Here is a 72,089-nt window from a genome sequence, read left to right as displayed (position 1 = left end):
CCCCAGCTTTTGAGTGAGGGCTCTGCAGATTGAAACCACATCTTCTTGCTTACAAAGCAAGCACTTCACCTATTGAGTCTTTAATAAACTACACATCTAAATTAACATCAGCGTCAACCAGAACACACATTAAAATATCAGAGAATGAGGTTATTTTCATTTTTTAAAAAACATCTTCATTTTTTAAAACATTTAGAACATAGACTATGTCTCATTAATCCTTGCCTGCTTTTAGTGGGTTTAACCAATTTCTCCTATTAGAGTAAAAAAACAAACAAGAAAAAATCGGTTTCCACAGAAATCTGTTTCAAGAATCACTCACTGCTCAGGCATGAATCTTGTGTTGTAAGAGCCCCTGGAAGAATTCCTGTCAGGCACCAACCAGGGAAGCCTAATAACCTCCCTGTTTCCAGCATCTGTTCCTTTAAATCCCTTTCCAGCAGCTGGAGGAGGACACAGTGGCCAAAATGTCTCTCTGTAGATGTTATGGTGAAAGGGAGTCTAGATATGCACTTTAGCCTTGCTAGACTTTCTTCTCAATTCTAAGTCTAATGGATCAGCTATAACATGGATTTGGGGGAAATGCACAGAATTATAAAACTATATTGCCAGAATAAAACTATGTAAACAAATTCTAATTTAAAGGAGAGCCAAAAGATAATTTTACAACCATCCTGTATTTAAGGCTTTCTGCAAAGTGAAGACAGCTATTCACAGCTATGAAGCTCAGCTATCCAATACATGTGGTAGGATGACATCCCTTCAATCACCGCTTGAAAGAACATCGCTTATTAAAATGTTGTGCCAAGTTTCAGTAGGAAAATACTTTTGAAAACAAAGTTTATAAATTTCATTAAATTTTTTTGAGTTTCAAAAGGAACCAGTTAAAACTAATGCTTCCAAACAAGCCCGCCCGTCCCTGGGGAGTGAGCAGTTTACAGGGCAACTGCCAAAGCTTGACTCTGGTGCCTTAAAAACCTCGCTGCTCCTGCGTGGTTCCATCCCAGAGCAGGTAGGCATCTGATTTTACTCAGATCGTTAGCTGATTCTTAAGAGAAAAGAAAACAACAACAACAACAAAAAGATCATCATATCAGTGTTTCCACTATAAAATGGCTTGTATTCACTAAAAAAATACTTAGAAAAATATTGCCAAATTGGGGGAAATTTTCCCACTGTGCATGAACAAGATCTGGTTAGTTTGTTTGTTTTTGTTTTGTTTTATTGTATGTGTGTGTGTGTTTGTTATATATATATACATTTCATTGAAGCGTTACCTGATACACAAAAACGTGAAAGCTGTACATGATAATGGGGTGTTATGAGATATTTGACACATATACACTGCGTAATGGTTAAATCAGGGTAAACAGGGTTGCATTGTCATTTATCACCTCTTTTGTAATGAAACCTCAATCCTTTCTGCTGGCTTTTTGAAATGTGCAGTTCCTGCTGTCTCCAGCAGCCCCGCTGTGCAGTGACACTCCTGAGCCTACTGCTCCTATGTGCCCTACACCCACGTTTAAAAGTGTTATCATTAGAATATTTTAATTATACAGAATATTAGGCTTCATTTTGGTACCTCCATGTATGTACACAGTGGCCTTGGAGCATACTGTGCTCCTCTGCTCGGCCCTTCCTGCCCCTCCACTCCCACTAATCCCTTTCTCATTCTAAGTAACTACTTTATTTGTTCATGTTTTGCATTGCTCTTTGTGTGTGACCCACTGAATTGTGGTAGAGTTTTTGTTTGTTTGCTGGTTTTTTGTTGTTGTTGTTGTTGTTGTTTTTAAATGTTTAATTGCAGGCAACTTTCTTTCTTTATTTTTTAATGATTGATTGATTATGTATACAGTGTTCTTCCTACACCAGATTTCATTATTAATGGTGTGAGCCACCATGTGGTTGCTGGGAATTGAACTCGGGACCTTTAGAAGAGCAGCCAGTGCTCTTAACCTCTGAGCCGTTTCTCCAGCCCTGTTTGCTGGTTTTTATAGAAGCATAGGTGAGAGTCTCTTTGCAGGATAATGCGAGCTATACCACTGAAGAAAACCACCCTTTCTCTCCCATAAGTTTTTTGCTTATAATTTAAACAATTTTTGAAAATATAATTTTTTTTCACTCTTTCCCTTTTTTGTATCTAACCTCTCCTAAGGACCCCCCACCCCCGCCCTTTCTCAAATTCATGGCCCCCGTTTCTTCACTTGTTATTAGATATGTATGTACATACACATGTATGCATGCATACACACACGTAGATATTCTAAAATACACAGTACAACCTCCTCCGTCCTTATGTTACCTGTACGAGATGATCTCAGGGCTGACCATTTGGCATTGGATAACCAGTTGGTCAGTGCCTCCCTGCGGAAAACCATTTCTCTCTCAGCATTTCTGAGGTCACCATAGTTCCTTGCCTATGCTCGAGAGCCCACAAACCTCCCCCTTTTGTGTTAGCACACCCATTGGCGTTGACATTGTTCAGGTTTTGTTTCCCATCAACTATTAACTGTGTATAAACCCTCAGCTGACAGTAGCGTCCAGAAGGCCCTCTCACTTTCGTGATAGAATAATAAGGATGGGCAAATCTTGTGCAGAGTGAGTATGTTATCACAGCTGCGGTGAGATTAATAACGCAATAGCTATGGCATGGCCAGAATTCAGTGTGCTGGCGCACCCCCTTCCTCTGGCTCCTACATTCTTTCCACACCCTTCTTTTGTGATGTCCTCAGAGTCTTGGAGAGAGTCATGCCTGGACATTAATAGTCACTTATCCTCAGTACTTTGACCAATCTTGTGTTAGTGGTCACTACTGACCACTGTGAAAGCAATTCTCTCTAACCAAAACTGGTATCAGCATCTATTTTCAGTATAAGAATTGCTATTTAAGAGGCAGTTTGAGAGGCACATCACATCCATCTAGCAAAACGGCATCAGTAGCTTCCCCACTAGTGCCTTGACATCTCTGAGCATAGACTTTTGATGAGGTTCACAGTACCAGACATGAATTCTCTCCTGTGAAGCCAGCATTGCATCCAATCTGAAAGTGACTGGTTACTGCCACAACAGACTTGCCACCACAGCACCAGTGGGTATGTTTTGCCTGGCCAGGTGGTATTGCTGGACACAGCATCCATGAGTAAGAGGCTTTCAATCCAGTTCCAGCTTTATTTCTCTAGGTCCTGTGGCCTAGGCATTCGACATCTTCAACGACAGGATCTTACTATCTAGTTCTGGTGGGCAACTACAGTGGCAATTAACTGTATTGCTTTGGGGCCCTTAGGGACCTCCCTGCCCAGGAGCTCTAATGAAGGCGGGCCACTCCGGCATTGGGATTTTCCTTTAATAACTTGTAACTTGAGAATATCCTTGGCCACCCATATAATGTGGCTCCTTTCAAACTCTTTGTATTCTATTCTTAAATTACCGTCTCAAAGATTAGATTTCTTGTTAGCTCCACTTTTAACACCGTATTTTGGCAATAAACTGAAAGATATAAGTGCTTCTCAAATAAGATAAAAAGCCAATCTACACAAAATTCTGGTTAAGTCGTTTCAAATACAGTGTACCAGTTGTTAATGACTTCTCTCGGATTTACTTGCTAGGAGAAACCATTTGGCCCCAATTACAGAACTTCTGGTACATGTGTTTTGAGGGAAGAGGGAAAAGCATCCAAAAACAATGCTTCTCAGACTTCGTTGCACATGGGATCCATCTCGCAAGCTTGTTAAAATGCACAGTCGGCATTTTAATGAGCTCCCGCATTACGCTGAAGCTGCCAGGCCATGGACAAGCATTGGTGGCAAGATCATCACACAACCTAAGGCATGGAAGATGGGTGGAAGAAAATGTTTGCCTTCCTGTATCTACCTACCATTAAACCCATTGGCCACACCCCGGACCAATTTCTGGGAAGGCATGGGACTATTTCTCATCTCTGGAAGGCTTCCCAGGCTGAGGGTGGAGGAGAACTTATCTGTTGCAGTACAAGCGAAAGGATTGAGCAACTAGGTTGAGCTCCTTCTCTGCACTGGAGCCCTTCCAAAGATTATAATGTGTCTGTTTATCTTGTTTTCCTTGGTAATAAACCAATCACAACGAAGTCATGGCATCCTAGAATAAAGAGCACATTTCATTTCCCATTACCAGAAGATGGATATGGCCATGTTATCAAGCTCCAGTCAATAAAACCATACTGAAACAGAAGTATGCACACAGGCTACACTTTGAAAATGAGAAGTTAAATTAATTTACCACTCCAGGCACAGCACCAATGTGCTAGAGGGAAAGCTCATGTCCAGGAAGTGGTGACTCCGTCCTTGTCACTCCTGTCTGAACTCTGAATATTTCCAGCCAGTTTCAGAAATAATCTCTTAGGAGTGAAGAAAATCACCAGTTACTGTGCTAGGCACAGTAGTGCATGCCTTTAATCCTAGTCCTCACTCTAGAAAGTAGAGGCAGGTGGATTTCTGTGAGTTCAAGCCTAGCCTGGTCTACATAACAAGTTCCAGACCAACCTAGACAGCATAGTGAGATCCTGTCTTAAAACAAACAAACAAACAACAAACAAACAAAAAAAGAACCCCAAAACTTCAAACCCCAAACCTATATTACTAATTACCATGAAATCACCACAGGAAACTTTCTTTGGTTAAAAAGATATTTAAATAATAAAATTTGTCAGCATATTTTATGGATATGAGGTAGGTACCTTTGGTAAATCAAGTGAGATAATTTGGTAAGACCGGATGTCTTGTACATAAAGAAGGGCTGCTTCTTCTTACTCTGTAAATGATGCAGGGTCCTATTTTTGGTTCTAGGGGGTCTAGGATATCAAAGTCCTGCTTTTGGATGATGTCATTCCTGCCTGAGCTGGAGATTTCAGGCCAGAGAACTGAGATTTTACTGACTTGAAACCAGAAGACCCTACCATTTATTAGTAATTTGGCCTATAAATAGTACTTTGTTATAAACGCCTTCTTTTGTAGCTTGCTTTCCATGTCACTTCATAAAAAGATTGGAGAGGCGCCTAAAACTTTTGCCTCTAATCTATTGCTCTCCACTGCAAAACAAAACAAAACAAAACAAAAAACAAAAACAAAACAAAAAACAAAAAACAAAAAAACACACTTAGGAGCAAAAACACAGAAGCAAACAGGTCTGTCCACTGAACTGAGTACCGCATAACAGGCCGGCTCTCTGCAGCCTCCACAGAGCTCCCACAGGTCGCCAGGTGTTTCTCTATGGATATGTTTTCCTGTCAGTGAGAAATAAACTGCATGAGGCATTATCGTCATCGCACACTTTCCGCAACTCAAGGCAGAAGCAGTCCTGATAGTCCTGTGCACTCCAGTTAGGTCATTGTGAAACCCCAGCACTCACATCCTGGTACCCAACTTTGTAATTTAGGATTCTCTCCTGCTCCTTCCTTTCTGTACTTGCAGACGCTTCCACATTCTCTTCGACCACTTCTGAGACAAAATAGAGATTTACAACCCTGCTAACTTGGTATAGAGATGTAATCACTTGGATTTACTATCTCAAGGAAAAACGCCAGTTAGAATGTCCGGTTAGGAAAGATTCTTTGGGAAACTCCATGCAATTAAAGCCCAGCTCACAAAAAAGGCATGAACCATGACGGTTTAGCACGTGCTTGAGAATCAGCCTTGTTACAGGGCATAGCAGGAAGTAAGCATTAATCGCAGTCTAATAATTTCTAAGTGTCTAATTCCTGATTAGTCTCTGGAAAACACTTGTGACTGGAGAGGCATTTTCCCTTGATATCTAGTAGAGGCGAGTGAATACATCGCTACATGTTGGCAGTGTTGGAAGACCTGGCATGTGCACTCGACCTTCCTTATTCATTCCCTGCCAAAGTCCAAGCCAGCACATGGGCGTGGGCATGACTGTTCGGAGTGACTCGTTCAGTTTCCCGGCCCTGGTGAAGCTGTAAAACTTCTGTGCTGCATATCAATGCAACCCTGGTTTGTATTATACTTTTAATCAAGCTGTGTTTGCCTTATGTGGGTGTGAGGCTCTGGGTGGTATCTTATTGAACTAAATGCATCACTGAAATTTCCTTGTAAAATATTTACACGACGTCTTGTTTGGTGAGGGAATGGGAGGGCTTATTTTACGATTACAAAGAAGGCCTTTTTAAATGTGTGGCCAGTCACTAAAGCGTCAACGCCATGTCAGCAGGAGTGTATAAGCATCTCACGAAGACTGTACAGAATTTCCTCCTCACAGGGTGGCCTGCCCTGTGGCATGTCCCCCTCACACTGTGTAATATGCATGCTGTACTTTCAGATGACCTTCCTGCTAAACTGTGTAACTACGTTTTCACAGCATTAAGTATTATTTCTTTAACTTTGGGGAATAAGGCGTTTGGGCACAGTGGTAACAAAGGCTTAGGTTTCCTTCCAATTCAAGTGTGCACTGTGCATTTCACAGACTCTTGAGCTGCTGAGTACCTGTGCTGGAACTGGATAAGCACTTTAATCATGTCCTGGGTGCAGGACTGGTCGGGAGGAGAGAAGTTCTACCCTAGTCTACCTGCTGAAGACAGCTCTTCAGAAAGCAATTCATCTTGGGTGAGCCTCTGTCACACCTGCGGCAAAAAGAAGGCTTTAATGAGCCATTTTTTCCTGTCTCATCCATTCTGTGATTTGGTAATAATATAAAGAATGTGCCAAATGAGAGGGTACAGTGTATTTTGTTGGAGGGAAAAAGGACCTAGTGGCTACAACAGGAAAATGAGTTAGCTATAAAAGAAAACCACATCCTCTAGCTGGGAGGGACCTTGCCAATGCCAATTTTATCCACTTTAAGAGATCCTCAGGAAGTATCAGTAGGAAACAGTGACAGTTTTAATAATAGCCACTCCTTAGTGAGCGCTAGATAAAGTGCATTATCTCTTTTGATTCCCACAGCCATCCCAGGCATTATTTCCATTTTACATATGGGAAATCGGAGGCATAGGAAGCTACATAATTTGTATGAGCAAGAACCAAGAAGCACAATCTGATGCTTCAGGGACTGGCTTCTAGGCACTTTTAGTTTAGTTGTGTGAAAGGCAGCAGTAGAATTCTCCCCCCAGGAAGCAGTGGGAGACAGTATGCAGACAGTATGGAGACAGTATGGACAGTATGGAGACAGTATGGACAGTATGGAGACAGTATGGACAGAAAAGGATAGGCCATCAACAAGAATCCACACTCTGAATGTCAGCTGTGTTGATGGGTGAGCCCTGGGCTTCTCCCCTGATGTTTCTCTTTGTTTCAGGTTATCATTATGAAGACAAGAAGTGTAAGTTCAGCACATTTAACTTTTGCAAGGTCAAAATTAGTAGGAAGCAAAGGTGGGATTTAATTCTGTTTTTCCAAATCAAGACCCTGTTCTACCATGCCATGTTGCATTCTTGGAAAGAAAAAGAAAAGAAAAGAAAGAGAAAAAAGGAAGAAAAGAAAAGAAGAAAGAAAGAAAGGCAAGAAAAAAGAGGGGAAAGGGAGAAGTTGTAAGCAGGTCCTAAGAGCAGTTGTAGCTCATTGCATGGCTCTGTTTATTTTAAAGCTATAGTAGGAGAAATAAGTTGATAATGACAAAAAATGGATCAGAGAGAAGTGAGGATTGCCTGCCTTGGGATACTAAGTACCAGGAAACTTTTGGGAATGGTAGATTCTGTTTGCTTGGTTTTCCTTCTGAGACCAGATCTTTCTATGTTACCTAGCTGGCCTTGAACTCTTGTGCGGCTAGTGCTCTTTGTATCTTGTTTGGTGGTGGTTATATGCAAATCATCTGTCAAAACTCTTTGGATTGTACTCTGAAGATTGGTACATTTTATTGTATGAAAACTATTCCTTGACTAAGATGATTTTTTTAATGCTAAAATGAACCCAGTGTCCAGTGTAAAGATAACTACTACAATTTTGCATGTGCATGGGATCAGTATGGGAGATACAAAATGCTGGCTCTTACAGTCTACACAGTCACCTTCTGTGGTATCTGCTACTGAGGAAAAGGAAAAGCTCAAAGTACTTGCGCTGGCTAATTTTATGCCATCTTGACACAAGCCATAGTCATTTGAGAAGAGTGAGCCTCAATTGTGAAAATATCCCGATCAGATTGGCCTGGGGACAAGACTATGGAGTATTTTTCTTTACTGATGATTGATTTGAGAAGACCCAGAACACCATTGACATCACCAGTCTTGGTTCTGTGGTCCTGAGTTGTATGAGAAAACAAACTGAACAAGCCAGGAGGAGCAAGTCAAGAAGCAGCACTCCTCCATAGCTTCTACTCCAGTTCCAGCCTCCAAGTTCCTGTCTTTAGTTCTTGCTCTGACTTGTCTCAGTGATGGAGTGTGACCTGAGTACTGTATGACAGAATATATCCTTTCCTCCCTGAGCTGTTTATGGTCATGATGCTTTATCACAACAATAGGAATCTTAACTATGGTGGTTAGATTTCTCAGACTCCTCCTTAGCTAGTATTCTGATTGTGAGTCAGAAACTGACTCTGAAGGCAGAAGTGAGAGCAGGATCTGCTGGAGTGGTTGTCACTGCTGGTATGTGGAACCCGCTAGGTCCAGCAAGAGCCTTTCAGTGTCTTCGATCTAGCTTCATAGGAGTTTCCATTAGTTTCTCTGACAATGAGAGTGACTTTCCCATTCTCAGACTGCAATTGTGGTAGTACGTCCAAGGCTTACGCACTGTATTGCATATTTGTTACTGCACACACAGTTGACTGGAGCTAGGGTTCTAGAGTCAATCTGGGGCTCTAGGCAAACCAGTCTGATGTATGAGCATTGCTGGAAGCTTGGTTTAGGGATTTGCCTTCTACATTTTCCAGAATCTGTATCTATTTGAAAATATTTCCTTATTTCAATCCTGAGGTGATTTCTGTTTCTCTGTAGCTAGTCCACAAAAAATGGAGTAGATTTATTCAACCAAAACAGTAACTACAATAATTACTCTCACGCCAAAACTAAAGACAGCATTTACCGAGTACTGAGATTCTCCCAGGATAAATGCAGTGACATAAAAGTATAACTGTATTTTATTCTTCCCTCCATCTTACTTAACTCCTGAATGGATTTGCCCTTTATCCTATGAATGAAAACAAGCAAGCCTCATCATTTGAGGTTACCAGAAGTTCTTTTTTATTTCAGCACCTCAAGAAAATGTAATTTTAGAAATTACAATATTCAGCCCCGAGCCAATGTCATATAACCAAATACCTTCATTCAGTTTAAATCCTAGATGTCCTCTTTAGTCAAGCTGCCTGTAGACTCTCGAGGCATATTTTGTATGGGTGATTGCATGGCTGATGTAGCACCTCATTTTTGGACATGGCCAGGTTTCTGTCTAAACGCTTCTTCCCTTCCTTGTATTCTCTCCCTCCACTGCCAGACTGCCTCAGGATTCTTTGTGGCTAAAATGCTACTAATAACATAAAACTAGGAGGGAAGAATTTTCTAGATTATTCTGAGTGTTATCAGGTGTGGGAGCCTTCTGGGTATGGCCGACTCTGAGTGCTGATTGTTCTCTGCTGGGGCACTGCACAGCTTTAATTTCAGCCTTCCAACTACAGCTCCTTTCTCAGCTCAGCAGAGGCGAGCACCTCCAGTTTCCATATCTCAGGGTGGATGCCCACCTTCTTTTGGCAGAGGTCCAGCTTGGCAGGAAAGCCTCGTATGTTGAAGGGGGTTTCTTGAAATGGTCTCAGATTGGGTTCTTGCTGTCAGCTGACTGGCCAGTCAAGAAATCCCCTCTGCCTTGCTCTGCTTCCCATGATAAACCGTATGAGGCACCGCAGCCACTATCTAGACCTCTATGTGGACTCTCCCTGGCACTCAAATGTCCCTTCATGCTTCTCTCAAGCTTACTGAAAGGTCTCTGTCAGCATTTCCACTCTCCTCCCCACGGGGAGCAAAATCAGCCACCTTTCTCTAAAAGCGATCCCCTAGCCCCGCAAACATGGCATCTTTTAATCAGTAAAGATGGGTGGTTGCGTATAGTCCAGCCCATGTAGCTCGCTGTGCTCTAAGCATGGCTGGCATGACTGGTCAAGCCAATCACTCTGGAATGTGGAGGTGTTTTCCCATTTATTATTCTTGTTTTGGTCTTTGAGGCATGGTCCAGATGGAGATAGAATATGTGACATCACATTACATGTGTCATTTAAGAATCACATGAACCCTTCCTGGAAATGAAAGACTCCATCTTAGAAACAAACTGAGTCCATAACACAAGTGACCCTGACTCTTAGGTCTTTGCTGGTAACCATCACAGCATGTGGCCACACTGGTACCTGATAGGGCTTGAATTACGTGCCCTACAAATGTAGCTACCCTTGGGAACAGAGTTGTTACAGATGTACTAAATTAAATTGTGATATGAGGACCCGGACCATTGATCCAACACAGCTGGTATAAAAAAAAAAAAAAAAAAAGAGCAATTTGTATACAGATCCCTGCTCCGAGATGGGGCGTGGTGGTGGGGTATGTCATATCAAGATTGAAGCTTTGCTTCCACAGGATAAGGAAATATCCTCAGCTAAGCGGAAGTCCTGTCATAGATCTTTCCTCATGCTTTCTGAGGCAGAGTGACCTGGACACCATCTTACCTCGGACTAACATACTCCAGGTTGCACAACAAAAGGCCATTCCACTCATATTGTGCTGTTGGAGTCCCGGGAAATGTGTTACACTGTTTTGTGGCAGCTGGGGAAATACAACAGAATGTTTGATGGAGGAACACTCGACCTGCTAAGAAGAAAGGCAACCAGAGAATGACCTGAGACTTGTCTGTGCCGATTGACAGGTAATTGGGCAGGTCATTAGAAACCATAGACAGGTCAAACACAAAGCTTCTAACTTAGTCTGCTTCCAGTACAACAGGGACAGGTTTCTAAGTTTACCTTTAAAAGTTTTAAGAGAACATATCTCCAACAAAATTATACTTAACTGCTTCCGGGAAGATATAGAGAAATTAGGAAGTGAAATAGACACTACACCTGTACACCTGTATCTGACCGCTAAGAATTTGGAAGTTAAAAATAAAAAATAAAAAAAAAACTACAAAGTAAAGAGTTATATTTAATATTTAATGTTCTCACTCATTTTGAGAATAGAAGTGACAAGGCAATAGAACACCCGTCATGGAACTCACTCATATACCCATGGGACCCTCAAATGTATAAACAATCACAAAGATTTTCAAAGTATAGTTGATACAGCTTACAGGACACATTTGCATAGCCTAAAATACATATTGTTTTTTTTTTCTTTTTTTTCTTTTTTTTAATTTTTTTTTCATATTGTTTTTTATATTTGAGATTTAGTCTATTTTAAGAATGTTGGTTTAAGTAATACAGATACACAATTAAATATTAATGCAAATATCTAAAATATTAGTGGCTGATCACAATAACTCTACACTTTTCATCCACATCCTAGTCTAATACGGGTCAGGCCCAGGTGAAGCTTCTGACTATGCCGCTTGGTATGCTGGGCATCCCCTGCAGGTGAGGGGGAGGGTATAGCAGAAAGCACATTGATTTTTAATTACATCCATGCAGTAGTGACACAGTGTCAATTCTGCTCATTGTGCAAGTGGGTCTGGGTAAGGTGGGAGAACACCTGGAACACCTGACGAACTCTAATTGTCCTTGGCATGACCAACACAGAGAATAAGAGTATAAAACACGTTAACCCATGATGAGCTATTTGCTAGATGACTAATGCGATCAGAGATACCATCTTAACGTGGGGTGTGTCAGCCTGCTGCTCTCCGATGCCTGGGTAGATAGAGCATAGCTTGCTGCGTAAGCTAAACGCCATTTAAGATCCTTCTCTCATTTATCCTAGGGATTGTCAAAGGAGTGCCTCACATGTTACGCCTCAGAACTGAGTTGCTTCAATTATAAACACAAGGCTTGGAGGTTTTTAAGGCACAGTGGGAAGGAGGAAGGACCATCGAGAGAGCACGAGGACGTAGAAAAGCAGAATGGGAGGGCAGGCTCGGCAACCCCCCCAGCAGAACATTCTGTGCGTCAGTAGTCAAGTTTGAATTAGCATCAGCTCTGCCTCTATCTGTGAGCCTGTCCTTGAACATAAACAATGCCAGAAGCCTGATATCTCAAAGGGGGGAAAACCCTCCAGTCCAGTCTGGGGAAGGCTGGGATAGTCACACAGACTCTTGGCCCACAGGTTCCAGGGCAAGGACAGTATTTGATACTATATTTTAAAAGGATTCACTACTCAGGCCTTATATCTCATTTTAAAAATTGTCACCATGGAAATCATCTCTGTGGGAAAATGAGACCTAACAAAGGACTTTTCCATGCATGTGGGAAAGGCCATAGGGACCAGACGGCAGCACAGATTAGAAAGGAGGAACAGGAAACATACTTTCATGGTTGTTGCCAACAACATTCAACAGAGAAGAAGAGTTTTACTTATTTCAGTTGTAGTATATTTGAGCAAGTAAACCTGGAGGAACATCCAAGAAGCTGATCGAAGTAACTGTTTACAGCCAGGAAAGGAAAAAAACGGGGCAGATGAGCTGGGGAAAAGAATTTCTACCATAGCCACGAGCTATGTGAATGTGCTATCTACTGAACATTTGAAATCTGTGAAAAAAGAAACTCTTGCAGTGATCATGTTTTGTTTTCACGCTGGTTTAGGAGAATGAAAAACAGGCCAGAATGTATCCAGAATGAAGCACTAGCGAGAAAAGACAAGCACAAGTAGAACGGCCATGTCAGGATGTGTAGGATATGAAAGCTAGGGGCATTCTGGGTAACTTGGTGCTCCTGGCCCATTACAGCCTTTCTCAAAGCTCTGAAGCCACTTAGAGGAAAGTGGCGATACTGGGCTTTCTATATAGTGGGAATGGGGCAATTCTGGTTATTACGTGAAAAGGTGGTTCTGGATGCATGAAGGACTTAGGGATATCAAGGGGCAGATATGTGAGTTATACCAGTGTGGCATCCATGTCGTCAAGGCTCTTGGCAAGGTGACTTACCCATTCGGAGGTGCTCTTCTCGTCTCACACTGCACCAATTCCTTTTGTAGAGAGAAGCTAGGCTAGATGTTGAGGGGACACAGGATAAATTAAAGGTAAGGGGCTCTCCAGCTGGGTGATAAAAAGGAACTTCAAATAACAGCTATTAGTATGCTCCACTGGGAAAGCAGAGTTGCAAATGGTTTTCCAGTGTGGCGTGGTAGCTGCACCTGGGGAAACTAAATAATGTGGACTGGAAGGGAAAGCAAGGGAGGAAAACGGAAGGGAGAGGGGAGGAGCTGTGGGTGCAGAAGGATTGTACGCGACAGGCTTTATCCCACAGACACAGGTTCTTACCAATGCTTTACCTACACCGTAAATAAAGACTGTAAGTGAGTGAGTCAGAGCACTCCAAGCCAGATGCATTTATATGATAACACTGGCTCTTCGTGGGGACCGGTTTGTGTCTGCTGGGACAAAGCAAGACTAGCAGAAGAGAGAGACCAGTTAGATAGCACTGCCATAGAGAGAGCAGTTAGAGAACTCCCAAAATGAAGCTGGTGTACTGGTACTCTCCCATCCTCCCTTCTGCTCCCCCGGAAGCCTTAGGTAAATCCCTAACACCAATGAACTGTAGCATTCTCGGCAGCCGCCTTAACTGCATTACAGCGCTAGCACGAGGACCAGACAAACTAGCATGGGTGCAGAGTGGCAGGCACACGTCAACGGCACATGGGCAAGGATTCCACAGTCCTATGCCTCAAACACACTGCAAACCAGTGCCTTGCTATCTGCCCTTCTGTGGGGGACTGCGACGTTGAGGGTGTCTCTGTTATCTATCGCCATACAACAAAATGCCTCAAAAACAACCATGAGCATCGGGAAGATGATTCAGTAGGTGAAGACACTTGCTGCCAAGTCTGAATTTGATCCCGCAGAATCACGTTGAGAAGGGAGAGAAACGGCCGCACAAGTGTCCTCTGGCCTGCACATATATGCAGAAGTCATCATCTAACCTGTGCTTGTGCCCGCACATGCTTGTGCCTGCACATGTGTGCACACACGCACGCGCGCACACACACACACACACACACACACACACACAGCACAAAGGGAGGGGTGAATGTATTTTAAAAGTCAGTATTTATTCTGCAAGCTGTCGAGGTAATTCTTTGCTCTTGCTGAGACTTCGTCCTAAAGCTGCGTCCACCTGGACAGGACTAGGAAGCTTAGACAGTGCTTAAGGCCACCTGTCCAGAGCTGGAAACACATATGGCTGGAAGCCAGAGCTTCTGAGAGTTTCTTTTTTATTTTAATATTTTTATTAGGAATATGGGCAAAAGTGTCTACATATTTTGGGTTTCCACATATGGAGTCTTGTATTCAATATAAGAAGTACTTATAATCTTAGATAAAAACGTGGGAGAAAATAAAAATGTTACACAAAGGAAATATACAATAAATCCTTCAGTAACCTTAAGAGTGGTTACATTGTAGAAAGAAATGATAAGGCTAACAGAAACGGTGCTGCATGATTCCTGTACTGTTCAATTACCTATTATTTTCAGTCCTGTAGACGACTTTTAGTTTTTGTCTGTCTTATATATACAATGTTAAGAAGGTTGCACTTTTAGAAGGTAAAGGCTCTGTCAATTTTGTGCTGTGGAAGGAACGTTCTCTTTTGGCAGCACTTGACAGGCACGTGCTTTTCTCCTGAGAGTTTCTTTCTGGGACAGTTTTACAGAGACAGGAGCAGAGAGATCAAGCTAGGTACAGAGGAAGACAGAATGAGCCAGAGAGTGAGAAGGAGCCGGGAAATTAAAGCATACTGCCAGAATTGGTTTGAAGTCAGGCAGGGCAATTCAGTCAGAAGTCGAGAAGAGCCAGTTTGAACCCGTCATCTTGGAGACAAGTTTGGGCCAGAATGGGTGAGTTGAACCAGCCAGCAAGAGTTCAGAAAGAGGTAGAAAAAAGAAAAGAAAGAAAGAAAGAAAGAGGTAGAAAGGTAGAGCCTTGGGAATGTCTCTCATCTCATCCCCTCATCCGAGGCAATAAAAACAACTTTTACACAAGACAGTAACAATGAAGCTGCAAACTTTGTTCCTGGTATTGGCTGCTGTGAAGTAAGCTATCTTTAGATGATTTAGCCATGCGTAATCATGCATTATTTATTGAGAGGGGAGTAGAGAAATGCTTCTCTAGGTGATGCAGTTGTGACCCACCTGGTAAAAACATAAATATAATCTAAAGAGACACTTTAGCTATCTGACTATTAAAAATGCGGGTGACTCTAAAAAAAAAAATTAGAATTTCCCTGGGAATATCATACTGGCAGAAGAAAAGCCTGAGCCAGCCAGAGCAGAAAGTACCTGGGATCTCTTTTCTCCCCAGAAAAGAGATTTATAACTTTGTAGAGACCTCAAATAGTGGGTGAGACCACACCTTGACTAGGTGTGCTGAGATGTGCACATCCACAACCTTCTAGCTAAATTTTTAACTTCAGGACCCCACATGTGGAGTTAAGGCAATTACTGGATCTCTTTGTCCCATAGATGCAGAGGCTGTGGTTTAGATGCACTAATTAGATCTGCTAGTCTGTGCATTGTGTCCAGATGTGGGGTTCTGTGATAGTCTCCATTTGCTGTAAAAAGAGACTTTCCTGATGAGAGGTAGTAGCTATACTTCTCCGGGAAAAGTGTCTAACACACTTTTATTCTCTTCTTTTCTAAAGTATAAGAAGCAAACTAAAACAATACAGTGTAGTAAATAATACAATATACCTGTAAAATATTTTGTTATAAATATCAAGTGCTGTGTCTGATAATTAATTGTCTGTGCTATACTTTTATATTACTGGGAAGCTAGTAGATCTGTTTACATCAGCAGCATCACAAACAGGAGCAGTGCACCACACTGTGACTTTAAAAATGTCAGGACTTGGGATATTTTGGGCCTTGTTATCTTATGGTACCAGCATCATTTATGAGGTCCACCATCAACCAAAATAGCAATAGGAGGCATGTGACTCTATATGACCTGTTTGTCATGATTTTACAGTTTACATGGGAATTCACAAGCTACCTGTGCTCCACGTAGTTGACTGAGGCCTGTAGCAAAAGCTACCAGATCCAGAGTGCTGGGTTTCATTCACGTGCCCTAAACTCCAGCCAGCATCACTGTAATGGCCAAGGGTTGTCCAGGCTTCTCTCCTCATACCCGTTTCTCATCTTGCAACAATGCAAGCGTTGCTTCTTTCATGACAGCTGATTCCACAAGTCACAATGGAATTGGTAAGGCCTTTTAGGATCTAAGCCTGCAAGTCATGCTGCATCATGGTTAGCACATTCTGCTGGTTTAAACAAGTCAGGAGTCAACTGGAATTCAAAGGACAGGAAATAGATGCCTCTCCTGGAAAAGTGGTGGTGCACATGGAAAGAGAATTATGAAGACCATCCTGAGCAATGACCTGCCCTGGAGAGCATGAGTTTGAAAGATCTACATGCTGGCTTCTAAAGTTTGTTGTTTTTTGTTTTTTAACCACTCATTAAGGGTGTTCTTTTTAATTGGACTACATTGCCTAAGTGTGGTCACTGCCCCTCAGGAGCAGTCTTTTATGACCTCTCTTCTAGACTTAAAATCGCCAAGAAAAAGATGGTCTTAAGAACGTTTTATGGCCGACTGGTGGTGACTCACTCCTTTAATCCCAGCACTCAGGAGGCAGAGCCAGGCAGATCTTTGAGTTTGAGGCTAGCCTGGTCTACAGAGTGAGTTCCAGGATAGCCAGATCTACACAGAGAAACCCTGTCTCAAAAACAAACAAACAAAGAACATTTTATGTTCATAATTTAATCTAGCACAACGCTTGGTGCTTAGGAACAGAGGGATACATTAAGTAGTTGTGTGTGTTGGATCAATAAATACACAGGAGGATTTGCTGTTTCTTGACTGCTTCTCATGTGCCAGAGACCATTTCACACGCCCTGTCCTTACTGACCTATGTAAGTATTACAGAATATGATATTAGCTAGGAAAGTCTTGTAGCCCTGAGGGTAGGTACTGTGGTTCTCACTTTTGCACTGAGACTTTGAGGCAAAAATGCTCTTAAATCACTTTGTCTCCTATGTTCTGGCCTTGTCTTTGGATCCTCTTCATTTGGTTCAGAGCCTATGCTGCCAGGCTTTGTTGCCTTAGTGAGACTGTAAACATCTGTAGCTAAGGCAAAATTGAGAAGTGAAGACGGGAACACTGTCCAAGGCAGAAGTAGAGAGAAGCATCACATTATCCTGGTTAAGAACACCAACCCTTGAGACAGGAACACATTTGAATTTCAGCTCTGGCAAGTGCTATTGTGTTGGCTAAGTGGATGCCCTCTGAATCTCTCCTCTCATTCAAAAAAAGATGTAGCAAAACAGCACCTGTCTCATATGGCTGAGGTGAGGCTACAGAAAGACATGCCAAGCACACTGCTAAGCTTGGTCCTTCCTGCACAAGAACTCTCAGCACACCTTCTTCACGAATCACACAGGAACACGGGCAACTGTGATGGCAAAGCAACACCAAGAAGATGACATTGAGGTCAGGAGCACCTAGTTGAAACTGAGGGTGACAAAATCTTCTACAAAACAAAGCCTGCCTTAGAAAATTTAAACACAAAGGAAACTAAATTGGTAAGGGAAAAACAACTAAAATGTCTGAGGCAAGGGAAGCTGGAACACGAAATAGTCCTCGTGAGCAGCCTGCTCTTTCCTAAAGGAGACTTGCTAACCTTTGTGAAGAGATGGCTTATGTATTTTTAAAAAGGGTTTTAAAGGTTGCGTCAGGAAGATGGAGAAAGCCAGGTAAAAGTGTAAAGCACTGTAAATCTCAAGAGCCAACAGGACTACCAATGAGGAAAGCAGGACATGATTTAAATCTTTAAGAAAAAGGAAAAAAGTCAAAGGAAGGAAGACAGACAGATAAACAGGGAAGGAGGGAGGGAGGGAAGCAGGAAGGGAGGGAGGAATGGAGGGAAGAAGAGAGGGAGGGAGAGAGGGAGGAAGGGAGGGAGGGAAAGAGGGAGGAAGGGAGGGACGGAGGGAGGGAAGAAGGAAGAGAGGGAGGGAGGAAGGGAGGGAGGAAGGGAGAGGGAAGAAGAAAACTCCAGGGCACTAAATAGCTAATGCCAGTTTTCAAAGGGTCGAGGACACTGTTAAGAAGTCAATATGTAAGCACCCAGTGCTGAAAGGTTTCAAACCTATCGACATGGGTTTTATTAAAAGGAAATGGTGCTGGGCAAGCTGAATGAGCTGTGATTGCTATCTGATGAAAGAACAGTCCCAGGCATGGCCACTGGGGTTGGTTAAATAATTACATTGGGCCACACAGATGAAGCCTTTATTAGAAAATTAGCAAATAACTTCTGGAGAGCGAGAAATAGATGCATCTTAAATTAAATTTCTTTCATCTTTCTTGAATCTACTGCGGCTTGACCTTCTCCACTGTCCTTCCCATCTTCCCTAATTTAAGAGCAGCAGTGGTGTGCAGAGAAGGAATGTGTGAGCTCTCGAGGCCAGTGCAGCATATATGTACATATCACAGAAAGCCACTACCAAAAAAAAAAAAAAAAGGGGGCGGGGTTGTTTCCCAGGAGGAAACTGGGCATGTTTTATCTTCAAATAATAAACACAAATTGAAATAAATGGCATGAGCTGTGACACACACACACACACACACACCACATTTTTTTTTTTTTTTAAAACTGCTATACAAAGCTGAATGAGGCTCCGCAGGGTCTGCAAAGCTCTTTTTTCACATTCCCTGTTCATGATGCAGCCTTATAGACCAGGAATGACACAGCACTGTAAATACTGTCTTGAGAGAAGAGGTAGAAGAAGCACCATTTGTGCTAAGCATTAGAACAAACGGAAACAAAATCAAATACAAGGTTAAGTTTCATTGGGCAAAGCAATGATATTCATTTAATTGTCCATTCATTAAATATTTGCGAAATGCGTAATATGTACCAGGCACTATTCCAGAGCCTGGGGAGATGGCAATAAACAAGACAGAGTTCCTGTTCTCTTGGGCTTTTCTGTTCCAGTGGAGGAAAACAGACAATAAACAAGACATAAAAAGTGGTTGCATCTAATGGTGAAAATCACTCAAAGGTGAGAGTTTATAGAGCTCAGGGGAAGGCCTCCTGATAAACAGAACCCTGAAGAAAACACGAGGGAGCCTGGTTAGAGATTGTCTGAGTAGAGACAGGAGGAGTTCAAAGGCATGAGGCATAGTGCCTGACTCATGCATTTCCTAAAGCTCTGCAGTCACCTGAGCACCTCCGATTAGCACTGCCCTGGGGATCATCTGTAGCACATGGCCTTTGCAGGGACATATGCAACCCGTCACAAAAGATGGCATTAGAAACAGAAAAAAGAAAGCTCAGAATGGATATGGTTTGTAATTGATTGGCAGCTGGGCACCCTTGTGCTCACCACTCAGGCATGTAAAGGCCCTGCAGTGGGTGTAGGCTTTCAAACCTGCTTTATTTGGGGTTTTTAATGTTTATACTTTCCTTCCAACCCACCTACCCTAGATAGGAGAGAAAAGAGGTTAATGGGAACAGAAGAAGTAGACCTTCTTAGACTCAGTTCCTGGGAGCAAGTCCACTGGCGTAGTTAGCAGTATTCCAACAAACCTGTTAAACAACAAACCAACAATTCAGCAAAGATGATGGCAACTGCAGTAGCCGGAACCTGGAGCAGCAGCCGGAACCTGGAACCTCAAAGCCTTCTCTGGAGCAGTTCTCTCTAGGAGCATCTCAAAGTGGAGCGATGAACAACCAAACAATAGGAAATGATGCCAAGACCAAAAGCCCAGCCTCTTGTTTTAGGCAGAGGAGTCCATACTAGGATGTTTTTCACCTGGCAAAGACCAGTCCCCCAAAAGAGACAGTTCCGCTTCTAGTGGATAAATATCACCTGTTCTCTCACAGTGTGTTTTCTGTCCCACATTTGGGATAAAAACAAAAACATCATTACATCTGCTACAAGTGGCCATGTCTTCATTCCTGCAACACTCAGAAGAATGCAGCCAGTACTGAGTGTTAGAGACAGATAAGAACTGGCCACTAGCACAGATGACATCCATTGCTCACTGAAGACATTTTGAAATCATAGGATGTTTTAAGCAAATGACCCTTTTTGATGATGGTTCAGATTCACTGTTGACTGCTGACAGATTAATGCCACCATGATGTGAGTATGTTCATTTAAAAAGAAAAAGTTTAGGCCCTTGGAAAATTGCCGGCTCCATCTCCTTTCTGCATGAGAAGCAGAGTTTAGTCCCAGTGGCCACATAAACGGCAGGCATGGCTATATGCATCTGGAATCTTAGCACAGTGGGAGTGAAGGAACAGAAGTCTGAGACCGGCTAAAAGGTTAGCTACAAACACAAAGCACTTTATAACCATCCAATTGAGAGTGCCCTTCTTAAATTTAGCAGTAACATTAACGACTCAACCATATTCCAGGTTTCAGAAGGTTTGCTGAAGTGCACAGGGCTGTGCAGTGGCCAGAGTCTAGATCAGCCTTGAGCATCAGAAACCATCACTTCCCCCATTTCTTTGGACTCAGAGATTGGCTGTTTGAGCAAGTTCTTTCAGAGCTGCTTCTCCTGGGCCCAATGTTCCAGCTACTGCTATTCTGGGCAGCAGCTCACATGCTTATTCTAGTTCACATGGGGCTCACAGAAGCTCACAGACTCTCTACCACTACTGAGCTGGCACACCACATAACACGGTAAGTTAAAATGGCAAAGTTTTTCTCCTCTAATCATACAACTGGTTCCCCCCCCCCCCTTAGTTCCTTGGGGATTTGGATTTGCTATGAAAAACATTAAATGTCAGTATGATTCTCACTGAGGGTTTCTTACAGGAAGTTTTAGATTTCATTACATATTTGAATTAAAGCGGTATTGATGTCAAATTGGTGCCTTACACTCACAGTCCTGATCTGACCTGTAACGTGTACATGTCCTTCCTCCAAAGTGTGGGTGGAATGCCTTAGTCATGAGGGCAACAGCTGTAAATGCCATCTAGTCACTCATTAGTAAGTCTCTGTACTTACAGCATAGGCTTCTAACTTCAAATGTCGAATCCAAACTTCAACTACCTACCAGATATCTTAACTGGCATATCTAATAGACACTTCAACCTAACATACCCTAAAAAAAACAGTGTGTGATATTACCCAAAACACCTTTTTTCCCCCTTAGTTCCACAGTCCACAAATAAATAAAACCTTACCTTTCCAGTCGTTTTGGTGATTAGCCTTGGCATCACCTTTAAATCCCCTGCTTACACCCACATCAGCAACAAACACTGCTGCCTCTGGCTTCAAGACAGAAACAGGAGTTTTAGAAAGAAAAATATGCTTGCCCCTCCCCCTCGGAAAACTCTAGCTACAAACCAAGGACTTGACATACGCTGAGCCCTCAGGAAATGTGGGCTGGGTGACTCACCAAGCACAGGGCCCCTGGGGAGCATGAGTCTCCAGGGTGTTTGCTACTGAGCATACTAGGGTGTTGTCTATTCTAGAGAACATACACTGACAGTTTAAGATTCCTCACCGTTACTGCAGGCAATGCATGGGAGCCTGCCCGTGCGACAGCCCACCACACCAGCACTCTTTCAGAAGCCCAGGTCTGGGTGGGCCTCCCCATGTGGCTGTTTAAAGCAATAGGCATGGGAGTTCTCTTAGTTGCTCACTGCTCACGCTAAGCCCCTGGGCCCTGGCCTCATCTCCTTTAGGCCTTAGAACACAAGAAGCTTCCTGTTTCTCTGAAAACAGAACTCAATCCCTTTGAAAAAGGGCCCAGAATTTAGAAAAGCCAGTTTGTACTCCCTGGAGGATGAAAGGGCCCAGAATTTAGGAAGGACAAAGACCTTATTTTACTCTTTGTCAGTTTGCTCCCCCTACCACGTGTGTGTGTGTGTGTGTGTGTGTGTGTGTGTGTGTGTGTGTGTGTGTATGTGTGTACATGAGAGAGAGAGAGAGAGAAAGAGAGAGAGAGGGAGGGAGGGAGGGAGGGAGGGAGGGAGGGAGGGGAGGGAGGGCGGAGGGGAGGGAGGGAGAATGTTCATATTGATATATGTACATCTCTACAATTCCTCTCTGAGGGTTATTTGCCCATCTTTTCCACAATGGGCAATGGCTTCACTAATCTAATACTGGGTAAGATTGAAAGAATGTTAGAAGCCAAAGCGATACGTATAAGAGAATATATTTAAAACACACACACACATACACACACACAAACTATGATGAGAGATTTGGCTTTTGACCAATAGCCTAAGGGGTGATTTCTAAAAGCATGTTTAATTAATCATAAGCTATACAGCTTTGTTTTAGGAGTAGATAGACCAGAGGCTTGTAGTGACAAGTGAGCACGGAGTTTCTGACAACTACAAGGAAATTGAGCTCTTTACTAGCTGAAAAAGTCTTTTCTATTTTTAAAACTATACATATCTACACGTTGTTATAATGTTAATTCCAATGAAATGTTTTATATTAGCACGTCTTTTAAGAGACCTATCAGGAGGACAAAGTACCAAATTTATTTGTAAAAGGCAAAACTAGGAGACTGAATTATTACAATCAGCAAAGGAGAAACTTGACTGGCTAAGAAACAAGGATATTGCCACATTCAGGTGCCAACTCAACTTAATTAAAGGTAATCAAACAGGCTAATGGTTATGTTAAGTAATAAAATCAGAAAGTAAGCCAAGGTCAAACACATAGAAAGAAATTATTTCAAGTAAAGCAATTGCCTAAGGAGTAGTTTTTAAAAATGAGTTATCAGTCTTACCTACATAAGCTAGAAAATTACCTCTGCATTCAAAGGTGCCCGGAAAATAAATTCAGAATAGTTGTTGTACATATTTCTAATGCTAACTTGAGAATAGAATAATAAAAGAAAGAAGGAAAGGTATACATTTAGGCGCACACACTTAAACACATAAGGTGCAAGTGAAAACTAACAATTGGAGGAATTTTAGTCCAAGCGTATCAACTGCCCTCTTCCGTCATCTCCCCTTTCTACTACGATGGTAGGATCTTGTCCATCTGACTACTAATAAGAGTGCCCCACAGACAGGTCATAGAAGAGATCCTAGCCGCAAACCCAGCCACGAGTACTAAGATTTGATCTCAAGTCGGCCTAAATCCCAAACTTTGTTTATTCTACTTGATGATCTTCTGTAAGACAAATGTAATTGAGCATGATTCTAAGAGCCTGCATATAAAGTGTAACAGCAATGACCTTTTAGTTGAAGATGGCAAAAATAATATCAAGAAATAAGAGCAACAATGAAAATAGTCACATGCCAGACACCAAGCCAGAGCAAAGTGCCAAGAAGCAGTCCAAGTCTATCAAAATGTAGCTGACCAGTATTCCAAGAGGAGAGGGCCTCAGCTCGACACTCCCCATAAAAAAGAAAGTCCCCAAAGAAGTAATGGGATCTTTCCCACCCAGAGAATAGTTTAGAAGGAAAGGAAAAGCCACCATGACATGTCTGCTAGTGACACTGGTGGAGCCCATTGTACAATCACCCACAGGAAGGCGGAGTTTGAGTAAATGCATCCTCCACATCTTTCTCACAGAATCACAGTAGTAGCGATGGTAGCATCCAAAGCAGTGGCTGCAAAGCAGCTGAGGCTTCCTGAGACCTGTAGACATCTGCACTAAGCACTTCACGGCGTTACATCACTGGATCACAATACTCCTTTGAGGTCAATGCTCTTGATTTTATAAATTAGGAAGTCAAGGCTATGGAGCAGTGTGGCTCCAGAAATTCAACTATTATGCTAAAGAACTTAGTTTTCTTCATAAGTGTTCTCATCAGGAAGGAGATTTCTACTTTGTTTCTTATCAAATAATACTCTAGCCACTAGGCAATGATTTTTTTTTTTTTTTTTTTTTAACCTTTAGATGTTTTGGATTCCCAGCAATGAGGCAAAAAAAAAAAAAAAAAAAAAAAAAAAAAAAAGTAATAACCAATTTTAAGACTGCAAAACACCTTGATGTCTGAAAAAGAAACAAATCGCCGAGACCATATGCAGGTAATTGAAGAAAAATAACCACACACAATTAAACGCCTACAGGGACATTGTGTTAAGTCATGTGGTCATTTGGAGTTAGCCTTTCATACAGTGAAATGGAAATGGTATTTCTTTTGTGGTAAATGTATTGCCCTTTGATATGCTTGATCTGATGTAGACTGGAAAAGAAGCCTTGCCAACCCAGCTCCCAAATAAAGGGATTGGCAGCTCCTCGTGGCCTTCCTAGTCTCCCCCAGCCCTAGTCATGAACAAAAGACGTTTCTTCTCCAGGGGCAGACCCCATTATTGCATCTCTATAAGAAGCCCGGGCCTGCAAGAGAACATTGTATAGACAAATACACTCATGTCTAGCTTACCTGCTCATAGCTACTATCTTCTTAGCTCTTGGCCTTTCTCGCTTTCACTCTTGGAAAGACTGCATGTGATCATTTTGGCAAGTCTAAACTTATGCCAGTATTTCATCCAAATCCAAAGATCAATTAGAGACAGATAAAAGAGGGTTACTTGGGGCTACAGAGGTGGCTCAGAGGTTAAGAGCACTGACTGCTCTTCCAGAGGTCCTGAGTTCAATACTGAGCACCCATATGGTGGCTCACAACCATCTACAATCTTATCTGATGTCCTCTTCCATCCTGCAGGTGTACATGCAGGCAGAGCACTCTACACATAATAAATAAATATTTTTTGAAAAGAGAGAGGGTTACATAGAAATATATTGAATGAACTGAAGGTATAGAAGCCTCGAGGAAATAAAACACAAGCCAGCATACAAATTTCCATTTGTATTGATAGAAAATCTGTTATGAAGTCTCTGGATTGAGTATATTATTTATTGATAATGAAAGGTGATCTGACATATGTTGTAAAAAAGAGGACTGCTAATCTACATGTCATCTAATTCTAGTCTTGTTTTGAAAATGAGTATATAGTTGTCCAAAGATTGAAATGTCATAAAAGATCATGTTTATAAATGATACACTAGTTTTTCTAAGCATTGGATTATAAGTAATAGACCTTATTTCCAATGTTTCTATAATAGGCATAAGTTGCCACAATTTTTAACTAAATGAAATGATTTTATTTTGCATTAGACACAAGGAATAGGACTTATTGTTTATTTGAAGAAGAAATGAGTAATGATATTTAACGTCATTAAATAAGCTTTTTTTTTAACACAAACTCAATCAAGCACCAAACACCTCTAGATTAATTTCCTGGCTCAACCATGGGCCATATGCACATCTTAGCCACAACACTCGGAAACAGTTTACTTAAGAAATAAGGATGCTAAATTATTGGATCTAAGTTTTTTTTCGCTCTAAAAGTAGCATTCTTTCACTACATTCTCAATTGTATGGTGGCCAGTGACAACTGCCCCACACCTCCTCTTTTCAATCTGTGTCTTGAAGTGCATCAACCTCCTCCCACGTATCCGTTTGTTCATCTATCCACTCGTTCATATGTCATTTCTCTATTGGCAGGCTCGTCCGTGTCTGAAGTTCAGTTGGAGCCTCTCCCGTAGTCTTCTCAAGAAGATTCTCTCTGGGGTAGTTTTCTCCAGAAAGTACATATCACGTGTACTTGTATGTTCACAGGTGCTTTGATTTTTGTGCAATTTATACTTCAAAGTAGTTTGTGTATTTTCTTTAGCATCATAAGTCTGTTGTTCCACCATTTTATGAGAAAAAGAAGTTATGTGATTTATTTATTTTTATAGTGACTATCTTTAGTAGCTAAATGTATATAGAGAGGTGTTTTTGTTGTTGTTGTTGTTTGTTTTTTGTTTTTTTAATTGTTCAGCTTCACCCAATTCTGTCTCAGCACCGAGAATTCCGGATTCATGTTTCCAGTGTCAGCAGTGGTCTTTCCGTGAGGGTGGTCTTTCATTTCCCGAGGCTCTCTGGGCACCATGACGTTTGCACTTGCTTTGCCCATTCTTTCCTTTTGCCCCTTCCACTGTACGTCACAGGCAGGATAGGCTTTCCTTTCCTGTCTCCTATGCCACTTTTCCTCTTGGGATTTACCTATTTATACTTGTCTCTAAAGTAAATTTCCCAAGTCTTGACTCTGATGATTGTACAGCAGGTTGTTTAAGATAAAAGCAATTTAAAAGTATTGAAAAACCAATCAGTGCAGATTTATGAGGCCAGGACTGGGAAGAAAGCAGAACCAGAGGGCAGTGCTTTTCCTATAGGGGCTTTTGTCCGTTGGAAAACAGTAAACGAAAAGATGAGAGACTGAAAAGAACTTTTGATAGATTCAAGAAGCTGAGTGAAATTTTGAGTTAAGCTCTACCAAGGGAAGAGGGTAGCCAGGAAAACACCCTGGGATGTCAATCTGGAGCAAAAGGGAAGCATTGTATGCATCGGGTAAAGTGAAATACTCCATAGCACGGTGACTCAGTCCAGTTCTACGTTATGGCAATCCCTGAGCGATGCTTACCCCGCACACATGCTGTTCTTCAATAGTTTCTGTTGTTGTCTTCACTTTTAGATCACAATGCTATATTAGTTTTCTTTTAATAAGTTTTTTTTTTGCATACACTTATTATCTGTAGTTTAATTGTTTGTTTTGTACGAGCATGCGTCTTTGGTGTTGTACCACATCTGTACAAATTATGTTCCGTTTCTCGTTACTGGGACCAAATAACAGACAAAAGCAACTCAGGAAGGGTTTATTTGGCCTCGTAGTTCGAAGGTGCTACCCACAGTGGTGGGGAAAGGTGTGGAGGCCGGAGCATGGTGCAGGCGGTCATGTTGCGTCCACACCAAGGGAGCGGAGAACCATAAGCGCTAACAGTAGGTTTGCTTTCTCCTGTTTATTCAATATGATTCCCCAGCCCCGTGGGATGGTGCTGCCCACAGTCAGAGTGGGTCTTCCCTGCTCAGTGAAACATTTGTCGAAATACCATTGCAGAGCCTTCCAGTGTGTGTCCATGGGGATTCTAGCTCTCATTGAAACGAAGATTGGCGACCACTAAGACCTTTTTTATCCAGCAAAGACAAAGTCAGGTGTGCCGCACATTTAGGAATGGCTTCCTTACCATGGGGTACTTTTCGTTACTTGGAAGTTCCCACCTGTTACTGACAGAAGTAGGTAGGTAGACTGAGTGATGGACTCAAAGCAGACGGAGAGACACTTTTTGTGTAGTGACAGTCACTTTCCGAGACCTGCTTCCTCTGGACTCCTATCTCTGCCTCCCAGTATTTATCAGTCTTTTTCCGTACCCTTTCTTCTTTCCTCACTTTAAATTCTCTTCACGTAGTTTTTTTTGTTTTTGTTTTTGTTTTTTTTTTTTCACAAGAGAGAATAACAATAGTATTTTCCACAGTGAAGAGCGTTAGTCAGATTTTTCTGAGGGATCTTTTGAGTGTTTAAGCCACCCCACTACTTACTGATCACTCTAGGGTTCCTTGGCATTTGGTTGAGAACTTTTACATTTCAATCACCTGTACGTTGGGGCTTGGCGTCCCTTCCTTTTCAGTAACATTCTCACAGTAATTGCCAAGACCCTCAAGTACAGTCCTCTCTGTTTTAGCTACTTGCTGGCAATGTCTACACTGCAGTGTTCATCAAACCAACAACTCTTGTTCTGTTCTCTCCTGGCTGCCTGTGGCCAGCTGCTAACCCTATTGCACACCCAGTATGGGTCCCACTGTTGCCAGTGGCTTGGGCGGGGCAAAATCCTCTGCCGCTCTGACAGTCGTGGGGATGTTTTTTTCAGCTAGTTTCCTAGAGAATGTGGTGATTACGGTTTTTGCTATTCTAGTTATTCAGTGTGTTTGTAGGAGTATATTTGGGACAATTCATGATTTTGTCCCAACCTAAAGTAGAGATGGGTTTATTTTTAAACCGTGAGTCTAGCAAATCTTTCATGTGGTCTCCGATTCTGCCATGCTTTCTGGCTTCCGAGAGTGTGCTTACAGTTTCTGGTTCTCTGAGCTAAGTGTTTATTGGCTGCTATAGTGTAAAGGTTTGTTTGTTTTAGGTATAGTAAGCCTCTTTCTTGGAGTTGCCTGTATTCTGATGCCGCTGACATTTTCCTCCCCAACTTTCTTCACACGGTGCCTTCCTTCACTAGCAGGAATATGGACACGTGCATTCTGAACAATTTCTTCAATCAATGAGATCCTTCTTCCTTTAAAATCAGGCTTCATTTGAGAACTGTCGTAGCATTCCAAGTACTCCTCTGAGGCACGATTCGCAGCATTCACTGTAGTTCTGGAGCCCCAGCCAGAGTGTCTCCTTTTAATGTTCAGAAGACCTGCTAAATTGAAAATGGTTTCCACGTGTTACTATTGAATTAACTTTATAGCACATTCCTTTTCGATGAAAATTGGAAGATTCATGCCAGTTACACTCTCTCTCTCTCTCTCTCTGCTAGAGCTGAGGGGTAAAGTGAAATGATTATACTCCTTTGAAAATTTGTAGAGCCTTACCCACTCCTTAGAATGTTAGAATGGCATCTTTTCTCTAATGACAAAAGTTTAAATGGGAGGCCAAGGTGGGGCTAGGAGAAGGGTCTCTGACCTCTGGTGATTTGCCGCAGAGCCTCTACTTGATGCTGATTAGTTTAATTCAGCCAGCATCCTAACACCCCATGAGTGTATGTTACATATTGTGTTGCATGAAGGTAAATAAATCATCCTCCAACATGCTTGGAGCTCTAGCTCTGAGCTTTTAAAAAAAATGCAACTAGAAAGGTGTGTGTGTGTGTGTTGGCATACCTGAGCCAATGTTTGTGACATGTGTGCATGTGTCTGTGGAGGCCAGAGAGGGTGACAGATTTCCTGGAGCTAAAGTTACAATCGGTTGTGAGGAGCCTGATGTAGCTGCTGAGAACAAAACTCAAGTCCTCTGGAAGAGCAGTGAGCTCCTTACTGCGAGGCATCTCTCCAGGCCCTTGACTCTACTGCATGTGGGCGGAGTCAGCTATTCAATCTGTTAGGGTCTCAATTTCCCCTTCTTGTCTCTCATACATTATAAAGAACTACTTACATCTTTCCTAAGTGAAGTGACTAGATATATTTTTCATTTTTTGTGAGAAATTCATGAGGTCTTTTAGCTTATTTATATTTTTTGAGACAGGCTCTTCATACATGATTTGGGCTGGCCTCCAATTCTCTCCTCCCAAGTGCTGTGACTACAGGTGTGAAGGTAGTGCCTGGAGAGATATGTGGGAGAATGGAAAAATACCTTTTCAAATTAATTTAACAAGAACAAACAAAACTTAAAGTGTATGCCTCCTGGGGAAATGCAAGTAGAAAGAAAGTCTTCTCTACAGACCTGACCGTGGGACCCAACTTTGAGGGAAGAAAAAGAGCTGAGAACCTCAAAAGATACCTACTTGAGGGCTAGCTCAATGGTTCTGCAGGTAAAGGTACGTCCTGCCAAGCCTGAGAGAAACAACCTTTGCAATGTGCCCTCTGACCCCTACATATGTGACAATGCACATGCATGCCACCATACTAATATACAAATAAAATAGATGGAATTAAATAAATGTGATAAAATAAGGTTATCTACTATAACCTCTCTTTATATCTAAAAACTCAAATTAAAAGAACAAACAAACAAACTCCCACACTATGCATTGAAATTTGTGAGACTGTGTTTCAACAACAGAATCTGTATGCACATTTATAAATAACCGACACCTTCAGGATTTCAAACCAAAGCAAGCTTCACCTGCTCCATTTACAGCAAATGTGCTGCTTTTGGGGAGCCACCAAGGAAACCAGCTAAGGCTCCTGTGCTGTTTACACACCAGGAAGCTAGAGTCTCAGAGTACCTGACCCTGGGAGCAGCAGGCATTCTAGAGACAACACCAGTTCCTGGCTCGCACGCACACACGCACGCACGCACGCACGCACGCACGCACGCACGCACGTGGTAGCCTTTAGCTTTAAGCTAATATGTGAGTCATGCTCAGCCCACTTCCCTCCCCTGCCCTGTTCTCCACATTAGCCCCTCCTGTGTCAGGCAATTCAGAAAGCTCACCGGCCTTCCCTTCTCAGTGTCTTGGCAGGTTTTCTGAAGATGTGGCAGCTATGACTAGAGATCATTTAGAACTTTCCAGAGGGGAGGAGATGCTCTGTCACTACATCTTGGTTTCTTCAAGTTCATGTTTTACTTCTGTATTTGATATTGCAAAGGGGTGGCAATGGTCTGTCTCTTTCTTAAAATGCTTCTTCCTCCCCAGAGAGCACCTACAGCCACAAACACTGCAGTGTTTACTTAAGGCAGTAGTTTAAACAAATTTTGTGGTCATAATGAAAAGGCAGAAAGAAAAAAAGAAAGAGCCTTCTTTTACTCCACTTTGAGTTTAGGTGTGTGTGTGTGGGGGGGTGGGTCCTCTTTACCTCCTCTTAATTATTGCACAAAATTATTAGTGAAAGTTCTGAAAAACGAGTTATCAAAATGTTTTACTTGCTCATCACTCTAATTAGCATGATGACATCTTGTGCCATACCACTCCGTTTTAGTCCAGCACATCAGCAACGTTAGTACCACTCGCCCATAACACATTCTTGCAGCTATCTCGTCTGTTAGACCACCATCATACACATTGCTCATGCTAAAGGGACCCTCTTTTTATTTAATAGTAGCAAAGTGCAAGGACAATGATGCTAACACTCTGGCTGCAGCAAAGAGAAGCTGGACTCTGCTTCCTTTAAATGAAGGATGAAAGTTCTTAATAAGAAGACAGAGTTGCATGCTGAGGTTCCTAAGGTACCATAAGATTGTGGGATGGAGACCAGCTTTTAATAGTGCGCTATTATGGTTATTCTTTGATTAGCCAGTATTAATCTCTTACTATGCCTACTTTATAAATTAAAATTTATCATGGCTATTTATGTGTGAGAGAAACAGAGTATACATAGGGCTTGGTACTGTGTGTAATTTCTGCCAAGCAGTGAGGGTCGAGAAACCGGTTTCCTGTTGATAAGGGAGTCAACAATAGGGCAAAGCCAGAGAGGCTGGAGAATTGATCCATTGCTAAAGCAATACTCATATCCTATAGGAAGGGTCTGGCTTACTCGCTCTATTGCTGTTACTTCTTCCCCACATTGATACCAGGCCTTCAGGGCTGAAAACCACCCTAACTTTTTAGTCTCTCAAAAGAAAATAGAAAATAAAACTTTGAGAAGGAAAATGGATTTGCTTACAATTTGGCCCAGAACCAGGGAAAAGAGAAGTTCCTAGGGTCTCTCCACTTTTCCTAAAGCAATTTACAAATTCACAGACACATGAAACAGAAGCCAGGACACTAGCATCTATTGATTTGTTTGTGAGACGCTGTCAGAGCTACGTGAACTCTCTTTCTGGGAGGGAGGGTCTTTCTCTGGCACCAGGGCTTCAGCTCCATGCCCCCCCCACCTCCTCTCCTTTCCCCTCCCAACCCCCCCAACCCCAGTCCCAGCATGAGATTCCTGGGGAAGCTTGAACTGCTGCGTGGGCCTGTTGTTTTCAGGCCCCTGGTGTATTGTTCCAACACCACAGAACCAAGGAGGACTGTCACCAACTGCATCAGCCCTACCTCTGTGCCCCATAACTCCTCCTCTCTGAAAGAGAAGGAAATATATTCTACTGCTTGCCTTCTTGTCCCTGGGTGCAGTTGTGCTCCTGGATGAACTCTTCAGACCACTATTGGTTAAATACTTGTTTATGACTAGGAATATTTAAGCGCCAGTGTGCTGCAAACAGGGACAGACACAGAACCCCGGTACAAATTAATCCTTGAAAAGAAAAAGCAGCCAGCCATAATTATGTATTCTTTTTAAAGCACAATAAAATTTCAACAGGCTAATAAAGTGAGGTCTGCCACATAATAAGCTACCATCCTGCCACACAATTAAATCCAACCTTCTGGTTGGTTATGAATGACGGTGATATTTTATAAATATACATGAATCGGTAAGTAATATGTTGCTTCTTTTGTGAAAAATCTCCATGGTGTTCACGCACATAATATGTAAACTTTATTTTATTTTGTGTGTTTGTCTGCTTGTCTGTATATGCAGCATATACACTCGGTGCCCGAGGAGGCCAAAAGAACTGGAGTTATCGACGGTTGCGAACTACTAGATGTGGCTGCTGGGAATCGAACTCTGGTCCTCTGGGAGAGTGGTCTGTGATACCTGCTCATAATTGCTGAGCCATCTCTATAGCCCCTCATTAGTCTAACTTAATTAAAGGAATGCTAGTGCTTTCCAGTTACACAGTCACATAACATTTCATTAGACTCAGAGTATTGTCCCCAATTAAAGGACCGGGTAATCGAGATTAAGGAGAATTAGATTACTCAGGCAATCAGGAGAAGAACCTAGGTTTCAAGGATTGTGCACTCTATTTGTCAAGCTGTATCCAAGACTGTCAATACCAGATCTCATTGAGATTCATAATTGATTTCTAGGAGTTCACTTTAAAAAACATAGACGTCATGGGTTAAAGACACTACCAGGATTGTACAGAATGCATTACAGCATGGTAAATATACCCTTTGTCACTCAGTGGCTTTGTCACTAAACCAACAAATGCTTAAGCTATTGCTTATATGCCAGGATTGTACTGGATTCTACTATACCCAGCTCTTATGTACCTATTGTTGCATAACAAGTCGTTCCAACTCGGTGATATGAAACCCATGATTATTTAAACATGGATTATCCCAGTTTCTGTGGGGCAGGAAATTGGGAGTGATTTAGTTGAGTGACTCTGACTCAAAGATCATCTTGAGGTTATAGTTAAGATGTGTGTCCAGGCATGTGAGGATTAACTGGGACTGGTGCATCTGCTTTTAAGGTGATGTGTATAGTTGTTAGACTTAAGTACTTATTGCTTACTGAGGTGGCCTGTCAGTAAGTTGCCTCAGTTTTGTAACTATCATGTGACAGTCCCTTTCCCCAGCAAGTGATCCAAGAAAAAGAACAGAAGAAAGCTGGCATATATTGTATAAACTCCCCTGAGTGGTCACATCACATTATTTCATTTTCCTATTGATGAACACAGTCATTAAGTACAGTCCAGAGTAAGGGGAGCAGAATTCATACCTGTGAAAGAAGCATGATAGAATTTGTAGATGTATTCTATAATTTCCTGATGAGTGTATATAAGTAAACTTAAAATGTCAACTTTAGAATTATAAATCATTTGTTAATCTATTTATTTATTTTACTGACTTACTTTTTGAGAGGTCTCACTATGTAGGCCTGGCTGGCCTGGAACTCCCTCTGTAGACCAGGCTGGCCTCAAAGCCACAGTGATCCACATGTTTTGGCTGCTTGAGTGCTGGAATTAAATGTGTGTGCCATCATGCCTGGCAAGTAATACCCTCAAGGAGGAACTATTACTTTGGTTATCGACTTTGGAGCATTTAGTACACGGTTGCCTGGCCCCATGTATTTTACCACAGGGGTGCGCATTAAAGAATGTGCTTCATAGTTTGGACTATCACAAGTGGAGAGCAGAAGAAGGGGTCAGGGAGAGTTGTATCCCACAAAGACACAACCCCAGCATCCTATTTCCTCCAAAGCTCCTACTGCCACTTTCCACTACCTCACCACAATGCCACTATATTACGAATCCAACAAGGGATCAGAACCTTCAGTATCTGATTGCCTAAGGGAATGACTTCGGAGACACATGGACCCAGGAGAATGTTCCAGTAATCTTGTAGATGTTCCTTAACCTGATCGAGTTGACCATCAGTTACCATCACAACAACCCTGCTAGGAGAAAAGGGATAAGTGTAGGTCACAGTGCTGAAAGGACACTTCTTCCATAAAGCTTTTCTTATGCTGTAGAGACACTGACGTTCACTGCTGAACACATGGCCAGCCATAACTTTAAAAAGTCTAAGGAAGTAAACAAATTTAGCCGGCACCCTGCAAATAACCATGACTCTGCTAGAAAGGTAAACGGAATATTGTTTAGACAACCAATAATGCCTGTCTTCTTATGCCAAAGAGCTTTGGCACACAGTATTCTGCTCCTAAGAGCTTTGGAATGCTTTTTTTTTTTTTTTTTAGATGTTAAATACCTGCTGGGAGTTATCTATGTTTTAAATGAGGGAGTCCAGTCAGTTTTGATCCCCAGATATGAAGTATGTTTTCAAAAGTTGTCATTTTTTCCTAGTTAATAAAACTGAAACATTAGCTGATATGTGTGCCATCTTTAGGGTTACTTCCAAGGAGAAAACTTTGTGGTTGCACACATCAAAGAGTTGTTCATAAGAGTAACGACTTGAATGTATCATTGCAAGAGCAAAGAATCATGTGTCCAATATAAAATTTGTAAACCAGTATGTGCTCGTGTGTGTTTTTTTTTTTTTTTAATTTTAGTTTTAGAAAACACTCTAAAAGAATACAAGACAGAATTTTTGGGATTATTATCTCTAGATTATAAGATTATTTCATTTTATACCTGCACAACTTATCTGCATTTTTGTTTGAATTGGTTTACATCTTTTGAATCTGTTTGAATGTGCATGTATTGTTTTCATAAAACTGAAGAAGGAGGTGGTCATTTGATCAGGGTTGTTTCTATTTACATTCCTTTTTGCACCAGGCAGTTGTGGCGCACACCTTTAATCCCAGCACTCGGGAGGCAGAGGCAGGCAGATCGCTGTGAGTTCGAGGCCAGCCTGGTCTACAAAGAGAGTCCAGAACAGCCAAGACTACACAGAGAAACCTTGTCTCACAAACAGACAGAAAAAGAAAAACACTCTTTTTTTTTTTTTTTGCCTGTAATTTTGCTAGATCCTTGAGTATAACTGAACTTAGAACTTACCCTTGGGGGTGTTTCTTATCTTTGCTAAAATGATGTTTATTCTTGAGCCATTATACCTTTTAATAGAACTAGGGACAGTAGAACCCTGAGATTTGTCCTATGTTTAGAACACGTTGACTTGCAGGTGGCTCTCATTTACATTTACAACTGGCAAAATCATCTTGTCGAAAACTGCCGCGGAGTCTTAAGGCTGAGCAGGGGTTGAGGAAAAGAGAAGAATGGAGTTAAGGATGTCTGGGAGAGGAGTGGGAAGGTCATGGACCAGGCAACTGCCACTTACCCGGATAGCAAGACACCCACCCACCCTCCCTCCCCGCCTCTTCTGGACGGGGCCTATCAGTTTACCATCCTGTCTTCAGTCTTCTCATCTGAAAAAACAGAGACCTCTGGATTAAAATCATAAACTTTGTTTCAATTTTTAAGCTTCCTTTGGATTTAAAAAAGTTTTATTTATTTATTTATTGGTGCTGTCTATGTCCTAACAAATGGCGCTAAAGCTGAACCCAAGTAAATTAAAGACAAATTAACAGCAATAGCCAACATTCATTGTTTATTGTTCCTATCAGACACGCTGTTCAGTAACTTCCTAAAATTCCACAGTAAATGAACTTGGTCATCACCTAGATCCCAGCCTCCTATAGTTTGAATGTGGCTTGTCCTCTTTAATCTCCACCATCACGCATTCGGTGAGGCTCCGTAAACAAGGATTCTGCCCTTGAGAACGGCTCAATCCATTCTTGTGACTAATGGATGAGTGGGTTATTCAGAGACTGATAAAAAAGCGAGTTTGGCTAGGTCTCTCTATACGTTTCCTGTTTCCTGTTGGAGGGCCAAGGGTCTAGAATCATAGCCAAAATACACCCATCATTTACAACTTAGCATCTACAGTATTAGAGGCAGAGAACGGACTCAGATACACTTTAAGTGTCTTTTTTCAAAACCCTCCCTTTTATTAGCTATGTTCTGGTGCGCTGAGAACTGTCGAAATTAAGCATTTATCAACCAGGGAACAGCTGTCCTATCCCAGGACCTGGCCTTGTAGACGATGGTTAAGGCCAGCGGTCTCTAGCTCTTACTCCCACTTCCTGCTGCCTCAACAGGTGGCCAACCCCTTCCTTTGTGGCGAAGATAGCTTCCTGGTTCACAGCACCTTTGCAGCTTCGCAAAGTTCTTAAGTACTTGCCCATTGCAGGGCAGAGGTAAAGCGCCACACGTGCATCTCTCCGAGAGGCTTTCCGTGACCACTACCTGGGGTTTCTGTTTTCTGCTTCCACTACACATCTGGTTTACACGGCACCCTTTCGCACACTTCATTATGCCAAATTTCTTGTCATTAAGGACAGGGAGATACTGTGAGAGGACAAGAGACAAAAAACAAAACAACAACAAAAACCAAAAACAAAACCCCCCCCAAAACAAAAGGGCTAAGATTAGGTTAGAGGTCAGCGCGGCGTTAGGGTTTGTTCCACAGACAACAGTTTATAAGGCATCTCTGCTCGCAGCTCCTGCTAATTTCGCTTTCCGCTTCCCTGAGCGAATTAGCTAAAGCACCCAACTTCACCAGAAGGGGGCTGAACGTAAACCCTCCGCTCCGGGTAGCCCGGACTTCCCAGCCCCCTTCACGGGAAGGCGGGGCGAACGCCTTGTGGCCAATCCCGGCATCCGCTTGTCGCCGTGTCCCCGCCCACGCCGCCCAGGCCCCGCCCTTCCCCGGGGCTAGTGCGGCAGCCGCTACGTCAGCTCCCGGACACCCCTGGGTGGCGGCTGCGCCGTAGGCGGGCCGTGGGCCAGGTCGCGCGGCGACGAGGGGGCGGAGCGAAGCGGCGGGAACGAGCGGCGGGAGCGCGCGCCGGGCCCGCCTCGGCCGCCGCCGCCGCCGCCGCCGCCGGGGGATGATCTGGGCGGCCGCGGGCGGCCCTGGCTAGCGGCCCCTGCCCGTGCTGCGGCCGGCCAGGGCGGCGAAGGTCGCGTGGTGTGGGTCGTCCTCCTCCCCGCCTCTGGGAGGGGCGAGAGGGAGCCGCGGCTGATGTCAGGTACGGCGGACGGGTGGACGGGCGGAGGCGCCCGAGGGCTGCGGGTCCCGGGGCTTGCCTGGCTGCGGGCGGTGGGGCGACTTTGGGGGGACCGGAGCGCCGCCCGGCGCGGCCAAACAGGTGTCTCGGGTGGCGGGCGAGCGGCCGCCCTCGCGCCCTCCTCAGCCCGGCGTGTCCGGCGGGAGGTGCTCGGGGCGGACCGGCGCCTAGCGGTCCTGCCCGCCGCCCCGCCCCGGCCTCCGCGCGCCCAGCGGCCGCCAGCCCGGCTCTCAGGTGCAGGCACCTTCCGGCCGCTCCAGTCCTGAGTGCCAGCCTGCTGCCTGCCTGCCGCTGCGGGCTGGACCGTCAGCTTTTGTCGGTGGCTGCTCTGTTATGGTTGGAAGTTTCCCTCCGGTTGACTGAATGAACTAGCCAGGTGTGTTGCGGAGGGGGGCTTGCTTGCGCGCAGAAAGATTTTAAAAATAATTTTTCCCTTGCCCTTTGGTAACAAAGTGTGATGAGATTCGTAGATGTTGGCTAGTTAAACAAACGGCTTTGACTTTCCTCTCGTAAACGGACTGCAGTTTAGGAATGAGGATTGGGAACCAATTCTTTGTAGCCTTTACTCCTCTCTTACGAGCGGCGGGAATGTTCTAAGATCCCTCACCTGGGAAAAAAAATTCCGACCTAGTTTTTTTTTAAATTCACGATATTGCCTTTTCGTACATACAGACTAAAAACGTATTCTGAATTAAAAAGCTACAAAGTTAGAACTTTAATGCATCAGACTGAGTAATTAGGCAATGTGTAAGGGACAGAAATATGTTAATTTGCTGGAAGTTGAGCATAGACCATAGATAGCTCTGCCTGTATGCAAAAAAAAAAAAAAAAAAAAAAAAAAAAAAAAAAAGTGCTGTGCACATTACAAGTTGTTTGATTCTGGATTAAGTTTGGAAGTGGAAATCTGAGTTTTTAGAAGGTATTTAGATGACAGTTTTCCAGTCCCTTATCAGATAAATGTCAGATGAGCCTTAAGCACATGATAGTGTGTACTCTAAGCATTGTATAGCATACATTTTATTTTCTGCCAGCCTTACTATATATTTTTGTACAGTTTAAGTGAAGATAAAGTTTCAAGTTACCAAACAGTTAACTCTTTTCACCATATGCTAAGTAAAACAGTGATTTAGGAAGGCAAGTATGACTCACTTAAAATTCAGCACTAGTGGAAAACTAACTATTCAGTGTCTCAGATTGCTTGAAATTTATGTTTTCCTGTATTTTTTTACTCAGGATTCAGCATTTTACAAGTTCTTTGTGGTCACTGTCCACTTAGAATCCCTGTAAACACACCCCATTATGCTTAAAAAATTGTCCTAGCTTATAATTGTGAATACATTTAATACTAAGAAAAATTTATAGTTTTATAAGCAGTTAATTTAACACTACACATAATTAGTTAATGTTTGACTCATCGTATGCAAAAGTGCTTTACTGTGCATATGTTGGCTTTACAATGCTTGTATGTTGATTTTGCTGAATTAAATATCGTGTTTCTCATATAAGCATGTATATAAACATGGATTATGCTTGTAATCCATGATAATATAAAGTCAGGTCTTTGTGTGGTAAAATCAGTGGTTGGAATTTTTGTGACAGCATATTATAAGTAAAATATAAATAGTGTTACCTTAATGCTCCTTTTTACCCATTACACTCAAAATTTTTGCCTTTTCAGTACAGATATTTCAAAAATGTTTTTTTAGATTTGAGTAAAACAGCTAGTTGAAAATTGCATCAAGGTTAAAAGGGAGATACATGTTTTTAATACCAAATCTGGTGGGACTAAGGTCTATTTAAAAATTGAAATTTTAAATAAACATGCAAAGCATATGGATGGCATTATACTTGGCTTTTCATTTAAATAAAGAAAAACAAGAGTTGCTCCATAAAAATGTGAAGTTAGCCTTTTATTTATGAATCCAGTAAAAAACAAATGTCAAAGTATACTTAAAATTTTGCACCTAGTACAACTGCCACTGGCAGGGGTAGGATACTCAGCTACAAGCTAATATCTGTTAGGTGTGAAAACAGGGTGCTGTTCTTTATGAATCAGGAAGTCCCATTAGAAGGTGGGAAACCAAGAAGAAACTTCAAACAGATTACCTTGCCTGCAGTACAAAGTGCATTGAGGGCCTGGGGTGGGGAGGCGCAATATTGAGAGATCTGAATTTGGAAACCTGATTATTTTACAATGAAAGCTGTATGCTGAAACACATTTGAAATAATGTACATCTCCATGTAGTCACTCATATCCTTGTTTGCTGTGTTAGTTTTCTGAGGCTAACCAAAACAAAGGCCCACAAGCTGGGCCATTTAAGATGTTGGCAAGGCTGTGCTGTAGTTCTAGAATCCCTCTGTTACTCTAAGCTTCTGTGTCTCAGATTGTCCTGTGCTTTCTGTGCTATCACTTAGCCTTCACCCCTGTTATCATAGGGCATTGTCCCTGTGTGGCTTCTGTTAGAAATGCAAGTTTTCAAAATTCTCTCCATTTGGAACCTTGCAACCAACCTTCCAGATAGGCTAACTGATGAAATGCCTTGTTTTTCGGTAGTAAACAAGATAAATGGGGGCGGGGGTGGGGGTGGGGTGGGGAGACCCACTGGATTCTCACGCATGCCGGGTTAGGAGTGGACCACCTAGGGCAGACTCCTGGGAGCTAAGGAGCTGAAACGGTTGAAGAGTGAAGCATAGGAAAGCCTGAGAGAGGAGCGTTTGCAGCAAAGAGCAGCAAGACCCTGTGTCTAAGGAACAAAGCAGAGCCCAAAGTTAAAACACAGTGGGGGAAACAGTATCAGGCAGTATTGAATAAAGGCCATTTTAAGGATTTGGCTTTATATAATGAGGCCAGGCAGGTGGTTGAGGCTTTTAAGAAAATGGGTGACAAGGTCTGATTTCAGTTAATAAGATGACTCTGGAGTGCTAGCAGAAATAGACTCAAGGAAGGAGGGCGGGAGGAAGAGAGGAGCCGGCTGGAAGGCTGTTTTAGTAATTGAAAGACAAAGCTCACACCAGGGTGGAGGCTGTAGAGACAGAAGAGGTGCAAGACACCAAGTGGAAAAGGTAGGCTTTTCTTTAGTAACCTTGTTGTCTTCCTTAAAGGTAATGTTGCAATATATACACACACACACACACACACACACACACACACACACACACACATATATATGAGAGAAACTATGCTACAACAGGTTGGTGCAGGAGTGTGCCTGTGCCAGTGTAGGTCAACAGCAGCTGTCTTCCTCAGTTGCTCCCCATGGTAATTTTTGAGACAGGGTCTCTCACTAAATTTGGAGGTCACCAATTCTGTTAGAATAGCTAGTTGGTCCTCAAGCCCCTGGGAAGTGGGGGCCCTTGTGTCACTATTTCCCCGGTGCTGGGCTAGGGTTGCAGGGATGCACTACTGCATCTTGTTGGTTTTTTTTTTTTTTTACATGGATTCTGGGGGATTGAACTCAGGTCCTTGCTGAGTAGAAGAGTGGTTCTTGAGTAAAGCTGACGTACTCCTACAAGAAGACTTTGGTCCTTGGTTGTCACCAGGACAAGAAATGCTGCTGTTCTCTAGTATTTACTGTATCTAGTAAATCCAGGCAGGGAGCTTCTAAATGTCTTAAGAGTTAATAAGACAGCCCCCACTGCAGTGCCACTAGCTAGCTCACAAGAAAATGGGACTTAAAAGCACTTGCTGGAGTGAGAACTTAGGGCGTTTTAGTCAATAGCACAGAACTATGGACCTGGATACTTTGGGACATTTAAGAAGTTGATGATAGTCAAGGTTATTGGATGGATTAGTGGAAGGTGAGATTGGAGATATGGGCAGAGTCCTCCAGGATGGCTTTATGTCACGTTAATTACACTTGTGTGCTGTAGAATTCTGTGAGGATTCCTAGAGTGGCACGGCCACTTTCTCGTGTTGGAGGTCACTCTGGTAAAGTAGTTGAGTTGAAGAAGAGTGTGGCTCATGTGGAGGGAGACAGGTTCTGTAGTAGCTTATGGTTGGAGGAGAGTGAAATAAGACAAGAGTAGATAGAAGAGGGTGGATTAGAAAAGTTAGTAGAAAATAAAATTGCCAGTGCTTGGCACTTGGATATGGGTGAGGGTGAGCGGAGCATTAGGGATGTCTGTGTGTTGGGTAGCAGAGTGTTCAGCATGCATAAGGCCCTGGGTTTAATGCACAACACGCCGCCCCTCACCCCACACACTATTTTTTCCTAATTGCTAGTCTCAATAATCAGATGATTCTGAGTGAAGCAGGAGCACATGGCTGAGTTGCTTAGATCATTACCGATATTTAAGGTAAAATGAACAGATTCAAGGAGAACGATATTGACTCGATTTGGGGCTTGTTGAGTCTGAGTTACCAGTGGTCAAGATGGAAGTATGTATTTAGTTCATTGAATTTGAGTCTTAGAGAATTCTGGAAAGGACCAAGATATGTAATGGGGTGGGAGATTAGTCTTTTATTTTTTACTCTCTAGTTTATAATTTCTGTCAGAAAAGTAAAAACCTTTTTTGCTTTACATCTATAGAAATTTATGTGTATGTATGTGTATGCATCCTGTGTACTAAAGTACTTTGTTTTTAAAAAATATGTCTTTTGTACAGTTAAAATGAGTGAGGCCTTATTAGGGAAAAACCCGTGATAACGATAGAATAGAGAGTAGTAGATCTCTTGGAGGTAACTTCAACGCTGCTGTAGTGCGAGTTGAAGGACCGGGGATTGCAGGCGCTATTTCATGTTGGTTTTGGGTTTTCTGAGACCAGGCCTCATGGAGTGCTGGACCACCTTGAGCTGCTGCCCCTACTACCTCTACCTTCCCAGTGCCAGGGTGATAGGTGTGCACCGCCACGCTGCCTGCCGCTGTGGAAGGAGGGAGGAGGGCAAGCTTAGGTAAGAGGGTATAAATAATAAAACCTAATGTATGTTTTCATTCCTCTATCCTTTGAGTTTTCCCCCCTTTTCATCCTCTTCGTTTTGTTTTGTTTTCATGCTCTACTTTTACAACTAATCTTTATTAACAAAAATATTAGCCACAGGTGCATATATTTTCCTCACTAACACATGTAGGTTAATGTTTTTACCAGCTGCAGTATATAGTCCGTAAGCTAACATCTGAGCACATGGCTGTCAGGAACGTCTTGAAAGGCTTCTATGAGCTTATCTCTGAGGTAAATTTCTGATCATGAATTGGTTGCTCAGGGTATATTCATTTAAGCTTCTAGGATAATTGTCAAATATTCTTTGAAAAGACAGTAAGAGTATGTTGTAAGAAAGAGTGAGTGGTGCTAGTTACTAAATGCTGTATGTTAACAAACTAGAAATTCTGCCGCTATGCCAGCGTAGAAACAGGCCCTCTTCATTTGATTTACCTTTCCTAAATTGTTGGTGAAATTGAAGGGCCTTGACTACCGTTTGTTTTCCTTGCAGTCTTTGTGTTCTTCATTTTTTAAATGTTGTTAATCATTTGTCTTTGTGTCGTACACTCATTTTAAAGCATGTTATAAAGCTGCTTTGCTTTCAGGACTTGCCCACTGAATAAACTATTTTTCTATAGGCCTTGCTTCTGAGTTTTAGGAAGCTCTCAGTTCACCATAGAAAATATGCAAAAAAAAAAAAAAAAAAAGTTTTCTTCTAGTCTGTTTTTAAAATATTGAAATCTCAGAAGCAGTTATAATTGTTAATTATTAGAAAAGGACCCAGCTGGTTGCTTTTGTGTTTTCCAAAGGATTAATTATTTTCATACTGTGCCTTGAACTAGCCGTTTCTTCCGTGATGTCGGCGCTGTGTGGGTTCTGTTACATTCCCACATGTACCTTTCCCCACAAACCATCTCAGTCTGACGAAAAACTACTTCCCTGTCTGCCTGCGGGCTGACAAGAGTAGGGTGATTAGTTTGCTGCAGTGGAGAAGACTGCACAGCAGAGGAATAGCAGATCACACTGACAGAGAAACCAGTTCTGTAAGGTTTTGGAGAAGGTTGGTGTTGAGGCAAAATTCTAGTATTGCAGTGTTAAATAGTTTTAAAAACAGAGAGACTTGTGTGTCAGAAAGCTAAACATCGGCCTGGTGTTTGGAGACCATGGAGGAAAGATAATTGTGGAATGTTATGTCTGTACAGCCTTATCTGATGTTTGTTGGGAACTGAGGTTGCTTTGGGCGCATAATGAAAGAAGCGGAAGGTCAGTCTCACTGACAGCATTTCAACCGATGTAGTTCCTGGCACTCTGTAGAATTGCTCAGCAAATCTCTGTTGTTAATTGACATGCTTTTACAGACATGATGATTGGCCTGTCAGTCTCAATATCAAATTATTAAATCATTTCAGTTCACCTTCAGTTTTGTTTGCTTTGTTTTTGTTTGGTTTGGTTTGGTCATGAGAAAGAGAAGGTATGTGCATGCTTGCTTTGAGACAAGGTAGCCCAGGCTCACCTGAGACTGGTCTTCAAGTCCTAGACCTCTTTTGGCTCACCTGCCAAGTGCTGAGATTATCTGTGTCTGCCACCGTGCCTCAATGTAGACATATTTTAAGATGCAATATGCATTGTGTATTTTCCTTGACCTTTTCACCATTCAAGAATTACTCTTTCCATGGCCTGGCGTGGCAGCATAGAGTTCCAGCACTTGTGAGACAGAGGCAGACAGTGTGGTTCAAGTACAGCCAGCGACACATAGCGATGCGATCGTATAGATAAAGCACACATACATATTTGCACTCTCATTCAGTTTTCCAAACTTTTGGAATATTTTTTACTGAGCTATTTAACTTTTAAAACTGTCTGTGTTTTCGATGGGATTACATTACATATACAAATTGATCTGTAGAAAACTGTCATCTGGGGTGTGTGTGTGTGTGTGTGTGTGTGTGAGAGAGAGAGAGAGAGAGACAGAGAGAGAGACAGAGAGAGAGAGAGAGAGACAGAGAGAGAGAGAGAGAGAGAGAGAGAGAGAGAGAGAGAGAGAGAGAATACAGCTGTAGTTCAGTGATGGTTGCATTTATGTTGTGAAGTACCCATCATCACTGTCCTATTCTAGCGCTCTACGTCATCTGAAGCTAAAACTCTGTACCATTTAACCAAGTCCCCTTCTACCTCCCCACTGTAGAGTAATTTTAATTCAGAACACCGCTGTTCTGGTAAGAGATTATATCCAGAGACCTTCTAGGTCTTGTGTGATCCAGCTGGAATACAAACATGCCTTTAATCTAAGAGACAGACAAGCAGGTCTGACTGAATTCAAGGCCAGCCTGGTATAGAGCAAGTTTCAAGTAAAGAAAAGCTTAGGTCCAGGCATAGTGGTACATGCCTTTAATCCCAAACAATGAAGTTCAAGTTAGTTGTAGAAGGAAACACCCATGTTTGAAGATGATGTCCAATTGAGTGGCAGAAAAAGTGATAAATCAGAGAAAGATTTGACAGAATAGGATATGTCTAACTCTTATGAGGAGAGGAAAGGGAAGCTACTTAAGGGGCAGTGTGTGCACGTGCGCAGTTTTACTGGGACAGTATTAGAGAGACAGGTTGGAGAGACAGAGAGAGAGAGAGAGAGAGAGAGAGAGAGAGAGAGAGAGAGAGAGAGAGAGAGAGAGAGAGAGAGAGAACACTCAGGTGAAGACAGTCCAAGCCTGAGAATAAGAAGGAGCCAGAAGATTAGAAAAAATGGCTGGAGTTAGTATGAGGCCAAGCAGAGCAATTCAGAGGCCTAAAGAAAAGCCAGATTGAAAAAGCCAGGAGAGAAGACTGAGCCAGAGCAGCTGAATTGAACTCAGGAAGAATTAGAAAAGGTGAGCTTATTCAGCAGTAAGTCTTAGCTGCTGAAAACATTCCAGTCCTAGGTTAGATTGTATGGAGGCTAGAAGCTTCCAGGACTAGGCCTTGGTTAGCACGCGGAGGCGGTGATCCTCCAGACAACTATTGAAGCAGGTGAATCAAAGTTCCTTTTGCATCACCACAGCCCGTGTCAACCAAAATTCTATCCTGTGACTGAGTTTTACCGACAGTGTTAAAGGAAGCTCTCTTTTTTATCTGTTTGTAGCAGATTGGAATTCCTTTCATTTTTTTAAAAGCTTGGTCAATAGTCCCTTGCATATTTACTAATTAATTTACCTGTCAGTAGATATGTGTCCCCTACCTCGACTCCATTTTAATATTGCTGTGAATACCAGTGTGTGTGTTGGGGGTGGGGATACGTCTTTGGGACACTACTTTCAAGTGGAATTAGTGGGTCATGTGATAATTACCTGCAACCCTGCCCCCCCCCCCCCCTTTCCAGGTAGAGTCTCACTGTATTCCTCTGGCTGGCCTGGAACTCAGTTTATAGACCAGACTGACCTTGAGATCTGCCTGCTTCATTCTCCCAAGTGCTGAGATTAAAGTCGAGCACTGCCACACCCAGTGATAGTTTAAATTTTGAGCACCTGCTGTACTGAAGCTGTCTACAAGAGCAGTATTGTTTTACATTTGTACTGACATGCACACAGATTCCAATTTCCTTATATTCTTGCCAACACTTGTTATCTTCTGATTGTTGATGAAGTCGTCATTATGAGTTCTGAACTGGAGTTTTACTAACTCAGTTATTGATTGTTGTGTGCCTTCTGGAGGACTATTAAAACCACATGATCACATGTCCATTTTGAGTTGGATTGATTTTGTTGTAGACTTAGGATCTCATCACATAATATAAGCCTATAAATCCCGAATTATTTATATATATATATATGGTTTGTGTTTTGTTCATTCTGTCCTTTACTTTACTTATATATTTTTTCTATAATTACACATTTATTAGAAGTCATGGCTATTACGGTAATACCTATACAAATCAAGCATGACAATGCTCCAGCATAAGTTTCTTGTAAAATGATACTTTTTTTGGTGGCATATTACAGCATAAAGCATATTCAGGTATACCACAATCCTACAGGACAAGCAGTTATAGAAAGAGCTAATCACACTTTAAAAGATATGCTTAATAAACAGAAAGGGATAATAGAAACCCCCAAATATAGACTACACAGTGCTTTATTAATGTTAATTTTTTGTTCATTTTCATTTCTTTTTTTATTAAATATTTTTTATTTTTTACATACACATTTATATATTATTACACATATATACAGTAAGCTACCTATAGCAAGAAGAACCATGACACAATCAGAATTATATAAATGTTACATTTTAGTGTTTTGGCTATTTGTATTTGACAGTCTTGAAGAAAACATCTTTCCTCTCTTGGTGTGTCTAAAATTCTGAATGTAGATCTATCTCACAGCTTCACATAAGCCTCATAAATCCCTATATATATGATTTGTGTTTTGTTCATTCTGTCCTTTATTTTATTTTATTTATTTATCATTTACTTTTACTGTTGATAGTCTTTGGATGCATAAAGTTTTATGTGCTTTTTGTTTGTTTTGGCTACTAAATTCAATACTATTTTGACTATTTAAGGCCTCTAGAATTTTAAGGTGTACTTTTTCTTGTGCAAAAAACATTGTTGTGATTTTCGTAAACATTTCATTGAATCTGTAGACCATTTTGTTAAGTATATTTACTGTAGATCAACACTGTACCCTAACAGTGTTGTCTTACAGCCCATGAGCATGAAATATATATTTTTGTTTTATGTTTTAGTGGTCAGTTGTTAGACACATAATTGTTTTACACTGCTATTCCCTTGGGTGGGTCTGCATGAAGCATCTGTACTTTTACTTTCACACTATTTGTCTTTGGATCTGAAGTTAGTCTTATAGTTAAAACATAGTTGGATCGTGTTTATCCATTCTGCCTATCTCTGCCTCTTGGTTAGAGTTTAATTAATTTTCATTTAAAGTAGTTACAATTCAGGATGGACTGCTACCCTAGTTTCCCAGCCCCTCTTTCCTGCTTTACTCCCTCATTTCCTTTAGAATCTGTTGTCTAGCTATTTTCTTTGGTTATCAAGAGAATTATACTTAATGTCCTTTCGCTGCAGTTGTCCAGTTTGAGCCCGTACCCGTTTAACCTCAGGAGCACACAAAATGCCTTTCTTTTATAACCCTTCCAGGTCACTTGTTAACACCACACAATTACATCTTTATACATTGTGTGTCGAAACTGTACTATACTTGTTCTTAAATTATATGGAAACTAGATATAGAGCTAAAAAAGAAAGTTACAGTAATGCAAGGTATTCTGTTTACCTGTGTTTAATTTAATTTTTTTACTTTTATTATCTACTGTATTTTTACAGTATTCTGAATTTCTTGCAGAGCAAGTCTGTAACAATGAACTACTTTGAGGTTGTTTACACAAGACTGTCTTAAATTCCCCTTCACTTCTAAAGGAAAAATTTGTCAGATGTAGGATTCGTGGTTGACTTTTTTTTTTCTTTTTAGCACTCTAAATATATCAACCTACAGCCTTCAGTCCTCCAAAGTTTTTCATGAGAAATATGATAATCTTACTGACAGTCACTTATAGGCCATGAATCACTTCTTCATGCTTTCAAAATTGTCTCTTTGGCCTACAGTTTGATTAAATTGTATTTTGGCCTAAGTCTTTGTGTTCATCCTCGCTGGAGTCTATAAAGCCTCTTGGGTGCTAATATTGAAACTTGTATTGAATCTGGGGATTGCTAGTGATGGTTCTTTGGGTATTCTCTCCCTCCTAGGTAGGAATTCCAGTCTCTTTGCTGGGCTCCTTCATGGACCTTCTGTGCTCTCACATTCACTCCTCTTTCTGTTCTGCGCCTCAGACTCAGTCATTTCAATTGCTCTGTCTTCAGGCTTGCTGTCTCCTTCCTTTTCCTGCCTGCTCAAACTTGCGTTTATTCTTTCTAGTAGATTTTTACATTTAATTAACAATGCTTTTAAGCTTTAGGTATTCTGTTTGTTTTTTGTTGTTGCTTTGCTTTTTGTTTGTTTAGATTTTCTGTTTCTTCAAACTGTTTAATAGATTACTCTCAAGTCTGTCTTAGACAGTTTGTTAGTTAGGTTTTGCTTCCTTGTTACTTTGAATGAATTGTATTTTCTCATTTGTGTGCCTTGTGTTATTTTTAAAACAGAACAAAATATGTTTCCATTTAATAATGTGGTCAGGGAATCAGATTGCCCCTTCCCTGGCATGTAGAGTTTTGTTTTTGAGTGATGTATTCTGTCTCTGTGTCAAGGATAAGTATGGCTAAGGCGTTTCCGAGGTTGTATTTTATCTGGTCATATACACTGGATTGCCCTTGTGTGTGCAGTTGCTTTTTGGATGTGGTAGTTCTCAACAGAGATGTCTAGTTCTCAAACAGAGGTGTAGGAGAAAAAAAATTAAAAAGGATGAGAAGGTGTCAGCCTTTCAAATCCCCTGGAAGTTACTCCAGCCCCGGGGTGGGGGTGGGGGTGGGGGGGCGCTTGCAAAGGTAGGTAGGGTTGCATCAGCAGTGGCTGCCCATCTCTGTGTCTACATCGGTGACCAGAAGCAACAGTCAGCCTTCCAGGATTAAGAGGACAGGTTTCTTACTGGCCACCTTTGTTCCCATTACCTTCCAGCAAGGGCTCCACAAACATGCCTGCCAAGCAGACAGGTAGAGGGAAAGATGGGTGGGTACTTCTAAGGAGTGAAATGAACCGAAATCAGCTATAATTTACCTTAGTTTCCAAGTCTCTAACAGGAAAATTGGAGCCTTTGATAGTTTTTTCAAAGTTCAAAAATGGTTAACATATTCTACTCATATAATGTCTGGGAAAACTTATTCCTAATAATAATCTACCCTTTCCCCAGAATCTATTGATTGTTCAGTGTGTCATGCTTTTCCATTTATTCCATTTTTATTCTTGGTCCTTGAGTAGGATTATATTTCCCTTTACTTGTACTTTTAAAGTGATAATAATTTGTTGTTACCTATAGATTCCTTGGTTTCTATTACAATTATTTTCTATATAACTACTTTTTTAAGTATATAAAAGTATGGTTCACTTCACAAATAACTACCTTTTGTTTGCTTTTGTGGGTTTTTTTTTTTTTGTTGTTGTTGTTGTTGTTGTTTTGGCTTTTGTGTTTGTTTTGTTTTGTTTTGTTGTTTTTGGAGAGGAACAGGGGAGTTGTTCTAGACATGTTTCTCTGTGTAGCCTTAGCTGTCCTGGAACTCTCTTAGTAGACCAGGCTAGCCTTGAACTCACAGCGATCCCCCTGCCTCTGCCTCCTGAGTGCTGGGATTAAAGGCTTGCGCCACTACACCTGGCGACAAATAACCACCTTTAAATTATTTCTTTTAAGTGTTTCCGACTCTTCACAGTTGGTCAAATTATCAATTACCATGATGGTTTTGGCACCTTCTTAAATATGTAGGCCTGTTCTTTTCTTGTACAGTTGCACTAGTGTGTGCTCCCAGTGCAGTGCTAAGTAATGGTAGTGATAACATACACTGTATGTTATAGAGTCAACTGTGTAGGAGAACATCTAAGGAACTGCTGCATCCGCCACAACTGATAAAGTTAGCCTAGGCTTTATAGACATGGTAATTTATTAGGCTCAGAAATTAGACATCCTGGTAAATAGTGCCAATAAAGGGTACTTTGTTCTTATGAAAATGGGAAAGAAATAGGAAAAAGGAGAAAACTTTCCAAAATAGTCTACTAAACCCTCACGGTTGTGCCCTGGCGTGGGTTTCAGCGTTCTGGTGGCGACAGACTGATGGGGTTTATAGGAATCTTAGTTCCTCCTGGGAGGGTTCCCGAATGTCAGAGCACGGTGAGTTCTTCCTGCTGCTGGAGATGGAAGAACAGTGCCTGCCATTTTTTCTTACTGATGTGTACTTAGAAGTACACCAGGCCAAGCAACTATGGAAACTAGACTGAATCTGTTGAGATTGTGAATCAAAATAAAATTTTCCTCCTTACTGTTGTTTATGTGAAGCATTTTGTCACAATGACCATAGAAATAACAAATACTGGAAGCTCATAGTGTAATGGCAGAAAGAGGTGCGTAGGCTCCTGATAATGTATCATAAGTGTCATAGAGGTGTAAGTGGAGAAACAGGAAGGGCTTCACGGCAGAGTAGCTAATTTAATCATGAGGAGCCATGCATGTCAGAGAGAATACTAAAGCTGAAAGATAGCTATACATGTACCCATAATATGAAATGGGACAGGTTATTCAGGGTAGAAAGAATAGAAAGGTCAAAGCCATCCATACAAAAGTTCATGGCAAATTTTGAGAATGGGCTTTAAAAACAGTACCGATAAGCTGGAAGGAAGATAGACAGAAGCTGCATCTTGTCTGCTACGTTTAGCAGTTGAACTTCCTCCTACGGCATTAGAAAGGCTCGCAGTGCCACCCACTTCAGAGTTCATGCTACACATGCTGCTGTTAGTCTCTTTATGGTTGCTTTGGTTTTTAGCTCCACTATCAGAGTATTTCAGTACTTGTGTTTAGGCAAGCTTTATTTTGACTAAATAATGGCTACAAACTGTTGTATTAGTGGTAGGGGCAGTGTGGGCATGCCACAAGGAAGTGCAATCTGTCTATTAAAAGTGAGAAAAGGTTAAACTTTCCTAATTGGCATGACAAGTTAAAGTAGAGAGGTATGAGCTCGGCATGGTGGAACAGCTGTAATCCCAGCACCTGGGAGACAGAGGCAGAGGATCTTTGTGAGTTCGAGGGCACCCTGATCTGTAAGTCAAGTCTAAGACAGCCAAGGCTACTCAGAGAAACCCTGTCTTGAAAACACAAACAAAAAAGTAGAGAGGTATGAAGTTATGGCTGGATAGACGGTGTGGGGTGTGAATAGGTGTGCTGCTTGCAGGCAGGTGGTGCTTCAGTGTGTTGCAGCACTGTACTTTGCTTCCTTTTGGCTGAAGTTGAAGAACACACTGTACTGCTGTCTTGAGAAAAGCAGCAGCAGCAACTGGCAGCAAGGTGCTTTATTTTGCTTTCTTGAAGTCTTTACCCTAGACAAGGGAAAATTTGCCAGCGATTATACCTCTGTGGGAGAACAGATGGCCTCTAACTTTTTAAAAATTAATTTATTTATTCACTTTACATCCGGGTAGGAGCTCTCTTTCTCCTCTCCTCCCAGTCCCATCCTCCCTTCCCCCTCTTCTCCCCTTCCTCAAGGGGAGCCCCCTTACACACCCACCCCAGCTCATCAAGATGCATCAAGACTGAGTGAGTGTGTCCTCTTACCCTGTGGCCTGGCAAGGCAGTCCTGCTGGGGGAAGTGATCAAAAAGCAAGCAACAGAGTCCATGTTAGAGAGAGCCAGCCCAACCCCCACCCTGGCTGCCCTTCAGCTACTTTTGTGTAGGGAATACTACTCAGCTATTAAAAACAAAAAACATAAAAAAAAAAAAATCATGAAATTTGCAGGCAAATGGATGGAACTAGAAATGATCGTCCTGTGTGGGGTAACACAGAAAGACACACATGGTATGTGCTCACTTATAAGTGGATTTTAGCCATATAGTACAGAATAAAGATACTGCAATGCACGGACCCAAAGAAGCTAAAGTAACAAGGAAGAGCCCAAGGGAGGATGCTTAACTCTCCCTCAGAAAGGGAAGTAGCACTGACAGTCGTAGTGGTTGAAGAGAGGGAACAAGGTAGCAGAGGGAGCACAGAGAAAAATGAAGGGTGGGATCAGGCCTGGGGAGAGTGGGCGCAGGAGATCATAAGGGCCTGCAGAGAAAAGAGAAGCTGTGGGCGGGGGCATCTCTGTGACAGGCTGGGGACCTAAGACAGGGTAGGCTTCTGGGAGGATATGAGGAAGACTAACTGAGACTCCTAGTCGCAGGGGGCGTGGAGACTGAAGAGGCCTCTAACGTTTTGCTTTATGATTGGCTTATGAGAATTTAGCCCCATGGGGAGTCAGTGTGCATCAGGATTGTGTTTAAAGATAATACAGAAATTTAAGGAAACTGGTACTGTGTGATGTTTGAGTGTGGGGCTGTCCTTATTGCCGTACATGTGTGGAGTCCAGAGGACAGTTTTCAGGAGTCAGTTCTTCCTTCCATTCTGAGTCCTTTGGTAGGCTGCCTTGTACAACAGCACTTTTACCTACTGAGCCATCACTGCATCAGGATTTTAAATGGTTCAAGGTGGGTTTTTCAACTTTGTATGTGTTTTCCAGGGTATTAAATCAATCTTCTTACTTGGTTCAACTCACAGTGGGTTTGGACTCTAACTCCATCATCAGCTGAGCATCTGTCTTAGGATTCCTACTGCTGTGATGAAGCTTGAGCAAAAGCAGTTTGGGAAGGAAAGGGTTATTTCCATCCCTCTTTTACATCACAGTTCCTGGGGGAAGGCTTCAGCAGGAGCTTGAACAGGGCAGGAACCTGGAGGCAGGAGCTGATGCAGAGCTCATGGAGGGGTGCTCTTAATGGGATCTGTGGACTTGGGTGACTATTAGGTTCATTAGTTACATAGAGCTTTCCCTAAAATGTCAGCTTATTCTTAGCCAACTTCATAACCTTACCGTGGTGCTGGAAATTGATTGTAATCTCTGGACATGTTTTGGACCAAATCACCAATGAGCCTCAGTTGTAAGACGACCTAATGGGAGTGCGTCATTGTTCAACGCTATGGGACTTCCAGAGTACAAATCCAAACTAGTTAGTTTTTTCCTTTTGCTACTCCAGAACCCTGGTAGCAGAGGAAGCCAGGGCTCCATCCAAAGGCCTGCTAAGGTCTTACTTTTTCTTAAATTATTTTCTTAAGCTCCCAGTGCTCAGTCCCAGCATCTAGTTCCTCCTATTGTATGTGGGATGTGGCTGCCCTCACTGTGTTGAAGCTGCAGTACCACAGTACATGCTGTAGAAGTTACTAGACCATTGTCTTTGTGTAGCTGATTTCAAGCAGTGATCAAGTGCTGAGTTAAATGGCCCTCCATGTGACCTTTAGCTTACTTCCTTAAAAAATTTTCCAGAGAATATCTTTGGTTGACTCTTAAGAAAATCTGGGGTATAAAGTGGTTAAGAAAGAGAGTGTTTTGGGTTGTTAAGAAAGAGGTTTCCTGTGTGTGGTTTTTTTTTTTTTTTTTTGTTTGTTTGTTTGTTTGGTTGGTTGGTTGGTTTTTTTGTTTTTCTTTTGTTTTCCCCGAGACAGGGTTTCTCTGTGTAGCCATGGCTATCCTAGACTTGCTTTATAGACCAGGCTGGCCTTGAACTCACAGCGATCTACCTGTCTCTGCTTCCTGAGTGCTGGGATTAATGGTGTGTGCCTCCACTGCCCAACAAGAAAGGGTTTTTTGTTGTTGTTTTGGTTATAATAGCAACTGAGGTGACACAGACTGAAATGTGCTCATTGGTCATAGAAATAATCCTGCATAGGTAGAGGAGTTCATCAGTTGCTTGTGAAAAGTGTTACGCTGTCAGAGAGGCAAGGGATCAACTAATTTAAAGAAAATAAACAATACAGCTCTCTTTGAGGGACAGGTGAGGAGAGATGAAAACCAAAGACAATAGGTTTAGGGCTGCTGTGTGCCTATGATCTCAGCACTTGGCAGGGCAGATAGGAATATCAAGATTCATCCTCATCAGCCTGCCCCATTGGTGAACTTGTTCAAACAAACAAACTGAAGGAAGTCTTAAGAAAGAGAGTTAGATATGAGATGAGCCTGGTGTATCTACTGTCATCTTCACTTGGATGAAACTTTAGGTCTCCATTTAAACTACAGAATGGAGCACACTGGAGAATGCCCAAAGTTTATTTGGGAAAAATAGTTTGGTGGTTTTTTGTTTTTGTTTTTTGTTTTCTTAAAGTTTATTTGAAGCGTAAATGTGATTAAAACTTGGTCTTTCATATCTTCTTGACCTAACATTTTGAGACACCTCAGGCAGCTGGGTGTGGCAGCACACACCTTTAATCCCAGCACTTGGGAGGCAGAGACAGGCAAATCACTGAGTTCAAGGCCAGCCTGGACTACAAAGCAAGTCTAGGACAGCCAAGGCTACTCAGAGAAACCTTGTCTCGAAAAACCAAAAACCAAACCAAACCAAACAAACAAAAAAAGCACTTAAGACACCTCAGTAAGATAAAGTTTTTTGTTGTTGTTGTTTTGTTTTAATTTTCCTTTCTTTTCAATAAACTAATTTCTCTCAAGTGCCTCATCGTAGGGTTTTCTTCTCGGAGGCATAACTTAAGATAATGTGTGTTCTCCATTCTCTTTGCTGTTTATAATGTTTTGGAGGTTGGACAGTACTTTAAAAACAAATAATGGCATTGTAATAAAGTATTTTCAGAAGGGAAATAGAGAGGACGTGATAGGTGAGATTGACCTCAACACACTAAAACTCAATAAATGAATTAGATGTCAGGTTTCAAACTATAATACAATCTGTGTGGTGGGAGGAAGGGTTAGATGAGCTCAGTTTCATGTAGGGGAAGGCATGGCAGCTTGCTTAGCACCCACGGCAGAGGGAGCTTGCTACCACATCTTTGCGGGTTAGAAAGCAGCGAGATCTGGCTGCTCACATGTACAACTAGGTAAGCTATACAACTATGTCTGCCAGGAAAGCCACGTATCCAGATGGTTGCACAACTCCCAAAGCAGCACCACCACCTGTTCAAACACTGTTGAACACCACAGATGCTCAACATATGAGCCAATGAGGGCACATTTCGCATTCAAATCTTAACATGACCTGATATATTAATACAGAGATACATTGCTATGAAGATCATAGAAAACAATTTTTAACACAACACCTCTCATGTAGTATAGTTACAAGCCTTTGTAAGTTATCACTGTATAAGAGGTATCTCAATTTTAAAAGGGAAGTATGTAAGAAAAATTAAGCTGTATAATCACCTTAATGTCGTATGAAGAGGGGGAGGCATATTGTAGATATGTGAGTGTAGCACACGAATGTAGTAATCTAGAGCAAAATTTCATGTACTAAGGTGAACCTTGCAAGACATAGCATATAAAGTACTTGAAGGGACAAAAGACAATAGTGTCTCAGGGGATTTGTTATGGACTCCAGAGGAATTCTGAACACCTGAGAGTCAGGTAAGAACTTGCTCTCACTGTAAAATTAGGCACTGAAGTCTTGGTGAGAGAGTGTTAGTGCTCTGCTGATATAAAAAACTCAGATAGCTTAGAGACACATTGATAAGCATACCTCAGAGATATTGTTAGTTCCATTCCAAAACTTTGCAACAGAAAATGAGTAAAATTTTTTTTGGTTCCCCAGGGTATGGTACATTTATATAGTAGTATAATTGTGCAGTAACATTCTTTTAAAAGTATATGCTGTGATTAAAAATTAATCACTTTATTGCTAGGAAACAGTCTCCTGAGCCCTCAGAGTCTTGTATCTTAGTGGAAGGAAGACTCCTCTTCACTGCTTAAAGATGGCAGGAGGTGCTAAAGGTTAGGGAAGGGGTAGTGTAACTATTTCTAAAAGCAAAATGACAATGAAGATTGCCTCATCAGTTGACACTTTCTTTTCTGAAAGACTATTTTGTCACATGGAAGCTGTAGTAATTGGTGCTTGTTGGATTTCCCCACAATTGTACTGAGACCTCTCAAAGCTGCCATGCACTCAGCCATACTTATGAATAGTCCGAGTCCTGTGCTGTCATTTGACCAGTGCTCACTGCCATCATCAGGATCGATTTCCATCTCTAGAACTTACTCTTTGTCCTTCGGTAAGAGTTTCTTCTCAGCCATTCAAGTTTGAGGCCGAGATTCTAGTCACTTGGTCGCATATTTGGACTCCATTTCCAGTTCTAACACAAAATTTCAGCAACTCCTGTCCATACTTCTTGCTATTCCTACCCTAAGAGTGTTCAAATCGGCTTGGACGACACCTGCCACAATCACAGATGTTCGTGTTTGCGTTGAGAGTGTTGACTCCCTGATCCTTTCCAGGGGGCTTTCAGTTTCTTTTGGCCAGATCCATCAGGTCTGGCCTAAAGCACTGTCTAAAGCAGATATATTCTTTTTAACAATTATTTCTTAAGTAAGATGGGAAGCTCCTCATTGATCCACAGGCTTCAGAGTGGACGTTGTGTTAGCAGGTGTGACAGCAGCACTAAACTTGTTAAGCATCTCCATCAGGTCCTGGGTTTTGAAAAGAAGCCTTTTCCCTGAGAAGCAGGTCTCAGACATGTGGAAGGAAGTGCTGTCACCCACGATGGTTACCTCAGTTACACAGCACAGGGAGAGTATATTTGGTATAATTCTAATGAGAATTCAGGGGCTGATAAATACCACTAGCTTAACTTAGGTCATCAGCTGCATTCACCCCTAACAAGAAACTCAGGCCTATTCTGAGAAGCGATGAAGCGAGGATTCCTTTCTCCTTTCTGTCTCTGAAAGTCTACATGACATCTTTTTCTACTGTAAGGCTGTTTCCTCTCCACTGAAAATGCTATATAATGTAGCCACCCTTGGCATTGCCGGTAGCTGGATCATCTGGATGACTTGCTGCAGTTTCTACATCAGCATTTCCTGCTTCCTTTAATACTTCTCTGTCCCTAGACCTTATGAACCAACCTCTGCTAGCTTCATATTTTCCTTCTGTCCCTTTTTCACCTCTGGCCCTTATAGATTTAAGTTAGGGCATTGCTCTGGGTTTAGGCTTTGGCTTACAGAATAGCATAGTGAATCCTCCACTCAGTCCAACAACATAGTTCATACCAGCAAATAAGGCTGTTAAATCCTTTTGTTGTTCATGTGTACACAGCAGTAGCACTGTCAGTTTCCTTCCAGAACTCCTCCTTTGGTTTTACTGCTTAGCTAGTTGGCATAAAAAACCTAGCTTGGCATGCCTTTCTTACTAAGTATATTTGGTTCCAGCTTTTAATTTAAACTGGACGTGTCTGGAGTGTTTGTTTCACTTGAACACTTAGGATCTATTGTAAGATTATTTTTTTGACCTAATTCAGTATTTTTGTATCCTAGGAAAGAGGTGAAATAGAGAAGAACAGTTAGTAAATCAATCAGAGCACATAGAGCCTGTATGGGCTCACATGTCATGCAGGTGTGTTTCATTGTGTCCCCACACCGCTCTAACACTGACAGCAAAGGTCACTGATTATAGATCACCACAATGTGTACTAACAGTGAGGCAGGCTGTCACCCTAGCTGTTTGGGGTGCCGAGACAACTGGATTACATGTTCAGGACACAGATGATTGAGTCCAAGCCAGCCTGGACTTCTTAGTGAGACTGCCTCAAAATAAGAAGTGAAAGAGCTCTCCTGGCATGCGTGAGGCCCTAAGTTTGGTTTTTAGCACTGCTGCAGTTTTGGTGCCCCAGAGTTGAGGACATTACTAAACTGTGACAGTGATGCAGGTGAGCAGGTGCTGTTGGAAATAGACTTACTGTTCAGTGCAGGACTGCCCCAGCGTTCAGTTTATCAGGACTACAATGTCTGCAAAGCAATAATACAAGGCACACTTGGGAGCAAAATAATAAACTTCTTTAAGGGATAAAAGTTTGTATAGTACCCATGTAAGAAGACAGTGGCGTAATAGCTACAAAATTTGGAGGAAAAAGTAAACTGCATCAGGTTGTACTTTCTCTATGAAAGTAATTGCAGACACTCTTGAGCCTGCAGGAATTCCAGTTGTAGCTCCAGTTAGCACTGACACAACTTGTTACTGACTTCCAGCTGACAAAATGTGACAGGAATGAAGAGCTCTGATAAAAATGACTATTGATGAACGTGCAGTCCAATTTCATGTAGATCCAAGATGGAACAATGAAACAGAATTCAAAACAAACATTCAGCAAATAAAACTAATAAAGTTTCTCACAGCAAAAACTTGCTGCCTATAATTCTAATACTCTACCAAAACTATATTTTTCGTAATTTTCTGTATCTTCAAATAGGATCATGTAGAGAAAGATCCTCCTAAATATTTAACTTTTTAAGATTATTTCATTTCTTTTTTTCTTATAAATTCAAAAAATAGAATTTAAATTTTTGAAATTGCATGACCAGTATAATTTCTGTTCTTTAAAACTATAACAAAGTTTAGGTTAAGAGTCAGTTTGTTAGTGTGACAGACAATGTTATAGATCTGCCTGCATTTATCTGAAAAATGTAAATAATAACCCTCAGTTTATCCATATAAAGTTCTTACTACCTTTCGCACTTGTATGTGTGTATGTTCACACATACATGTGTGTCATGGCATGTACGTGGAGGTCAGAGGACAGTTTGCATGAGTCAGTTCTCTTTTTCCACTGTGCAGGTCTCAGGAATTAATCAGCAGTTGGTAGGCTTGGCAGGAAGTACCTTTACTCAGCCATTTTGCCTTTCCTTCATATGAAATTATGTATTTCTGACATGTTAGCTATAGTTACCTCTTCTCTTATCTCCTTCTATTCATTGTTTAGATCTGTAACCATTCTTACCAAATGTTAATGGTGATTATTTCTGAGTAGGGAGCTTTGGATTGTTTTGTTTTGTTTTGTTTTTCCTTCTTTAAACAAGTCTTTATCGGTTGAAATTTTTCTTCACAACCAATAAAACAGAGGACTTTCTTTAAAATCAAGATTAATTTTAATTTTCTTAGTTCTTTTTTGTATCTGTGGTCATAGTTGACAAGCCTAGAGACCTGTAGTTAAAATGTTCCTCATGTAATTCTCAAGTGGGGGCTTAGAATGCTCTTGAAATAGACAACTCCCTCCTACCCAGCAAGCTTCTGTAAAGGACAACATGGTTGAATGGTGTCTTCCTCCAGTCTCGTCCACTGCGGTATCACAGAAAAATCTGAGAAGGTGGACATGCTTTTATCAGAAGTCCGACTGAGCTTTGGGGATGCATTCCACCTTCATGAGATGACTGCTTTATTTCAGGAATGGGAAAGAAAATAGGAGTTCACAAGTCTTCATAAAGGCAAGATTCCTTGACATGGAAGGGGGAACAACGGGGAGGAGCCTTCATAGGCTAACTGATTATGCTCTGAGAACAGTAAGTGTGGGTGCCAGGCATCAGGTAGTATCCCAAAATATTCTTAAATGGGAAACAAATTGTAGAACACCAACAAGTATTTCTGTATTTCTCCTAGAAAGATGTTTACCTTGAGTTTTGCTTAGCTTTATTGCTGCCTCGGTTGTTTACCTTCTAAGTCAGTATAGTCAGCCTTCTGTATCTGCATTCCATATCCATAAAAGCTATAAGAATACATCATTTATACTGTATTCAATATTATGTGTCCTTTAAGTAGACTGAAAGTATATAGGAGGACTTGTACCGTAGCTCTGTTTTCTATAAAGGATATAACCATCTGTATTTGGGTATTCCTGGAACCAGTTCCCCCAGCAGGAGCAAAGAACAGCCTTAGCTGTCCAGAGTAGAGGTGTGCCCACTACCTGGCTCACCTGCTGTCATGGTCTCGCTATTTTACCAGTATCAGAACAGTCTGTTAGACTTTGTTCACTTTTCTCATTTGCATTGAAGACTAATGGAGGTGAACCTAGTGAGGCATTCTGTCATGCAGGGGTGAAGCTTTCAGCTTTGTGGTTGTAATAGTGGTGATTCTTGGCTTTTGCATTTTGGTTTAACAGAACACTGACTTTTAAGTTCATCTCCCCATATGCATGTTGTCCTTTCTGTTAGTGGTGATTGTTTGAAAAATAAGAAATGTAATGGATAAAACATTGACTTTCCTTAAGCAGGTAGATCTGGATGCAGATCTCTGCTGTGTAATTGTGCTAGCCATTTACATAACATGGGAAGGTATAAACTGTTATATGCAAATACCTTTCTATTTTATCATTAGATGACTTATACTGCCTAATACAGTTATGCTTTATTGCATTAGAAATAGTGTCAAGAAAAAATTCTGTGTTACCTGTTGACTCGTAAAGATTTACCTTATGTATGTATGTGTATGCATGCATGAAGGCCAGGAAAGGACATCAGATCCCTCAGAGTTATAATTAGAGGTGCTTGCAGCATAGGCTCTTAATTAAATGTTGAACTATTTCCCCAGCTTGACTTTTTCTGTTTTCTTATCTGTAAAATGGACATTGTGAGAATGGAAACTGAAATTATGTGTGGAAAGACATATGACCTAGCATATGGCAGGTGCTTAGCATTAAAACTTCTTAGATAATGAGAGATTATATACTTAAATTGGCTCTCATAGGGATTTGTAACTTCAGCGTAGTTGATTATTAGCCAACTGTTAAAAAGAGAGTGACTGGTGTGGAATAGTGAGTATTCTTTGAGCCCCACTATGTTCCAGGCACCATACTAAATCTGATGATAGACAGATAGATGCACCCGGCACTTTGGGAGCCAGGATGTTAACAGTGAGAGGTAAGCAGCCAACAGTCTTTGGAGTAGGTGTCCGCAGACCTTCATTAAGGGCTAGGTGAGGCTTTGTTAGACATGTTACTTCTACTGAAGCTACTCAGCTCTGATTTGGAACCAGCCACAGGGATGGGCATGGATATGTTTAAGACTACATTTCCAAAACTAAGAACCTGTGCCCCAAAGCTTTGCTGACTCTAGGCATCTCCTACCCACCGCAGGCTGGATGGCTTTTACCTTTTTGTTTTGTTTTTAAACTGTTGAACAAATTGTTACCTGTTAGTGGTACATAGGCCAAGTTTTAATTACTCAGGATTACATGTCTGTTGAAGTGGATGGTGATACAGGCCATTCTGTGGGCACTGCATGCATTCAATTATCTGTATGTCTTCGGTTTTCATCTTCTTATGCTGCTCAGATTGTTTCCGCAGATGCTCTCTCCTCTTCATGCTGTTCTATCTCATGTTCATGGTGTTTCTTCAAGACAGCCAGTTGTCTCCAGTCCTCTCTCACTTCCCAAAGGCTCTCTGACTACTCAGATGGAGCTGGCTCAGGTGTCCAGGCTCTCCAACTCCAGTGGCTTTTACATTTTTAAAGAACAAGATGAAACAGACAGTATGTAGCTCACAAAGCCTGAAGCATCTTATTTCTAGTTCTTCACAGAGCTTGCTAACTCCATCCGTATCGAAGAATATAGTTAAGTGATGGCTGCTACAAAATGAAGGCACTAGAGCTGACAGCCAAGAATGAAAATTATCCTGGCAGAGAAGCCTGGTTCATGAAGGGTGCTGATGGAGGAGGGTCCCAGGCTCTGTGCCAGCAGTAACAGTCCACTTCCTGCTTGCTTGTAGTTGTGCACAGAGAGCTGTTAAAGCAACACACAAAGAGGGAACGTCATAAGTGAGGAGAAGGTAGACCTTACAGAAGGGACCAGCTTGCCATGAAATTAAACCTCAGGATTTTTCTTCTTGATAATGTAGATCACTTTCTAGTTCTATAACAGGATGCCAATTTTTCAATTATTATTTACTTATTATTCTTTTTATTTTCTTCTTCTTAACAGAAATACACTCCCGGGAAATGGCCTCTAAATCTTGGCTGAATTTTTTAACCTTCCTCTGTGGATCAGCAATAGGATTTTTTTTATGTTCTCAATTATTCAGTATTTTGTTGCGAGAACAGGCTGACACCCAGCCTAGTATGCTTCATAATGACCCTCATGCAAGACATTCAGATGACAGTGGACACAGTCACCTCAAAGGACAAATGAACTTCAATGCAGATTCCGGCCAACATAAAGGTATGCTCTGTGTTCGTAAGAAGTATTTCACTGTTGAATGTGTTGAGAAAGCTATATCAATCTTGCTGTCTACACTAGTGTATTAAATTGAACCCTATGTATCAGATATTAAGATAATTTGTTTTTATTTATTTGCCTTGGAGGAAAACCCCAAGGTTTATTTAAGAAGTTAATAATTTAAATTAGTTCTAGATGGAAATGGTTCATACACTATGACATAGAGACATAAGCTTGAAGAAATTTATCTTTACAGTCAATTTTGTTATGATTTACTGTTTGGTTTTTATTTAGTCCTATTACCGTAGAGAAACATTAGGATGTGCATATAAATCTTAATTTGCATTTTTATCAGTGATTAATCAATTTTCTTTTTGAAGGCCAAAGAGATATAGAAGTAACAAAAGAAAGTGTATGGTACAATGACTCCATTTTCTCCTAGTTCCTGTCACTGAAACCAGACTTCTCCTTTGTATCCTTGGAATACTGCTTTCTCTAAGTCTCTGTCCTTTAGCTCTATCTGTATGATGTCACAAACTCTTGAAACGTTGATGTCTTCAGCTCATTTCCAGACATTGAGAGAAGACATTTATTAACAGAATGCAAACTTCTCTGCAAAACAGATTTATTTGGCAGAACAGAATAAACTAAAATAATTGAAATTGCAGAATGGAAAAGCTCCCTCCAATTGAGTTGGTTCTTTTCTTTTCTTTTCTTTTCTTTAGCTGTGTACTTACTCTGTTGCACAGTTCCATGTCTTCAGCTGATTAATTGGAGCCAAAATTATGAATTACTACAAAGCTGTGCTGGATCTAACTATATGCACGCGCCCATGCGCACATACACACACATAAATAAAATGCTTGTTACTTTCATGGACCAAAAAATATGAGAAATGGCTAAAAATTACTCAGCCCACTCTCAAAAATGTATAAATTGGACTCCTGTTTTTTCCACTCCCAGACATTATTTTCCTCATTTTCTCTAGCAACTATTGGTATAAGCTGGGAACTGGGAAACTGGAAGACTTTTTTTTTTTTTTTTTTTGTATCCTAGTTGCTACTGGATTTTAGCAATTCTATATTGCTATTTTCCAAGACCTCTTGCTCTTAATCCAAATATGTTTCCCCTAAGTCAGGCTTGCAGCTGCCTGCACATATCTGCCTATGATTAAGTTTCTCCATGCCGTTTCTTGTCCTTTCTTTTAGTGAGGTTTTACTGGAGATACATGTCCTGTCATCTTTTCTAGTGGCACTTCATTTCTCCTTTCTGTGCGCAAGGGCACGCCTCTCATTTAATAGTCCCCACATTTCTTTTTCCCTCAGTGTACAGGACCCTTTAAACATTCATCTGTCAGGCTGGATGGAGATGGCTTAGTGGTTAAGAGTACTAGCTGTAAAAAAAAATAAATAAATAAAACAAAACAAAATTAAATTAAATCAAAATTGCTAATAAATATCATCTCAATAAAGACTCAAAAAAAAAAAAAAAAGTACTAGCTGATTTTCCAGAGGACCTGGGTTTGATTTCCATCACGCATAACATGGTATACAACAGGTACCTCCAATGCCAGAGCAGTCCAGTAGCCTCTGACCTCCATGGGCACTGCATGCCATGTGGTTTATAGATATACATGCAGGGAAAACTCCCATACACTTGACATAAATGCCTTTTCTTAATCCTTCTGTCACTGCATTTCTTTCTTCTTAAAAAATCCTTCTGTCAGTTGCTGGTCTAGCCTTGGCTGTCCTAGAACTCACTCTCTAGATCAGGCTGAGCTTAAACACAGAGATCGCCTGTTTCTGCCTCCTGAGTTCTGGGATTAAAGGTGTCCACCACTGCCACCTGGAAGAGGACCTGAAGTTGGAGGGAGGAAGGGGGTGGGGAGTCTAGGGGGAATTGGAAGGACATAGTGGTAGATAGGTGTGACCAGTGTACATTATGTAAGTGTAAATGTACATTATGTAAATGCATATAACTTTCAAAGAAGGAAAAGAATACTTCTAAAAAGCACTATCTACATCTCCTAATTGTACTCCTCCTCTAAGCCAGTGCTGCTCACACTGTGGGCCTGACAGCTGGAGGATTGTTCACACCCAGCTGAGAAGCTTTCAGACCAGGTTATGGGTCAGGTTTCATTCCGAAGCTCACACCTGTGTGTACTAGGTGTTTTCATCAAATCTTGTTGGATGATATTGTGCTTTATATTCTGACAAGAGCCTCCTATTTCTTGGCAAACTGGTAGCTCACAGAAACACTGATCTAGATAATTACAGGAATCCAACCTCTACCCATTACTCCGTTGTGTTTCTAACTGTCGGGTTTGCACTTTGGAATGAGGTATATTAGTATTGTCCAAGCAAGCTTAGTCATGCATTAGCTCATGTGCTTTGGACTGATGTTATAAAGTCTTCAGGAACACCTTAGTGTACTTGTAGACATTCCTAACAGCTGACTCACACATAGGCTTCAAAAATAATCAACTGACCTTACCAGCTAGTTGGTTGTTTTCTTTTGTTTTTTTATTTTGTCTTTTAGGAACTCACTCACTGCAGTGAGACATTCTAAGGAATGTTCTGCTACTACTTGTTTATTTGTTTGTTTGTTTGTTTCTGATTCCCCCCCCCCCCCCCCCCCCCCCCCCGAGACAGGGTTTCTCTTGTCCTGGCTGTCCTGGACTCTCTTTGTAGAGCAGGCTGGCCTTGAACTCACAGAGATCTCCCTGACTCTGCCTCCTGAGTGCTGCTACTTTCTTTGTAGTATTAAATAGCAAGGAGAGACTATGTGAGGTGGTGTTTGAGAATGAATTGCTGAGCCAGGAGTGGCACCTGCTATACAACTCACTTTTTACGAATTTCCCAGATGACATTGATGCTTCAGAGATCTCCTGGATAAAATCAACAGGAAATTAGAATGTCATGTTAGGTTGTGTGTTTCTCAAAGTCATTAATAACAGATAGGTAAATACGGTCTTGGAAATTATTTATGAGACGTTTCTTTGGTGTGATTTATTTGGATTTTACATCTGTGTAAAAGTAACTTTTTAAACTGTTTGTTTGATAGATGAGAACACGGACATTGCTGAGACCCTCTATCAGAAAGTTAAAATTCTTTGTTGGGTTATGACAAGCCCTCAAAATCTAGAAAAAAAGGCCAAACATGTCAAAGCTACATGGGCCCAGCGTTGTAATAAAGTGTTATTTATGAGTTCAGAAGAAAATCAAGACTTCCCTACTGTGGGGTTGAAAACCAAAGAAGGCAGAGAGCAACTGTATTGGAAAACAATTAAAGCTTTTCAGTATGTGTATGACCATTATTTAGAAGATGCTGATTGGTTTATGAAAGCAGATGATGACACATATGTTATACTGGACAACCTGAGATGGCTTCTATCAAAGTACAACCCAGAACAACCCATCTACTTTGGGAGAAGATTTAAGCCCTATGTGAAGCAAGGCTACATGAGTGGAGGAGCAGGATATGTCCTAAGCAAAGAAGCCTTGAGAAGATTTGTTGATGCATTTAAAACAGAAAAATGTACACATAGTTCCTCCATTGAAGACTTAGCACTGGGAAAGTGCATGGAAATTATAAATGTGGAAGCCGGAGATTCCAGAGATACGACTGGGAAAGAAACCTTCCACCCATTTGTACCTGAACACCACTTAATCAAAGGTTATCTCCCAAAAACATTTTGGTACTGGAATTACAACTATTACCCTCCCATAGAGGTAAGTCTCGAAGCTATTTTAAATACACAAATACTTAGGACAGATTTCTGTTTACCTGAAAATAAAAAAGACTAGTTAATATGTATATGTTTTGTTAGTACCAATAACTAGAACTTTTTAAAAATGTATATACTGACAGTATAACAAAGCAGATGAGAACAGAGGCCCCAGCCAGTCATTGAGTAGATATCTATTGATACCTCTGTATGCCACCCACTAGCATATAGCCTCATAGAAGTCAATACAGTCAAGTCCCAGTTTTCTTACATTCTTCATAACAAGGTACAGAATAAATAGGCATACTTATAAAAGATGTGATTTTAGATAATTGCAGGTGTTCTAAAGCAGTGACCCCTTTGGCAAACCTCTGTTGTCCTTATAAAATGTATTCCAGTAGGTTGAAGATTCAAAAGCAAAAATACAAGTATTGAAATTGCATACATTGTCTAAAATGCCCCGTTCTTTAGCAGAAGGTTCTAAAACATAATTCTATTATTCATCTTCCAGTAACTTTTCTCTTTGTAGTATGACTTACTATCTTCAAAGAGTTTCTAAATGTATGTTATTTTTCTCCTCTGTAATAGTCACTAGGTATATAGATTTTTGGTCTTGTTGTTTTAGAATCCTTGGTTTAATTGTTTTTGCTTAGTCTTTATTATTTGTGAGACAAGAGGCTGGCCTTGGACCTTTAGTTGATCTCCAGTTTCTGAGTGCTGTGATGACTAGCCTGCTTCCAAATTGTTTAGCTTCACAACGAGGATGTAAGGCAGTCAGGCCGATATGAATTGTGTTGTATAGTTTAGAAATGACAGGATCTAATTTACTCATTTCAGAATTTTTTTACATTAACTTTAATCTGTGTGAAACAATGAATAGTGTGGGATTTTAGTTCTATGTGGTTTTTTCCTCTTGGGATTTGGCCCATCTTGTTTCGAGCCTTTTACCTTTAAAATGTCTTAAGCCGTTAAGGATATATTGCTCTCCCGCTTTCTTTCTCGAAGTGTTTTGGCTACTGTTCTGTTTCCTTCTTTGTTTATAACTCATTCGCTTAGTGAAAATAATATCTTTGCCCAAAAAGTTTTTAGAGTCTTTGGTAGAATTTTATAGTCTCCTTCAGATCATTGTGTGTTATTGTTTGGTTTTCTAGATTTATTTATTTTATTTTGTGTACGTAACTATGTTACCCCTGTATATGCCTTATGCCCGAGAAGATCAGAAGACAGTGTTGGATCCCCAAACTGAAGTTAGAGGTGTTGGTTTAAAGAAATAAAGTTCAATTTTACCAATAAAGACTCAGGAGCCAGGGGCTGGAGAGGTGGCTCAGAGGTTAAGAACACTGGTTGTTCTTCCAAAGTTCCTGAGTTCAATTCCTGGCAACCACATGGTGGCCCACACCATCTATAATGAGTTCTGGTGCCCTCTTCAGGCCTACAGACACACATGCAGGCAGAATACTGTATAAATAATAAATCTTAAAAACAAAACAAAACAGAGGAGCTAGATTCAGTGCTGAAAGGCTGCTAAGTCAGAGCACCAAGCTGACCTTCCTACACAGCTCAAGTCCCAGAGGAACCTTTTTTTTTTTCTTGTTTTCCTTTCTTTTTAAAAAATTTATTTATTTGCTTTATACCCTAATCATAGCCCTTTATGGCCCTACTCTTCCTTTTCCTCCTATCCCCACCCCCTGCCTCTCAGAAAAGGCGTCGTCCCCCCCCCCAAATAATCCACCCCAGCACATCAAGTCCCATCAGGATTGAGCACATCCCCTTCCTTGGTGGCCTGTCAAGGCAGCCACCCCACCCCCTGGGGGGGGGAGATGGAGAAGCAACAATGTCCTTCTCAGAGACAGCTCTCGCCCTTCCCACACTAAGAGACCCAAATGAAGATGAAGCTGTCCATCAGGTATGTATGTGTAGCGGGCCTAGGTCCAGGCCATGCGTGGAGCCATAGCTGTTGATGTTTTGTTTAGGAACATGTCTCCTGTCCCAGTGAGTTCAAGGCTGATTCCTACTTTGTCTTCTAAAAGATTTAGTGCTTCTGCTGTTATGTTGAGGTCTTTGAGCTACTTGGATTTGAGTTTTGTGCAGGGTGATAAATGTGGATCTATTTGTATTTTTGTACATGTAGACATCCAGTTAGACCAGCACCATTTGTTGAGGATACTTTCTTCCATTGTATGGTTTTGGCTTCTGGAAAAGGCCTTTCTTACTCAGCTCACATTCCACATGGTAAAAGCAAAAGCTAAAAGGCTAAATGCTCCTTCTTCTTGTCTTAAGTACCCTTCAATTCAAAGCCCTTCCTACTCTCCACCTCTGGACCTAGGGTTAACTTTATTTAATCCTGTTTTCAGAAAGCTCTTGGATTAAAGGTGTGTGTTAGGGCTGAGCCACACCACAACTAGAAACAGGTTTTTATAGTTCAAAATCCTAGGGTTCACAGTGGGATCAAATATTTGGCAACATACAGGTGCTTTGTGAACCACAAGGTATGTAGGTGCTTGGAACTAAACCCTGGGTCTTCTGGGAGAGAAACAAGTGCTCTTAATGCTGAGCCATCTCTCCATCTCCAGATGGCTACATCTTAAATATTCCCCTCCATATTTAGCATATTTGGTACTGTCTTACTTGGGCTTTTAAGAAGTTAATCTTTTTACTTAACTGACATATATGAAAAAATAAGGTTTTGTTTGTTTGTTTGTTTTGTTTTTTTTTCAGTATTGAACCTAAGGTCTCACACGTGCTAGGCACATGCTCTACCATTGTGCTGTATCCCAGCCCTTTGAGAACTTTTCAAAGTAGCTTTGAACCTGACTGTACAAAAGACAGATTTGTTTTCTGCTTTGTTTTCTTTCCAATAATTGTGGTTCTCTTTTACATATTATGTTTTATTTCTAATGCTTAAAGAATAATATCTTAGTAATCTATTAAAAATGTCAGACAAATAAAGTCTTACTATGTGTAAAACTTCCTCTTTAATTTGAAGACGTCAAGAATTTTAAATGGTTAAGCACTAAAAAATAATGTAAGAAAATACAGTTTTAGTTGAAAGTGCCTTGGAAGTTCCAAGTTTGGTTTTAAATGCTTGGGAACTGAGAGAACTGTTGGTTTCTTACACTATCTAATGAGTTAGACATCTCTGCCTTCTCCCTCAAGCTTTGGTGCTTCAGGGTTGTAAAGCTAGTGTGAATGTGTGCAGTGTGCAGCTTATTAACAGTGTCCGCCTCTGTTGTTTCTTAGGGTCCTGGTTGCTGTTCTGATATCGCAATTTCTTTTCACTATGTTGATTCTACAACTATGTACGAATTAGAATACCTCGTTTATCATCTTCGTCCATATGGTTATTTATATAGATATCAACCTGCCTTACATGAGAATATACTAAAAGAAATTAATCAAGCAAACAAAGACGAAGATACGAAAGTAAAATTAGGTAACCCTTGAAAGCAGAACCTGAGTGGACTGAGGTTAAATGCTCGACATTGCACCGAAGATCTCCTGCGTTTCTGACAGAACCCTGAAATCCCAGTGAGGAACTCATCTGAAGTGAACATTCCGTATAGAAATCTTTCATATGGATGACTATAAACTGAAGCATTTAAAGAGCTGTGAAGTCTGCAAAAATGTTTTGATACAGTAATATATAAATATAAATAAATATATATGAAGAATTTGTGTTTTTAAAACGGTGACAGATAGAAGAGCTTAGAAGGACTCTGTCCCCTGCCCCTGACAGTGTGTGCTGTTACCACCAACGCTGGAGTGGCTCCGTCTGTAATCACCAACTGCACCGCACGCTGTCAGCCACAGTGCTGACTAGATCTGCCTTAAAACTAGAAAGATGTTCAGTGCTGTTTCTCAACTCATGTGGATATGATAACAAACCAGCCTTCCAATTGCTGAATGAGAAGTTTTCTGTGATTATATTATTTATAATTGGCAGTGTTTCCTCAAGAAGTAAAGAATGGCACTTACCCAGAAGTGCACTAATAAACCATATTTTCTGATTATCATGGGCCTTGACTATATTATATACTTAGTTCTCTGTATAATCAGTCTTATACCAAGTCCCCATCATCTCTCTTCAAAATGTTTGACCCTTGAACACCATTTTCACTATTAATGCTTATTTACTGAAAGCATCAGCAGCATTCTATAAAGCATGCGTTTTAAAATATTCTGTTCCCAAATTCACCCATTGTTAACTATAGGTAACAAAGTTAATGCTGTGTGGGCAAGCTTTTCTTGTATTGGTACCTCTCTCAGGAATTATTAATGACATTGTACATTGATGATTTAGAAGTCTTTCCAACTACATAAGTATTGTTCCTTTTATTTTCATCCTGTGGAGATGAGACCTGTTTGTGCCTTTCATAACTTGTTTAAAGCACTTTTAAAATTAAGTTTTATGTCTGATGTGTCTGGTAACACTGGCAAAATTTTTTGAATGCAGGTCTGGCCAGAATTAATTAAAAACACTAACAAGAAAAGGAATATTTACACAAGCTAAAATGTCATGTACTTTATTTATAAATAACAACCTATTTCATGTTGACTTCTTATTTGGGAATGATTATCTTTCCAGCAGTAGTTCTAAGAGCAGAATCCCATTCAGAAGCCATCAGAAGCAGTCTCTCTATCACTCTAACTCTACAGTGACGGGAGAGTTTCTGAAAGGATAGAGAAACTTTAACTTTTGTTGTTATTGTTATCAGCAATACCAAGTGTAGAGGAGACTATTTTACAGATTTTCCATAAAATTAATTTTAATTGTGAATGGTTTACATTCTTATCATGCTAATTTTGCATGATTATTACACCATGGACTCTGTAGGTTGGCTAAATAATAAATATAAATAACTTATATTTATTGTGCCAAAACCATAACCTCTATAGATGATATATTTGAAGGGATATTCATTTAATTGGCTACTTATGGATCGCTGTGTCCACACAATGAACGTATAAGCCAACTTTACAAATTAATTTGGCTTAGGTTGTTCTCACGGTAGTACCACCTGCCTGTATCCTAGGCTCCAGTCTGTTCTCTGAACAGCCCTTTACCATGGTTGGATATGAATTTGTCTGTGTCCCATATGTGCTACTCTTCCTTACTAGTAAAGGATTTATCATAATCATCCAAAAAGTTTAACTTTTTTCCCATAGAATATGAATGCTGCAATGACTTCTAGGCTGCACAGTCAGACAGCCTGGCTCCTAAGTTCCTCCTCTATGACTACGTATGTAACCTACAACAATTTACTTAATTTCTCTGTACCTCAATTTCCTCATCTATCAATTAGGGATAATGATACTACCTACCTCACAGGATTTTAATGAGGATTATATAAGTGAATATACGTAAGGTTATTAGAACACTGTCTGGCTCAGAATAGGGCATGGTTTTAAGTGTAAGGTTTTATTCTGTTACTTTGGAGTATAAACAATTTGATTTAGATGAATGAAATGGTCAAATCAGATCTGAAGAAAATATTTTGCACATTTCTTAAAAGTAATATGTAGTATTCATCCAGTGCCTGCTACATGCCAGATACTGTTCTTATCCTGAATATTTGTGTTAATCCTCATATATTGGGTGTTAATTTCATATTATAGATGAGGAAACTGAGGCTCAAAGAACTCAAGTAATGTTTTTACTGTCACAAAGCTTGTAAGTAAGAGGGCCGGAATCTATAATCAAATCCTATGTGTATATTATGTTAGCCTTAGGTTTATATATATGGACTAATTATACATACACATACGAACAGCATATAACATCTGGTACTTTGGCCACAAATAGTCAAACTGGTCAAACAACTAATTGGATATTGTTATTCTTAAATTGTGATTCTCACCCTCTTGCTTGGAGTTTATTGAGTTTGCATTTTTAGCATTTGGCCCTGGAGTATGCGTTCTTACCAGATACCTTCTAGTGAGAGTTATTAAAGTAGCATTGTGGGGGAGTTTGTTAGAGTTTGCAGCCCCTCTTCATCCCAGCCCAGACCTCCTAAGTCAGAAACTCCAAGACAGAGGCTAGCAGTTTGGTGTAAAAGGCCCTGAAAGTGAACCTTACTAATCCTCTGTTGAGAACCATTGCCTGTTTACCTACGTGATTTTGGTGCAAATAGTCTTTGGAGCACACTCAGGATTTCTGCCCAGGAGAGAGACATTTTTCAAAGACTCTGAAACATGTTTCAAATCAGTGTAGTCCAGGATCATACTGTATTAAAAATAAAATGTTAAAAAGTTTAAAGGGTCAGTGCAGTGCATCATTGGTTTTGGCAAAATATATGCCTCTATAATGACTATTATCAGGACCCTCAAAATCTATAGTTCTCCAAGCTTAGTCATTTCACACTGAGCAGAAAGGGTTCACTAAGTACTAATCTGTACATATACATTCATTAAAACATATAAAAATGAGTATCATAAAAATGTCTGCTAGTTTCTAAAATTTCCAATAGACATAGAAAAGTGCTACATTGTGATATGCCAAGTATTTTCTGCTACTTATACCATCAGCTTAAGTTTTGTCATTTTCAAAAATCATTTACCTATCTTATGATCTAATAAGGCAAAAATGTCTCCCAAGTATTTGATAGAGCACATTAAACAGGATTTTATGGTAAAAAGATTTATTTGCCATCTTTTAGATGAAGATCTCTGTCATATGAATCATTGATTATAGTGTGATTTCAAGGCTTAAGACATTTAATAAAGTCTCATATTGTCTACTAATAACATGCTTGTGTTTTCCTAGTGGGAAGTTCATAGATACAAAGCAAGTTTTTGTCCCAGAGTTTGACAGTTTGAACATATCTAAATTTCAGAAAACAATTGGTTACTATAAAAGGA

The 72,089-nt window shown here is 41.1% G+C and overlaps 1 protein-coding gene across 2 annotated transcripts; it reads left to right on the top strand.

Moving 5' to 3' along the window:
• The first annotated feature begins 36,781 nt into the window (after positions 1 to 36,781).
• Positions 36,782 to 69,193, top strand: C1galt1 (core 1 synthase, glycoprotein-N-acetylgalactosamine 3-beta-galactosyltransferase 1). 2 transcript variants are annotated; one of them, XM_051151942.1, is made up of 4 exons: positions 36,782 to 36,927; positions 61,271 to 61,507; positions 64,568 to 65,235; positions 68,472 to 69,193. In XM_051151942.1, exons 1-4 carry the CDS (start codon positions 36,921 to 36,923, stop codon positions 68,673 to 68,675), a joined length of 1,116 nt encoding a protein of 371 aa, XP_051007899.1. In that variant the 5' UTR covers positions 36,782 to 36,920; the 3' UTR covers positions 68,676 to 69,193. The 2 variants fall into 2 exon arrangements, with proteins under 2 accessions (XP_051007899.1, XP_051007900.1); XM_051151943.1 differs by lacking the exon at positions 36,782 to 36,927 and adding an exon at positions 37,244 to 37,342.
• Positions 69,194 to 72,089: the final 2,896 nt, after the last annotated feature.

Source organism: Acomys russatus, chromosome 10 (assembly GCF_903995435.1).
Source record: "Acomys russatus chromosome 10, mAcoRus1.1, whole genome shotgun sequence".
In the NCBI taxonomy this organism is placed as follows: domain Eukaryota; kingdom Metazoa; phylum Chordata; class Mammalia; order Rodentia; family Muridae; genus Acomys; species Acomys russatus.
The sequence above is the reverse complement of the archived record's forward strand: the minus strand, read 5'-3'. Positions and strand labels throughout refer to the sequence as shown.

Coding starts and splice junctions, on each gene's coding strand:
- C1galt1 (XM_051151942.1), top strand. Junction 61,508..64,567: donor AGATTCCGGCCAACATAAAG/GTATGCTCTGTG, acceptor TTTGTTTGATAG/ATGAGAACACGGACATTGCT. Junction 65,236..68,471: donor ACTATTACCCTCCCATAGAG/GTAAGTCTCGAA, acceptor GTTGTTTCTTAG/GGTCCTGGTTGCTGTTCTGA.